The sequence below is a fragment of the Coptis chinensis genome, chromosome 7 (genome assembly GCF_015680905.1).
Source record: "Coptis chinensis isolate HL-2020 chromosome 7, ASM1568090v1, whole genome shotgun sequence".
Classification (NCBI taxonomy): Eukaryota; Viridiplantae; Streptophyta; class Magnoliopsida; order Ranunculales; family Ranunculaceae; genus Coptis; species Coptis chinensis.
The window spans coordinates 71,031,695-71,103,783 of NC_141462.1; the positions used below are offsets into that span (position 1 = coordinate 71,031,695).

General features: G+C 37.3%; 2 protein-coding genes, 3 long non-coding RNA genes and 2 pseudogenes across 6 annotated transcripts; 4 read left to right on the forward strand and 3 right to left on the reverse strand.

Annotated features, from left to right (window-relative positions):
- Positions 1 to 4,870: 4,870 nt before the first annotated feature.
- LOC147488675 (uncharacterized) lies at positions 4,871 to 5,640 on the forward strand. Its single transcript, XR_015202994.1, has 2 exons — positions 4,871 to 4,999; positions 5,130 to 5,640. It is a non-coding gene; the product is annotated as an uncharacterized LOC147488675 (long non-coding RNA).
- A 5,293-nt stretch (positions 5,641 to 10,933) lies between these two features.
- LOC147488676 (5-methyltetrahydropteroyltriglutamate--homocysteine methyltransferase-like) lies at positions 10,934 to 16,416 on the reverse strand (annotated as a pseudogene). The gene is made up of 7 exons (XR_015201141.1): positions 15,515 to 16,416; positions 13,120 to 13,477; positions 12,932 to 13,028; positions 12,194 to 12,327; positions 11,706 to 12,107; positions 11,322 to 11,598; positions 10,934 to 11,220 (listed from the first exon to the last, which is right to left on the reverse strand). The product of XR_015201141.1 is annotated as a 5-methyltetrahydropteroyltriglutamate--homocysteine methyltransferase-like (transcript).
- A 4,334-nt stretch (positions 16,417 to 20,750) lies between these two features.
- LOC147488677 (transmembrane 9 superfamily member 11 pseudogene) lies at positions 20,751 to 21,173 on the forward strand (annotated as a pseudogene).
- A 5,714-nt stretch (positions 21,174 to 26,887) lies between these two features.
- LOC147488678 (uncharacterized) lies at positions 26,888 to 45,098 on the reverse strand. The gene is made up of 3 exons (XR_015202486.1): positions 45,000 to 45,098; positions 27,605 to 27,699; positions 26,888 to 27,180 (listed from the first exon to the last, which is right to left on the reverse strand). It is a non-coding gene; the product is annotated as an uncharacterized LOC147488678 (long non-coding RNA).
- On the forward strand, positions 32,748 to 36,090 carry LOC147488679 (uncharacterized). The gene is given in 7 exon segments (XM_086571026.1): positions 32,748 to 32,856; positions 32,898 to 33,019; positions 33,127 to 34,215; positions 34,301 to 34,932; positions 35,011 to 35,295; positions 35,380 to 35,561; positions 35,654 to 36,090. Coding segments are annotated over 7 exon segments (2,856 nt in total).
- Positions 45,099 to 59,440: 14,342 nt separating the features above from the next.
- LOC147488680 (uncharacterized) lies at positions 59,441 to 60,154 on the reverse strand. The gene is made up of 2 exons (XR_015203089.1): positions 59,839 to 60,154; positions 59,441 to 59,685 (listed from the first exon to the last, which is right to left on the reverse strand). It is a non-coding gene; the product is annotated as an uncharacterized LOC147488680 (long non-coding RNA).
- A 4,690-nt stretch (positions 60,155 to 64,844) lies between these two features.
- LOC147488681 (uncharacterized) lies at positions 64,845 to 65,795 on the forward strand. The gene has a single exon (XM_086574452.1). It carries the CDS (start codon positions 64,845 to 64,847, stop codon positions 65,793 to 65,795), a length of 951 nt encoding a protein of 316 aa, XP_086430578.1.
- Positions 65,796 to 72,089: the final 6,294 nt, after the last annotated feature.

The window sequence follows — 72,089 nt, forward strand, 5'->3', positions numbered from 1 at the left end:
AGTTCTAACTTTGTTTTTGTTTCTTTTTGTTTTTGATATCGTCTCCTTTTGATTTTTGAACTTTTAGGAGATTCCATTTTTGACTTCTTTGATTTTTTTGGAGTTTTTGGTTTTTGATGAGTCTTTCTTTTATTTTCTTTTTGAAGCAAATAACGGTTTTGTTTTTGTACAAGGTCTTCTCTTCTCTTTTTCTGATATCTATCCAGTTCTCAACTTGACAGCTGGGTAAGCTTTTTATTGTGTGTTGTAACGGGTTAATAATTTTTAGTGAAGAATAAAAAGGCTTTTAGAAAATGGTGAAGGCTCAAGAGGGGTAACTAGAGGAAAACTATCTTTTTTGGATTTTTAACGTTTATTTTGCTATATCGATCCAAAAGGGCCTAAATTCTCTCTTAGTCTATCCGAACATCCTTTGTGTCATCACTCAATAATCATTCAGATGAGGCTTTTGGCTAGATTCTCACAGGATATGGAACTTAATTGTTCTAACCTTGGCTTCGGAAACTCACTGCTATATACAAACAAATGCTGATGCATGCCATTCATGAAAAGATGCAGAAACTATTGTACGTATATTAGTCTAAGTACGAAGAACAAGTCCTTACTCTATTGCTATAATGAGACTTCTAAACTTTTTATTCATCATAGAAAAAGAAAACAAGATTTTTTATTACTAAATAGAAAAATATTTTTGGTCTTTTTCGAAAATATTTTTAGAAAGGAAGAAATATACTATTATATAGAAAATGCTTAGTTTTTGCAAAATGTTACTATACCACCCCCAAATAGAACTATACTTTGTCCTCAAAATATGAAAAGATAAGGAAAGAGATTACCATAGAAACATGAGTAAAAACAGTGATACACCTGCATTATGTTATTCATGATGAAAATACGCCACCCTAAATAAGTTTGGGGCGAGGGTTGTTTGATATAGAATGAGAAATACATGGTTTATTATACTAAGAATATTTATTCTACTATAAAATCTTTTTGGGTTTTTTTTTGTATTTTTGAAAACATATATGAAATGCATGAAATAAAAAATAGAAAATTTTGGCATGATATATCTATTTTACCTTCTACTCATATACCAAATTCTACAAGAAAAGCAAAATAAAACAAGCAAAATAAAACAAGCAAATAATATTAAGCATATAATTAAACTTATACTACGTCATACACGTAAGAAAGAAACAAAAAATAAAAAAATCCAACTATATGGACACTAGGGAGAATCCTAGTTAGAATCTGTGCGTGACTTGTCTTGACGTCTAGAAGATCTTTCTCCTTGCTGACATCAGGACCTGTCATGTCTATCACTATGCAGGAGCACGCCTCTGATGCTCTACAGTGTTCTAGTGACACTGTGTTGAAAACGTCGCTGCTCCTGCTAGAAGGACCACTGCTCCTCTGTGATGGTCCGCTGTTCCGCTATAATGTTACCTTGAGTTTCCCTGAGCTGGTGGAGATATGAATGTAGAATCCTTTGGCCTCCATGGAGGAAGTGAATTCCGTCCATGGGTTGAGTGAACTGTCGAGTGGCATCTTTAGCGAAATAATCCACCTTCTCAATCGGGCGTGCTTGCTCAGCGGCTCTGGCTTCAAGTGGAAGCCATAACTTCTGGACGCAGTGAGCATAGATAGGACCTGTGGTAGTGTCTTTGACCTCCACTAGGGCGTCTGTGGCTTGGAACCCCCAGTGATGCATGATCCTGGTGACCAACACTGGTAGAGGGGAGGGCTGGCAATGGGTCGAGTAAGAACTGATACCCGATCTGGTCCACTACACCAAAATTGGATATTTGTAACGCACACTTTTTTTTATTTGTAACGGTTTTTTAACGTAAGTGACTTGCTACTGTTTTATTGCCGTAAGGAACTATTGTAAAGCGTTACTTTAATTTTCAGTAATAATTGAATTAATTTATAACGTTTTTACTTAATTTTGTGCGGGCGTTATCGCCGCAAACGTTCTTCAAACTCAAAATAAACTGGGGAAAAAGTTAAACCGAAAATTAGAAATTTTGGTACGAGGGAAACCGAAAAGAATTAAACTCAACCGAAAATTTCAGGCTTTTCACAACCCCTCTTAACTAAAATAAAATAGATGAAAATTTCGGGCTTTTAATTTTGGGGTTATTTGCTTGTGTCCTCTCACTCTGCCGCCATAAGTAAGTCTTGCTTGTGTAGTAGTTCTCATGGTTGAAGATCTTTAACTAATTTCTATAGTTGTAGGTCCCGCGAATCTCTCGAACAATCGGTCTTGCATGATGCAAGATCTAAATTATTATAGCTATTGGCGACATGAAGATCAATGGAGTTTTGATATGCCTGCTGCTGGAATTATTTGTCTTGAAATGCCAAATCTTAAACTTGAGGTATGTTGAAATCGGCTTCGGTTTTTCATTTTATATATTAGCATGTTTCAATAGCGCTCTCGTGGGATAGCCACCGGTATGTGACTAGGTGTTTGGTGAGTTTCAAAACTGATTACATGAATTCAGTATTCTCTAAGACTTTTCAACAATTGGAAACTTATTAGGCGACTATAAAATCTGACTTAACTCATCTTATATAGTCTTTGCCGGGTAAAACAAGTGTTACATTAATGTTTTTAAAAAGATATTCTTCCCATTCTTGCTTGATTTGATGTCATGAAGGTTATTGTTCAAAGTTTGATAACCTTCTTGGAAACAACAAAAGGTGTCCTATCTTGAAACCATAACACTTGCAGTTTGTTGTAAGCAAGATTAGCTTGGACTGATTGTAAATTCAAAGAAATTATGCTTTCTTAAGTTATAATACTTCCAACAACGCCTATACATTTGTTAGAATGTTTACTTGCGTAAGTTTCAATGCTTCCTGCTATTAGTTTACTTTCTTAACTATATAGGTGAGAATTTAATGAATCTTCGAAAGGTTACTCCCTTATATGGAAACTATAGTGTATGCTTATTGAGGTTTTGTAACATAGTTTGTGTTTGGCTTTATATCAAATTTACATTATTATTTCGTCTTTATGTTTGTTCATTTGTTCCATTACACAATGCCTGTTTTATCATGATCAATTCACTTCATAATTCCAATTAACTACCGATGCAATTATAAATGGACACCCTCCTTGTTCTCAATACTATACCCCTATTTATGGAGCAGATGTGACACCCGATTTCCAAGTATTTATGGAACACCTATCTTTGGGAGAGTAATAAAGTAACTTTATCCACTGGAGTTGATGATATTCTTTGTTGCATGGGTACTTCATGCCACGCCCGAATCTCTGCACTGATGTCTAAAGCTGACACTCGACACTTGTACCGAACCTTTGCAACACAAATTGACATTATATTTACTTATTTGAAGTAGGGTAATAAAATATACGATGTTTGTCCTGAATGAACTCTATTCTGCAGGTAATGTGATAATTTCTCACGAGCCCATTATACTGGCTATGGGCTCTGAGCCTCTGAACACTCTTAGGCAATGGGCAAGAGATAGAAAAGGTATGGTCTGATGAAAAGCTTTAGAGGAAGCTTCCTGTGAGGAGAAGAGGAGTAAGTTGTCTTGTAGTAACTTGCCTTCAACAGGGGTGAATACATACATCCATTTGTAATCAATTAAGTTTATAGTTTACATCCATTTTTGTTATTTTTCCTACCTTCTAGACTGTTTAGAAGCTTGTGTCGGGTGGAAGGAATTGGGAGAAGCTTTAATTTTGACGAAAGTACGTTGCATAGTACTTGGACTGTGTGGTAGTTGAATTGCTTACTACTATTTGTTCTTTTAGCGTGAGCAGCAATACCTACTTGGCCCGTTTGATGGAATCCTTTGCAGTGCTTTTAGCGTGTAGGAACTGCATTCATCTCGTGTTCAAACGCTTTTTATACTTTTTGATTGATAAGTATTTATATGAGATCCTTATTCTTCTTGAAGGATTCTCTTCTTAAAGATCGGATCTAAGTTTGCTTCTGAATATGTGTTCTTTTACCAAAGTATCAAATTTATATTAAAACGAGAAATGTAAAAGAAGTACATTAAGCCAAGTATAAGCCTTTGTCTTTAGAGGACCAGAAATCTGAGTTACCTTTGCTAGGATAAGTTTTTTGGTTGCAAGTTTGTAATACATGTTAAGAATGCTCTTTAAAATGGTAGCAATAGTGTAGGCGTGTAGCGTATGTCAGAAACATTGTATGGGTTAGGTTTTGGTCACGAAAACAAAAGGGTGTTATCATTAGATGGGTCCTCTATAAAAATATATACATTTGTTTGTGGCCTATACAGTTCTGTGCACCCTACAAACTATTGTTGTGTGTTTAAAACCTGGGGTACTTGGAGATGTCTGAAGTCTGAACTGTGAAAAGGCACATTCATATAATAAGTCCATAACCGTTGAGAACTCTAAACCGAAAATTTACTTTAAGTAATCCTCATCGCTCAATATGTGGAAGTCTTTTAGATGGGCAGGAAAAGAAAGCCATTGTCCTTTAATAAAGATTTTGATCCAGTACTTCAAATCGTCCAATTAAGTTGATGCTTGGTCCAAATATTCACCATTCACCAAGGTGTGGTAGCATTGAATAGTCAACCCATTATGAAAGCATATGAGTACGTATTTTATTGCCTCTTTGTTCATCTGCTGCTGTCTTATCTTTTCTATTTGTGCGTCTGCAGCTCTCAATGGGTTCTGAGTTTTTCACAGCTTGCCTTTGTCCCCATTGTTAGATGGTAGTGATTCCCTTGTATGTGATTTCAGGATTTGGTCATTAGTGCTTCAGTATGTTTTATGTTCCAATTAGACTTCTATTGCTTTCATGGTAATTTTCGTATCTGACATTTATTTCACTTTTGATTTTCCTTTTAACTTCAGTTAACGGGATCTTCTGTTGAGGATTGCATTAAGAAGTTCACTCTTGCTGAACTCATAAAGAATTACCGCTGCAACCAGTGTTGGCATAATTCTGCAATAAAATATTGATCAATTATAGGAGGAAATGAGGTAAGTATTGGACGTATAGTATTTCTCTAGTAGTCTAGTTTAGGGAAGTCCTTTCTCAGACACACACATGCGTCCTTAGAATAAAGTAAAATATCATACATTAAATTTTTTGGTCTGTCATGTTTTGTAGACACATATTGAATCACTCAAGTGCTGTACCAAGGAAGATTCATGTGACTGCAGAAATCTCTTTCCTCAAGACGCTATACCGTCGTCAAATAGTTTCTCATGCGCTATTAAACAATTACGCATCACTCGCTGTCCAAAGGTATGTATTGTGAAAATCTATACCAACTCTAGGCTAAACCTAGAATCATTTTGTGCATATGCAGGAGATTGGTGTTGAAAATAGATAAGAGTGGGTATCTGCTATGGACATTCTCATTATGGAGTCCAGTTACCATTTATAATCTGTTTGGTTTTCTTCTTATAAACCTTTGTTAGTTCTTATATTGCACCATATATATTTGGTTTTTTCACTTATTAACATTTTTTCACCGTGACACACTTATTAACGTTTAGAAAGCGTAACTATGTAAATTTTTCCATTACTTAATTTCGGATAATTATCGAAATTAATTTGTCAAGGTGAGCTAACACATTGATACCGTTAGAAAAAAAACAAATCAGAAAAAATAAAAGACAGTCCAAAACCAAAGGATGTCGTGACTCATCTCTCTCACTTTCTCACTTTCTTTCGGAGGGGCGAGATGTGGATACCTCAAACCTAGACTACGATCTAAAAAGAATTGAAGGTAAGTTTTTGTCTTCTTCTTTCTCCTTTCTTTTTAGGGTTTGGAAAATTTAGATTTTTATTTTTGCTTCTTCCTCTTTGGTTTTTTAGTTATTAGTAAAGATATTTCAAATCTTTTCTTTACTTGTTGTCATTATTGGTGTTGGGTTTAATTGGATTTCAAATTTTTGTTTTAGAACGAGGTAGGGCTTTGTCAATGGTACGCTCAACATTTCTGATTGGGTCAATTAATTTTGCTAACGGGTATTTGAACACAAGTGTGTTGGTTATCTCTTAATATTCGCTGAATATTTTAAATTGTTTCATAAAAATTATGTTGTTGTTCAAAAGTTTTAATTTTTACTATTTTTTCACCCTTCGCAGATCTTGTTTCAATCTCTTGGTTTGAGGGGAAAAGGTATGAAAACGGTGGATTTTAGAATTTTGTTGTTAGTTTTAGTGTGTATTCCTAATAGATTTTTCTTGTTGACCTTTGATTAACATGGTTGCAGACTTGACGCGGAAACAGTGATAAAATGATTCTAGATGGATTAGAACGTAGATGGAGAGCAGCAACAGGAGGCCTAGCAGTTAATGAAAGGTAAGGTCTTCGTGTGGTTTTTTCGCTTCATATGTCACAAGTGTATGCAGATGCTGGAATATTCATGAGTTTTGTTTTGGAAGATGAGTCCTTACATATGAGTAGTGTGAATGTATGGTGTATATATATTCAAAGTGTCATTTTGGTATATAACACTGATAGAGGTGTAGTGTGAATGTATGGTGTATCTATGGTTGGAACTAATAGAGGTGTATAACACTGATATTTTGGTATATAATTTATAGTGTCATTTTGATTCGAGGATTGGCTATTTGACTTAACTGGCATTGGTCGAGATGGTTAAGTAGCTGGTTCTACGAATCAATATATATTTGAGTAGTTTGGTTTATGACCGAGGTCTGAGGTTTTAATATATGTTATGAAAGTATATTATTTGATTTTCAGGTTATGATAGAATTTATGTCTATGAAATGTTGAAAATACAGAGGAGATTCTGCTGAAATTTTTATGTCTTTCGTCAAGGTGTCTGACAAAGTTATAGGGTTTTGGGGGTACATAAACTTTTCGTGGTCTATACTATGCTTCTATTGCTACTAGTCGCTACCATACTATCTTTTTTGAATTATATAGTTTGAGTATAAGGAGCTACTACTTAAGAATAAGATATAAGTATATATCTATACATATTTGTTTTCCTCTTTGCCTAACTCTCTTTTATTTATTTCTATTGTTGTATAACGATGAAAGGGACTTTTCTCGATGATACCATCCCAAAGTCATCCCCGATGCTTGCAACTATTGAAGGTGGGAGTTTTGTACAAATGACGGAGAGCTTGAGTTTAAGGACAAGTCCCATTGATTTGGAAAACAATGTGTATTTCATTCGTGGCGCAGTCCTATTTATGAAAAGACGCGTTTTGGTGATGTTTTTTTAATAAAAGATTATGTGATTGGATGTATTTTTTTGTTTATGTTATAGACGATTATAGAATACCTAATAAGTGGGGGCATCTTTATCCAGGTTTAGTAGTCTCCCAAAAATGGTGGTTTTACCTTTTTTGGGGGGAAATTATTTTTTTTATATATGAAATAGTTTTGTAACGGTGAAAAACTGTAACTAAGCTTTGTAATAAGTAACACTTACGAAGCAACAAAACCGTTACAAAAATGTTACAAATTCTATAAATCAGTAACACAAAAAAGCATTACTAATTTTATAAAACTGTTACTGTTGTTAGAAAAGAGTAACGGTAAAAAAACGTTACTAACTTTATAAAACCGTTACTATTGTTAGAAAAGAGTAACACAATTAAGCAAAGAAAACTGTTAGCAAATATTTTTAGTTACGGAAAAAACCGTTACAATAAATAATTTTGTAACGGTTTTAAACCGTTACGAATATTAATAACAAATTAGAAACGCCAAAACTGTGACGCAAAAAAACCGTTACAAATATTTTTAGTAACGGTTTTTGACCGTTACGAATATCCTGTTTTGGTATAGTGGTCCAAACCAATAAAAGCGGGTTTGGGATAGGTAGTTATCATATTGGACCAGTTCTGGGTCTTTAAAATAAAAACCGGACTCTTATTGGATTGGTTATGGATTAAGTATGTACCGAACCGTTATGGGCCTGATCCGATTAAAATTTTTAGTCTTATTCTTCCTAATTTTCCTACACCATATATTTCTATTACCTTATGCAACATTGCAATATTTAAAGCTCCAAAATAAGATATGCAAAATACATATGTAATATTACGATATTTTTTTACATAATAAAAAGATGGTTTCTATCTAAAGGAAAATCCTCTCTTACAAATTTGGATTTCAAATCATTCATTATGCCTTTTTTATTTGTGTACCTTGTTTTTGTGTTTAGCAAAAAAAAAAAAATTATTTAATATTTATATAACGAAAATTAGGATCCAATTATAAAAAACTCGGTTCACCGGGTTGAAATTGAGCTTATTGGTTCGGAACGGATCGAATCCGGAATCAAAAAAAAGTTTTCGGTTTGGTTATGGTTCTCTAACTCAAATATCCATTCAGGTCGGGTCCAGTCTTGGGTCTGTATTGTTGAAAAGCGGATCGTTTTTGCATTTGCATATATCTAGACCGATCCAACCCATTGCCAGCCCTAGTAAAGGGGCAGTTGACTTCTTCGGTTTGCAGAGTTGCTCACACTACAACAGAGCATGGTTTTAGCAGCGCCATACTCCATCGCTAAAGGTGCCTTTGAGCGTGGCAAAAGATCTGTCGCAACGCACCAGATGGCGTTGCAAAGGCGTGGCTAAAAAGTGCGTCTCAAATACTCAAATGCAACGCCAAAGGTGGCGTGGCAAATGTTCCTAGTTTGTTGCGGCGCTTTGAGTCTTTGCTAATACACTAATTCCGTTGCTACTTCATTTATTAAAATTAAATTAATTGCAAATTTTTTCAAGCTATTTTTGCGCATGGCGCCACAAAAGAGAGCTTGTAACAACTAGAATGGCGTTGCAAAAGTGATACCTTTAGCTACACAATAACTAGCGCCATAAAAAAGGCAACCTTTTGCAACACTATTTCGATTCGCGGAAAGTTTAAATATTTGCCTACATAGTGCGGAAATTTAAATATTTAAAATTTGAACATTTGGCGTGGCAAAAGACGTCCAAAAATTTAGCCACACACCAAGCGTGGCAAAAGATGTCTACGTTACTGTAGAATCAAAGCTTTTAGCTACACCAAAATTGTTGCGAATGATATAAACTCCTGTGCTTTATTTGAGACGCATTTAGCATTGCAAATGGTGCAATTCATACATATACCTGTACATTTCCATTTACATAATCCTGCCCAAAACATTTTTTATAGAACACAGTAATCCTATAACAATTCACCACAAATCATAACAAAATGAATTTCATTACTAAATCATTCAATACAAAAGATCTTAAAGAATTCACATAACTATTTTTTGCGAAAAAACATCGTCTCACATAATCTTAACAACGTTCAACTAAATTTAGACGAATTATTCAAAACTAAAATTCCACAAATAATGTCTATAACATGCTAATTTGAGCAAAGATCCACTCGGAGCTTCTTCTTGATTCTACTACTACGGCACCAATCAACCAATCGGCACAACAAATTTAAAAAAAATCACGTAAGTAAATTTATTAGAAACATTAATAAACCTAATATACACTCAAGTTGGCAATGCATGTGAAACTATGCACCTCCTATATGCGTAAATTGGTGCCCATGGCCAAAAGAACTTATCAAAGTTATAACTCGATCACATTCATGAAGGTACAGATCAAATAAGAAGACAAAAATAGTAAAAAACTAATAGATTTTGAACTAAATTGTACATGTAAATGCCAAACCATTAAAAAACCTCGTGTCATAAAGTTATCACCAATGAAACAATAAAATAAGCAAGGCTAAACATCAAGTAAATCAAGCAAACAAGCTCAACTACAAAAAGCAGTTCCAACAGATGGCAGAGTAAGATGTAAAGGTATCAACCAACCGATAATGAGATTTTTAACCCCCTACCTATGATTTAGGAGTCAGGAAGTCCTGCCTTCGGCTATTCCTTCTATCCCTTGCTACTGTTTAACAGGAGCGGAATATCCTTTGTCCTAACCTTTATCCTTCGGCTATTCCTTCTATCCTTTGAAACTATTTTAAAAGTACCAAATTCGTCCTATTAGAACATTCATGTAATTAAACTTACCTTAAATAGTAGGCTTTGTATGCTGCTGGACCTTCTTTGAAGAGAACTGACAAGCCATTGCGAATAAAAAATGTCCGTAACTAGATGAACAACCAACAGTCATAATCATAAGGTGAGTATCAACATAATTTACTCAGCAGGTGCAGATAGAAAAAAACAAAATGATAAAACAAATCCCAAAACCTCAAAAATTCTAATCAGTATCTAAGTCAAGCAACAATTACATGCTTTTGCATCAAATCCCAACCCAAGTAATACACAAATTTTACAGATACACTTTCAAGAATTCTCAAAAGTCAAATATGAAGTCGTCACCATGTTGTGAATGCTGTTGCATTTTATTCATCGAAAAGAGTCAGAGCCAATATTTTTCATTCTTCCATGCATACCTGAATAATAATTTGTTGAAAAGAATACTAGCATATTTTGGTATTCTCAGTTATCTTGGTGATCAAAATGTAGAATTTGATTGAACTAACTCCAATGCTAATGTTCCATCCCATGCTTACCAAGTAATAGACATGGACATAAAAATATGTACCTTATCCCTATGACAAAGAAGTTCTAAAACTCGGCTCCAACAAAGATAACCAAAGATCCTCTAGCCCCGCTTTCAAGTCACGATTAAATTATTTTCGACAATAAAAGATCCAATCTTTATCTATTTATTTACAAAATCACTAATTTGTTGGTATACAATCAAATTATTAGTAACCAATAATCACCTTCGTTCTAACTCGGCAATGTTATCAACTTGAGTCCGATTATCTTGCACCCATTTCGAGAAAACAACAAAGCAAATGCACTCAAACTTACCTCGCACAATAATCAAATCCTATTTTCTCACCAAACCCATTGTCATAAACTTAGCGAAAAAAAAAAAGAGACTACCCTTTTTTTTCATACATGGACTTTGAATCATATAACTTCATATTCATATTCTATATGTCGATAAGTTTACATGGAATTGACTTGTCTGACTTTAGAATTTAGGAGGGGAGAGAGAATTAATTGTAGAATGAGCTGATGAATAAATCAAAGTATTCTTTCCTACTAGGCTAGCTAGACAATGACAGACTCCATAGTCTCATTCATATATCCATGTTAAAAGAGTTAAATGGAATATACTAGGTGTGTATGCTACTTCTACATGCTTGCACTATATCTGACTCAGGTACTTGGGGACAACCACGAACTTCCTGCAAGAACATAGATAAAACCATCACTTCACTGTTAGGCCACTGGACATGAGAAAATTAGAAAACTAATACATAAATAGTCCAAAGTAGATGCTATATACCTTGCTAAAGTAACGCTGAAGTAAGAACTCCTTATTATATAGTAAGAACACCACACATACCATAATAGTATAGCAAATTTGACATTACCTGCAGAGATAAAAATAGGTAAAGGTACCTCATCCTTCCGGCCCAAAGCCTTTGCCAAGGCGTTTACTTCAACAACCTTACGCGGCAGCAAAATGCCAACCATGACTTGATTTCATCGTCTAGCTTAGTTTCATTGACAAGATCGGCGATTGGGAGAAGCGATGTGGAGGTAGAAACAACAAGCTTGTCGCAAGGAAAGGGCAAACAACTTGATTAGAAATTTCTAAAAGAATGCATAGTAAAATGCTGGTCTAAATATCTATGCATGAAAAAAAAAAAAAGTTTAGAAGGGTACCTTTTCCAACAATGCCCTCAAGAGCAGCAGAGTAATCGAGAGAAGAAGACAAGATCATTTGCCCGGATATTCCTCCCATCTACCAAACCAGCAAAAGATATTTCCCCGATGGGAATCCACCTTTTGATCAAATCAAGGGTCTTTGAACCTCGAATAAAGTCAAAGCCAAAACCAAGTAACACCCTTCAAAGCGTTGAGAGTCTTATATGTCTCAAATTTGGAATGTCGACAAAATAAGTTTCAATCAATACGTTAAGACCCGGTAGGGATGACTCTAGCTCTCTGCGTAGAGGTGCTTGTAAATGCTTGTAATTGGTGGGGTTCAAGGTCCTTGACGAGGGTGGGCTCATCAAACTGAATCCAAGAAGCACCCAGACAGCCGGTTCAGCCAGCCACAACTTCCCTGCAGAGGTTCAACAGATACTCATTGTTAAGTACAGGAAATCAAAAATACAGACTACAAATAAACTGGTACCATACTCTCCAAACTTACTTGTATAGATGGGAAGGATCTTTCCAATAAGAGATAGAAGAGAAAAGGATTTCTCCACACCCTTTGCAGGTTTTGAAAGCAACAAGTAGGAGACAGGGCCTACAAGGACTGGAACTGTATCAATTCCGAGCTGCAAAAGAGAAACGACAAGATCGAGTTATCTGAAACAAATAAGTTGACCAATACAACTCCATAATGTATGAAAAGTCCTCTCTCTTCAGTTATCCCGAGTTGTTTGTTTAATTTTCCTAGAAGCAACACAATGGGACCTCAATATTTCCGAAGTTAGCACTTATATCATGTCAGATATAGTAGCGGAAATACTTGAATTTTTAGTTTAAATTGATGTAATCATGCATAACAAGATCATATCTGAATAACTTAGAGTTGGGGACTTAGATGTGACACTTTTATCAAGGATAAAATCTAGTCATCTTAGCAAGTCGTGTAGAAGTAGGACTACCAAATGGCTTCTGCACAAACATTTCGATAGGTCATCTCAGCTCAAATAGGTATCAGCTAATACATTTATCAAACAGAACAAAAATTCAGACCATGGTTTTACTCCATTATGTGTAAACTAGACATAAACGTGCAACAGATAGACATTGACAAGGGCTAAAAATATGGTTACATTTGATAATTAGCTAACTATTAGTAGTTGTATGTCTTATTAGGGAAATTACATATAAATAAGAAACATGATTATTAATAAAAATCAAATAGCATTCAGCATATATACCGCCGCTGGCCTCCTTGTACTTTCGGTCCACCGCTTTGTGCGGCGTAAGAGAATTTGGTCTCGGTCCCAACTCTGGGACAATGAAATGGCTGTAATAGTGATCAAACAAACAGGTTATTACTCACTCCTGCTAATCAATGACATTTTCAGAAAATTTTAAGTGATGGATTGATCACTTACTAGTTGGTGTCAAACCACTTGGTCATTTCCATAGCAGACACGGAAGCATTTCCTCTTGCCATGGAGAAGTAAGTGTCCAAACCGATTTCTCCACCGGTCCCAGTTATATCTAGATGGAACAGCTCCAACCATTGCAGTTGTATCAAGGACCTGGTCATAGTATGAGAAGGTGTTGCTTGGAATATACTTAATCCCAAAGACTGGACATCTGTTTCAGATGGAAGACACGAGATTTGCAAAGCAACCATCCGCAAATCCTCAAAGACTACTCTTCTTATCCCAGAAAGATTCCAAAGCAAACTTGAGTTCTCTCTTTGGCCCCATACGAGGATAACCAACAATGTGAGACGCCATTGTACTGTATCAACATAAGCAGCCAAATAAAGTCAATTTTACCAATCAAAGTCTTTTATTTAAAGAAGAAAAAAAAAACAATACTTATTATTTTTGACATTCGAATATATCTGGTAAGAGAATGGTAAAAAAAAAAAATCAATATTATATTATCATATGCTTGATATCAGAAAAGTACTCTATAAGTTGAAATTTAGCATTTACCATATCAAAATTAATCCGTTCGCTAATGAGCGCCATTGCCATGAATTAAATTCAAAATATTGAGATCAAATGGAAACTACATACACAAAATAATAATAATAATAATAAAAATTACAAGGCTATTAATTGGAAAACTTGCTTAGATTGAAACTATAAACTAAACAATCACAAACCCAAGATTAAATAATTAACTACACATCAATTGTGTACAACATTTAACGGATTATTCGGTGTCAATTTAAGTGACACAAGCTCACATCAAAATTTTTCGTTCTAACTATGCATGCCTCATTCTAACTTAAATGGTGTAAATATGTATAACCGAAGTTTAGCTCAAGACATATTTCACAAGACATCTCGATATAATTGAATAAACATACTCGGTAGTACAATGGTTGAACAAAGAGTCCCTTACATATACAATGACAAAATGGATAATAGAGAAAGATAACTGAATAAACCATTAATGAAAAATCATAAATTTACTCAAACTCCAATCAATGGAAATTGATAAAATGAATGGACAAAACAAATTGAGATGACAACTTTAAATCTAAAGTGGAAGTAGTTCACACTAACACGCACATATAAATTGTTCCATGAACTGAAGGAAGACAACATTGCTTTAACCACCTTTTGGAGTTCAATTACTAAAGATAGAAACCTCAATATATTACTATCACCAACTATGACCCATAATGTAATCAAGAAATGAAAAGTAGAAAAATGAATGACCTTTGTATAAATATAGTTTTATATACACAAATTTCTTAATCACTTCACAAGCTTGTAAAATTGGAATTAACTATTACAATTGATGACTTCTTCTTACTCCTCAAACAGTGAATTAATTGTTAAAACTTATAAACATGAAAGGGTTTTCAAGCAATCGATTGACAATTCCAGGGTTTTCATGCCAAATCTGAACTAAACCAACAAGAAATTCATTTTCTTAGAACGTCTCACAAACCCACAGTTGGTAAACCCTAACCCCCAAATCCAACATATCATTTTCTGTTTGATTAATGAAAAACCAAACAGAAAGTTCTAAAGAGAAAAATGAAAACCCATACCTTGGAGTCTAAAGGGTAAGGAGACGCAGCCCACTCACCCAAGAGATGGAGGAGAGAGGAAGAGAGAAAAAACATAAATTAGGACTGGTGGAGCGGAACTTTGTTGAGTACTTCAATTCCGTTGACGCAAGAATTTCGTTGCTAAAGAACGGAACTATGTTGAGCCGGTCGTTGTTGTGTTGAGCAAGGTTCAGTAAGACTAGGGTTTGGATTTGTGGAGGGGAGGAAGAAATGGAAATAACTGTTTTGGAGAAAAGTGTGCGATGGATGAGGAGAGGGGAATTTTTCACAGCGACGGTATCTAACAAATTTAAGACTAACTTGTTCGTCCTATATCAACGACAAGAACAAACGTCCTTAATTTTTCGAGAAAAACCACACGACAGGTTCTTTTCTTAATTGGGACTAAGAAGCCCGTCCTAAATTAAAGACACCAACCCCCGTCCTAATACCCCGTCCTTTTTTGACAATTCTGGTGTAGTGCCACTGTGAATCATAATACAGACACTTGATTTGAAATTTAATTATTATTGATATTGAATCCGGCCATCAATGTATACAAGTTTATATATAACATGCGACATTGCAACATGGCCAAAAAGAGTTTGTGCGTGGTAACATGAAATTATGAACAGAAGAAAGGGCTTATGGTAATAAATGGTTAAGCTAATATTGAACACCATAACTATTTTCATGTTTCCATCATTCAAAAAAATTATGAATATGGATGTATCTTTGAAGAGGAGAAACTGTACAAAACAAACCTGGATTGTGGTTACATTTCCTTGCTGCGTGAATTGTGATTTGAGGACCTGAAGCATGTTTTAGAACAAATATTGTCAATAAGAAAAAGTTCAAATCAATGGAATAAAACTGAGAAAAATACCCAAAACCAAAACTAATTGGCTATCAAACTAATTATCCCAAAATCCAATAGTTAAAGACCTAAAATCACATATCGAACCAAAACCCATTAATACCCAAAACCAAAGTCGAAGCTTGACCAGTGATGGAGGACTGACCCAAAACAAAAACCGAAATTAAAGCTTTAAACTTTAATAAAGAGAGAGGTGGAGAGTGATAGAGAGCTTATCATAGCTTTGTAGTGGTGGTGGGTGAGGCCTGCGAAACTTTAAGTGAAGAAGAAAAGAAAAGAAAATGGGGTGGCTGGAGAGAGACAAAAGTATTTTTAGGTGTTTTCTTATTTTACCATTTTTTTGGTGGAGAGAGAGAGAGAGTGAACTGTTTTTGGGTTTTCTAATTTTTTTCGGTTCAAGCCCATAATAAAAAAAGCCCCGCCACAAAATTTGGTTGCGAAATCGAATCTCCTGGCACATAAAAAACCCATGCGCGACACCAATGTCGTCCCAACAGGGGTAAACAAAAGTTTATGCTAATGAAATGAAAAACTTGCTGCTACGGACAACCCGTTGCTACTGATCACTTCTATTGTAGTGACAACAATAGCGTTGCCAAAGGTTGATTTTCTTAAAATAAAATATTTATTCATTTTTCTAAAAAAAATAATTAGACCATTTGCCGCACCGTAAGCATTGCAACAATAAATCCAAGTAAGTCCAGCACTAATAGAGAGGCAAACCTCTAGCAACACTGGAAGGCGTGGCAATTGATAACTTTTACCAACAATTTTCGGGCGTTGCAAAAGGGTGCGCTGCAATAGACCCTTTCTGTTGTAGTGTCAAAGATAAAGGACATGATGCAGAAGCTATTCTTCTGCTCTTGAAGAATCCATAAAAGATGAAATATTGCCTTACCTATATCCGAAGGCTTGTCTGAGCCTAGTAGGTTGTAGGCTATCAACTGAGATACTGCTAGCTGGTTCCTTCGTAGCTAACTCTGAAACGCGTAGTGAGACTTAGGGTTTTTAACCCTCTCGAGAAGTGTCTCTACCATCATCACGTCGATGGTCTTACCATCCAAGGAATGTTCCGTTTGAACAGAAGCTTTCAGAGGAATCCCCAGAACTCCACTCACCACCTCCTTGGTGAGCTCCAGCGAGCGGCCATCCTTTACAACCGTGATGCGGTCATCCTCCCTTCTAAGCATGCAGTTATAAAACAAAAGAGTAAGAGAGGGAGAATAAGCGGCACCTTCCAACAAAACCAAGGGTTCTCATCTTCTTCTTCTAATCTCAGCTTTGAAGTGTACTTCAAACAGATCGGAATAGAAGAGGTCTTGAAAAAATTTCTCTGGCACAATTTTAAGAACTCGAGCCATTTAGAGTAAGGATTGATAAAATTGGGGTTTTGAGTTAGAATGGGGGTTGAAAATGGAGCAGGCTGTTAAAAAATTGGGTGGAGGTGTGCTGAGGTGAAGTCACGATCGCGAGTTGGATAGGGGCGATCGCGAGCTGGTGTGGGCGGCTAGGGTTGGGGATTTTCATGATGGAATACGGGTGGTGGTGTGGGCTAAATAGTTTGATGGCACGTGCCTCTTTACAGAAAATGAAATTTTGGCCCAAGCCCAAAAGAAATCAGGAAATTCCGATCTTATCCTCAGTGCCTTGCTAACTTCAAGAGCCGAACCATGCTTCTTTACTCGTCCGATCTTGACCCGTGAGGTACCAAAACGATCAACATAAAAAATTCAATGTAACGGTATATGGTACACTCACATCTAACGGTAGATGAAAAACATATGATGGAAATAACTATACATGAACTGTAGGGAAATATGTAGAGATAACAACAGAAAGAAATTTTTAATTAATTTTTTTGGGTTTTGAATAAGTTTGATAGAAATTTTAAAAAGGTGGGTCGTTTTAAGTCATATCCCTAAGACTTGGAAGTTTTTGAAAACTTGAGTCAATCCCAACCAGACGGCTGGATTACTCTTTTAGACCGAGCGTAATGCACTGGAAGGTAACACATGTAGACTTTATAAATAGAATTGTTATGAGGTTGAAGACTGGGGCAAGTTGGTGTTTGATAGTTCAAGCACCAGCCTTCTCTCTTAGCTCGTCTCTTACGTGCGTATGAACTCTTACCTAAACTAGGAATGATTTTCAGTATATGTGTCCATATCTTAAGTTGTAGTTATCTAGGAAGTGCTTGCACACGATCATTGAAACTGATCCATATAGTCGTGCTAGGTGGAGGGTTTTTGTTTGCTACAGAAGACATTTTTGAAAAGTTTTTCAGAAACGAAAGAAATTTAGAAGGGGAAAAGATTTAAACGAGAGGGGAAAGATTTTTAAGAAAGGAAAATTTTGAAATTTTTTGAGTCTTTTAACGTCATATTCTCGAGACAAAATAGAGAGGTAGAGACAAAAGATAGAATTAATCAGAGAATAGTATCACTTTGGGTTACTCTATTTGTTTAATTTTCGTTTGGAGACGGTTTTTTTTTTTTTTTTTTTTTATTTTTATAAGTTGGTTTTCTCATTCAAAAATATATCTCTATCCATATAGAGATTTTGTCAAGAAGATAAAATTATACATTAATTCGGTATCATTTTGGTTACTCTGGCGTATAATTTTCATTTTTATATCATTTGGTTTTGAAAACTATGGAGAGATGTTTTAAGACACTTGTACTCAAAAGCTGTGATTCTAGATGTTACTACTTGAAAACAAATCATGACAGATAATCTTAGGCAAATTTTGTGTCGGCTCTGTGGCAAACCCAATCTAGACAGACAGAGCTTCAGCTACGCGAGTTGGGGGATTTACTGTGCAAGACATGGAATGTCCTGACCCGGCGAATAGCTCGGTGATATAGGGCCACCCTTAGTAAGCAAAACTTATCTCAAACCTCCCCTAGATTGCATGTATGTGTAAAATTCATTGTCCATTTTGAAAAATCACTTAACTATTGGTGTATCCAGAATCTATCATTAACAACACAAAAAAAACAAATATTTTTGAAAAATAAGTATAAAATAAAGAAAAGAAAAATTGTATACTCACTCCACAGGTTCACACTTACTCTAACGACGAGTAAAAAGTGTTTTACGAAGAATATGCGAGATATACTATGGACTAAGGCTCTGACACTTACAACCACATCCTCCAAGTGGAGAGGTCCGGTTACCTTATTGATGTATCCCCTTTAAAGGAAAAGATGGAATGGGAAAGGGAAAGGAATACATCGGGAAAGAGGAGTCAATCCTCGTAGATGAGATGATTAAGAAAGAGTTTTTAGCGCTCCAGCTTCGTTCACTCACTTGTTGGTTCAAAGGCTGTGTTTGTCGGTTTAGGATTAGGAATAGCTTGACCTAGGAACACACATTTCTGGGTTTTATCTTGGGCTAACAAGTTCAGAGATTGTTGTATGGATGCTAGGATTTGGGTTTGTTGTTGCATATATGACAGATAGCATTATTTCGGTGGGCTTATCTGTTTGAATACTAGTTAATGGTGTAATGGGAACTAGGTCTCTTTGATTGTTGATAGGTAGGTTTTGATAGTTCTGGTTAAATTGGGATGGAACCAATGCTATGTTCTGATTGTTATAGGTACCTTGTCCTTGTCTGAATGTATTTGTTGGTTTGTTGAAACCTGGCGGTGTTTGGTTTTGTGAAATGTTGGTCCATGTGAAGTTTGGATGTTGTCTCCACGGTGCATTTGGTACATTGAAAACACATACTTCTTCTGGCTGAAGTGATGATAGGTTTGTGATCAAAGGGTACATGTGGCATCTATATGATTTAAGCTTAGACAGAAATTGCATAGTGAGGTATTTACGTTCATGACAGGATGAAGGTTGATAAGCACCCAAAACTATAATACTAAACCCTGAGGGACATAGCATTTTGGTTAATTATGTGTTTAATAATCATGAAATAATTATATTTTCGTACTTTTGCAGGTTTTCACAGTTAACATAAATATGATGATAAAACATGCATCAAAGTACGGGAATACTGCACATACTTGAAATCTTCCCACTCAGCCCCAGTGAAGCCCAACAAAGCCTGACTAGAGCCGAAGTTTCCAAAGGGACAAAATCAATGCAGAACGGGTCCACATGTAATGAAGCAACAAACTTTCGAAGCTCACATCTTTCAAACCTAGACGTCGATTTTAGCAAGTGAACTGCCAGAACAACCAGGGCGACGAGCTCTACGCAAAGATAGAAAGTTGTAAAAATATCAAAATCCGAGCCGCCACTAGACACAGCAGGTGGACCCACTCTGTGCGCCCGTAAGACATAATGAGTCATCATGCATTGACAAGTGGCAAGATACTTGTGCGCCACCTTGCAAATAAAGAAAAGACAAAACAAGAATTAATACATGATTTGATGTTTGCAAATGAAGAAAAAAACAAAACAAGTTAAAACAAGAAAAAACAAACTTTGTTAATACAAAGTCTGGATTATTAGTAATTGGAAAAAGACAAAACATTGAAAATGCTTCACGTGAGGGGGTTATATATTGGGTTTTTTTAGGTCTTAGTCCTAATAATAGTTGGTTTATTAGGGTTTGGTTCAGAAAAGCTTGAATATTAGGGTTTAGTCCTAGTTTTGGTTGTTGAATGTCAGTCAAATGAGCTGACTGTGGTTAATCTGCTTGTATTTTTGAAATGACAATAATACCCCTCACGTGGAACATCACGTGAATATATAAATTAGACTTTGATACAAGAAATAAGGTCATCTTCTAGGACTTGGTCCCTATTGTTATTTGACAAATTAGAGTTTAGTCCTATTTGGCAACCATTAAAAATCCAGTTTCAACTTTCGTTTGGCATGAACTGAAAAACTAGTGCTTTGAAATCATTACCTTCGAAATCCGTACCAGAACAACAAGTTAGGACCCTGAACCTACATGATTAAACACATAGTACAAATCCTGACTAAAAAAAAAACTCTGACAGCTCCATAAAAAAAAAAAAAAGAGTTTGTGACTTTGGAGGGGCGTTTTCTTCAACAATCACGTAGTAATATCATCAAATCTCATTCATAACTTTCCATGTCTCTACACTAATAGGTATAACTGAGTCACTTACATTTTTTGCTGTTTTATCTTACATAAATATGAAGTGGGTGATAAGTTCGTTATCTGTGAAAGTGAATTCTTTGACTTCAATTGATATAGAAATACCTTATAGTTATTATAGTCTTCCTCTGTGTAAGCCTTTGGATGGTATTAAGGATAGTGCTGAGAATCTTGGTGAGCTTTTGATGGGTGATAGGATTGAGAATTCGCCTTATGAGTTCAAAATGTACACGAATGAGACCAAGCTTTTTGTGTGTCGGTCTGATCCTTTGAATGCGAATGATTTGCCGGAAAGGATTGATGAGATGAACCAGGTGAATTTGCTTCTTGATAATTTGCCGGCGATAAGGTATACTAGGAAAGAAGGTTATTTTCTTAGGTGGACTGGTTATCCGGTTGGGATTAAGGTTCAGGATTCGTACTATGTGTTTAATCATTTGAATCCATACCAAGTTACTTAAGTTTGTCAAAGAAGTGATAAAACTCAAATCATTAGCCTCCCCCGTTCCAAGATTATTTTCTGCCAAATTTAACCAATATTTTTTGACAAGTAGGACTAAACTCTAATTTGTCAAATAACAGTAGGGACCAAGTCCTAGAAGATGACCTTATTTCTTGTATCAAAGTCTAACTTATATATTCATGTGATGTTGCACGCAAGGGGTATTATTGCCATTTCAAAAATACAAGTAGATTGACCACGATAAACTCAGTTGACTAACAATCAACAACCAGAACTAGGACTAAACCCTAATATTCAAGCTTTTCTAGACCAAACCCTAATAAACCAACTATTATTAGGACCTAGACCTAAATATCTCTTATATACTTGTTGGGAGGCTAGTGGTAGACTTTAGACTTTACATTCTTGCATATTTCCTTCCGTAGTTTACATTTCCTTCAGTAGCTTTTCATTTTCAAGTGGTATCAAGTACTGTAAGTATTCACTTTAATAAAATTCATTTTTTTTTCAAGTTAAATTCATGTTCTTCATTTACTTATTTATTGTATACAACAAGATTAATCAATCATCCAAGGACCATGAGCTAAAATCCTCCCAAGGGGAGGGTTAATGATGCTCATGTGAGGATCAGGTTGCCATTTAATGTTCCAGAATCACTACTTAGGAATTAGGTTTAGATTATACATCCGGTCCTAAAATGATTGAGTCTGGCCAAGTTTGGAGTGCTGATACTCCAGGACAATCTCGCTAGAGACCTAGTCAAGTCTCGCGCGAGACCCTATGGTGGCCGTTAGCCCTCAGGTTTCTCCAGCTGATGTAGAATCAAACCAGGAGCTAAAATGATATTCCAGAGATGGAATGTTAGTTCAAATCCTTATGCTAGTGAGATGAGCTCAGAGATGAGTGCATCTCACTAAGGATCGATACTCGACGCCGTTTCGGGTTTGTCTATGAACTCAAAATGGATTAGAGTTGTAGTGATATGGTACTCTAACTTTAGAAATTGATTTTGCATGATTATGATTAACCCTTTTCCTGTATCTCTATCCCTGTTTATTTTACGTAGAAATAAATCGTTGTAATTTTTCGTTACTTGCATTACCGTTAATTTACCTAAACCAGAGAAATAACCTAAAATCCTACTCACTAAAAGCTGTAAATCCAGTTGTGAACCTTGTCGTGCCCTAAGGTATGGACGATCCCATACTCGACCTATCCTACCAACCCACCTGAGTAAGATAACTTGACTAATCGGACATTTACGAACTTTGGATTTTAGACTTCGGATTAAAGGACAAAAACCTGAAATTACCGTTTATCAAGGGTTTTGGTCTTTTTGTTTGGTTGTGAGGGCATCTATCTTTCTTGTGAGGTTTTCGATTAAAGTTTTGATTTCTGGATCTGATTTCACCTTAAAAATACCACTAGCCTTAGATGTAATGGGTTGGGCTATTATGGAATTATTTATGTCGCCCCAATGGGTACTCTTTTCAGTTTTGTTTTCAAGAAAGGTTAAGGATTTAGTTGCACCTCTATCCAAAAATGACCATTACTCATGATATCGAGGGTTACTTTATGTTATGGGAGAAGGCATTTGAAGAAACATTGGACTAGAGTGGATTTATGGTGAGGACATGAATGGAGTAGGTCGGAGAATCTATCCCGTGCTTCGGAAAATGTCTCACTCGAACTCTGTCTGAAGAACTGTATCTTGCTTCTTATCTCTTCTATTTTCTTCGGCAGAAAGTACTTTTTCATGAAGGAGAACACAACTTTTTCCCATGTATCGAAAGAGTCGGCCTTTTGTGAAAGAAGCCATGCGTGACTCTTACCAGCTAGGGTGAAAGGAAACACTCATAGCTTAACCTGATCATCGGTGACGCTCGGATGATGAAAAGTATTACATACTTCATGTATCCGGCGTAGATTCTCGTACGGTAACTCATGTTCTAACCTATGGAAGATAGGTTGAAAATTGAACACGTTCGGTGGAATGCGAAAATCGCTCGTGAGCGGTGTGAGTCGTATACAAGATGGAGGCCCATCTTGCAAAGGTGTGTAGAAGAGAGAGGATCTTCAGCTTGCACTACTTTCTCAGCCATCTTATGAGATGGAGGACTAGAAACAGAAGATTGTCTAGGGCGACGAGCTCTCCTAGGTGAGTAAGTTTTATTCTTGCTAATACTAGAAGTGCCTGAACGCAGTATCATATACTTTTAGCAAGACCCTTAAACTATCCTAACATGCGCAAATAGTGTAATGTATGCTTAAGAATTTGAAATTCATTTTTACAAGTATGGAGTTTTGAAAACTTTATTTTTGATCTATATTTTACTATGCCCTGTTCAGAGGAACAATTGGGGGTGAGATTAGGATGGCTCTACTACACGTCTCAGAAGAGTAGCCAGTGACTTCACCAAGTGGTGTGCTGCCAAGAATCTCACTCACGATAAATCTGGGGGAGGGGAGTGAGGAATGTAGTTGGTCCATTGGAATCTAATAATTGATTACGTTAAATCTTCATGGCTATATTTTTGTCCTTTTCTGGAGGAGCGTGACTACTTTGTGCTCTAGTTGATTGATTTTAATTCATTTTTTTTGTCTAGGGCTTTCAAGAATCAAGTAACGTCCAATTTACCTACATTGGGGAATGACTTCCCAATGGTTGTTATGTGGCTCGGGTTCAGCCTTATGCATGAATGTAAATTGTAGTACGGAAAGTAAATTTCAAAAAATCACGTAAGCATGCTTGAACACACAAGGTATCTTCTTACTTGGGCTTCACTACTAGAAAAAAGGGTTTTTGTGACTGTTTTAAAATGTTATTTGTGACTGTTCTGTTCAAAATGGTCACAAATTATAGAAAATGGTTTTTGTGATTGTTTTAAAAGTTTTTTTTTTGTGACTGCTGGATCTTGAACTGTCACAAATGTTTTTTTTAGGAAGGGGTATATGCGTAGAATATTATTTGTGACCATTGCCCCAAAATAGTTACATATTCCAGACTTTATGTGTCAGTCTTTGACCCAATTATTTCTCGGTCACGCCACTCCAAGAGCCCACAAATAATACTACTTAGCCCATGTTCGGTCTCCCCCTTTTTTCCAACAGTTCCAAGTTCCAGGTAAGTGTTCTACGAAAAAAAAAAACTCGATTCAAGTTTTTGTCGAACTCGATTCCCCAGTGTTCATTAGCACTTCCAAAGTTAGTATTGTGGTTCGTTCTTGTCTCTTTCATTGATTTTGAACTTTTTCATAGTACAAAGTTTTTGTTTTTTGAGTTCTATGCGATTTTTCTTTTAGGAATAGGGGAATTTCTATGTGTTCACACCTACTCTGCCTCTCTCAGACAACAATATCCACTTAAATCAAGCAAGGTATGGGTTTTCATCTGATTTTGTTCAGAAATTCACAATTATCAGGGTCTTCTATTTTGGATGGGTTAACTTGCTCTAGTTTTTCTAATTTATCGATATATTTTATCCATTCAACTACTGACTTGCTTGTATAACTGAAGTTTTAGTTGCTTTACTCTTGAGGAAAGGAGTTATTTGTTTATGGAGTTCTTGTTCCCTCTATTTTGTTTTTGGCTACATTTTTGCATTTCATGAGTTTGGATTTTGTTGACGAACATGGAAAGAAAGTTCTTCATGCTCTGCATCCAGTGCACTATGTTTACAGAGATTTCAGACATATATTAATTGATTTTTGTTTGTTGTTTTCTGTTAGTAAGTTTTGATAATAGATGGTGTTTTTTTTAACTGATATGTCGTAGCACAATGACAATTTGATATTTTTTTTCAATTTTTTATAAGTCTTTGTAGTGAGAAATTTCTTTTCTACAGATGACACTGATGGAATTCAGATATTTTAATTAAATAATCTTTTTAAACTAAGTTAGCTCTAGTTAATCTAGATAATCTTTTTAAACTAGTTAATCTATTAGATTAGTTTAGTATTAGTTTAGTTTTATGTTTTGGGCCCTTGAAGGCAAAGTTGTTTAATTATAAAAAACCTAAATTGTGGGCTTTTAAAGTGGACTTTTATTGTAACATAAAACAGGGAAAATCTTTTATTCTCATATCACGTGCCAACCAACGTCGCCTTCTCCTCAAGTAGCGTATAAGCAAGGCTTGAGACGTAAATTCTAAACCTCCCCGAAGCCCATGTAAGAGGATACCTTGTGTGTTCAAGCATGCTTACATAATTGTTTGAAATTTAATTTCCACAATACAATTTACATTCGCGCATAAGGCTGAACCCGAGCCATAACAACCATTGGGAAGTCATTACCCAATATAGGTAAATTGGACATTGCTTGATTCTTGAAAGCCCTAGACTAAAAAAAATTAATTAAAATCAATCAACTAGAGCCTAAAGTAGTCACGCTCCTCTAGAAAAAGACAAAAATATATCAATGAAGATTTAGAGTAATCCGTTACTAGATTCCGGTGGACCAACTACCTTCCTCACTCCCCTCCCCCAGATTCATTGTGAGTGAGATTCTTGGTAGCACACCACTTGGTGAAGTGACTGCCTACTCTTCTGAAACGTGTAGTAGAGCCATCCTAGTCTCACGCCCAATTGTTCCCTTGAACAGGGCATAGTAAATTATAGACCAATCATATATTTTTAATAATCCAAAAAAATAAATTTCTACTGGTTGTGCATCATCATTGATTGAGCATTCATGTCTTATCAATATGCATCACAACCGTCATGGAATTATAATGCAAACCTAGAACCTTGTTCTTTTTGCGGTAGTCCTTATCACTGGTTATCCCATTGTCCATCATATACCGAATTCGAGTCTACTACGGGAAATCCTTACGATTACGAACCTCAATTTTCAAACTTCCCTAGTACCCTATACACTTGAGAGTTTTCTAATCATGTCGACAATTCATGGAGTTCCACCACAAATAGTCAAACACCATTCATGTATCCATATGGTCAGTCAGAGTGCGGTTTCACCCAAAGCCCATTACCATTCACATCACCATCCATATCAAATTTATATTCCACTACACCATCCATCACATATATACCAACTCTACCAGGAAATGGCCAAGCAAACAATATTGACTCAACACATGGCAACTACCTTATGTTTTCTCCAATCTGATTCACAAGAGGCCACATCTGAGACTAATCACTATAAGAAAGCTAACTTTTAGCCACTGACCAAAACTGTGGGTAAAGGGCTTTAGCCATGGCTATCGGCTGTCGCAAGTCCGTGGGGTTTTGACCTGTCGGGAAAATGTTAGCTACAGCGAATGACCGTGGGTAACTGCGATGGTCCATGCAACAGCTCAAGTCGTAGGAACTTGCCACTGTGAATGACCGTGGCAAACGCCGTCGCAAGTGCCATAGATAATGACCGTGGGAATAGCCGTAGCAACTACCACAGCGCTCGACCGTGGCATAAGCCGTGGCAAGTGCCATAGATAATAACCGTGGCATAATCCGTTGCAATTATTTTTGTGAGAGATAAAAGTTGTGGCATAATCCGTGGTAAAAGTACCTCTGCCACACACATCTTTTTGCGTTATCTACGGACATTGGTCATGGCTAAAACGTTTTAGAATTAAAAAAAAAAAAAAATATATATATATATATATATATATACTAGTTTTATCCACTTTTGCCTTTCAATCCAACTAATAATCCATCCATCTTAATAACAATATTACAAAGAAACCACATTCCCAATCAAAATTCCTTTGTCGAAAAATAGATAAAGAGACGAATATTCATACAAGTAAAAAAAAAAGTATGTAGCATTTATTACCACAAACTCAATATAATATAAATTTCCAAATATTTTTCAATATATTTCATCACCCCGTACAAATAATAATGCCTTAGTTCACCTCGCATACGTTTCTCCGTTATATTTTATCATTCCCTTGCACTTGAATACTTTCGAAAATGATTTGAAGTCCTAGCTTCATAGAACCCTAGCCTTAATAACCTTTTCATGAGCATCCACCTGCATACAAATACCTACATACAAATGAATCACAAGGAAATGATATTAAAGTCAAAATCCCATAAGTCTAAAAGTCGGAACCTAGATGAATGGAGAAAAGTCGTAGCACATAGCAAGAGCATTTCTATGTGCTACAATTAAAACTTAAATTAGCATCTCACTTTGTTTTTACTTGCTCTAAAAAATACCATCTAAAGGAAATTAAATTAATCAATGGACAGTGGTTTCCACTAACTTGGGCTTGACATCTACTCTGCATAACTCGTTGAACTTGGGCTACTCTAATTGCCTAATTGTATCCAATCAAGTCGCATTCATCATGTGTAAGTGCGTAACATATATTTCTAATTTCTATAAGCTATGTACAGAAACTCCAGAGAAAAAATGCCACATGTTCTACTAATGTACGTAAAAAGATGAGATGATGGAGATTCTTACTGAGAGAGTGGTTGGACCAACATGAGAGGTGAGTTGCTACTTCTAAGGCCCTCCTAAACTTCAGTATTGGAGGAATTTTGGTACTTGTCGTCCACCTGCAGAAAGTTATATTTGTGTAAATAAAAATCACTAATTGTACTATCCAAAATATGCAGAGACCATCTTATTGTATGTCGTGACACTACGTCAAAATAGAGAATATATGACAGGCAGGACGCCCCACAATAGGACGGCTTCTAACTGTCTAAAAATAAACCACGGCTAATTTCGTGTATTAGACAGCTGTTACCAGTCGGGTCATATTCGTCGGTCTTTGTCTGTCTACTTCCTCCTTTTAATTCCCATTGTCGAGACTTCTGCTTTGAGCCCTGAAACCATTTCCCACCAAAAATAATTGAGAACCCATTTGCCACCAAAAAAATTGACGAATTTTGTGTTTCCCCCTCAAATTTCATAGCACGATTTTTTACTCACGTTTCTGCAAAGGTTCGTACTTTCTCTCTATTAGGGTTTTATTTATTTTTGTTCACTAAAATTGATACTGAAAATAATAGTCCTTTTGCTGTTGTTCAAGAGCTTCTACGAGAAGTTGAAATATCTCACTGGGGCAGCGTTCAGGTTACAGAGCATTATAAACTTGTTCACGCTGGTGCTCGACACAAAGGCATCTTTTCCAGGTAAGGCTTCATACATTACTAAAATTATCTCTTATTTATTAAGAGAAGGCAGTTCCCCTTAATTGTTGCTTCATAAACTTATTAGGACGAGGTAAGCCAAGTTTTGAGGATGTCAACATTATACATCGTGTTAATTTTCTTGTCTTTTGTGACAACAAAGTCTTTAGAGTCCCATTACCTGAGCAAAAACTCTATCACGGTAATACTTTCACCTTCCGTTCACTTTTGAAATACATACCCATGATCTATAGTTGCATTGCATGCATGGAGAGAAAATAGACCAGATATATCTATTACAGAACCTAACATATCTCAACTTCTGTTTCTCATATCTGGAGAGCTACTGTGTGACAGACATAAGTTCAATTCATAAAGTGTGAGCTTAAGAGAGTTATTGCTGGAGTGATCATGGGGTTGAGTGAATCCGATATAGTGGACAAGAGTGAACAAATTTCTTATAACAACACTCCTTATACATATAAGAAAAGAGTAGTTAAATTTCTAAAAAAATGCTTGCAAGATGCCGTTTGTTTGCCAAGAAAAAGGATTAGGGGTGTGATGGATTATCTCTTCATCTCCCTCACTCCTTGTTAGCTATACATTCCAAACCAAAATTTTATCTAATATATAAGCTCCATTTGTAAGAGTATTCCATGTCACAGTGCATCATGTTTCAGACCCATATCAACATGTTATAATGGAATTAATATTTGGTTTATAGAAGTTGGTCTGTGACACTAAGTGCACTACTAACCACCTTGCAAATTTATTCTTTCTTATTGTATTTAACCTTTCATATTTTCTTATCTTCTGAAACTACCATCTGGCAGGGTTGAATATCAATCAAGACCATCTATTCGTGGCATATCTTCATTTAAACATCTTCTTGTCCAACTGCCCCCACGGGTTCACTCTGTGTACTATCGAGATGGAATAGGAAACATCTCGACATCTCGTCTACATGTTGGTGCAAAAAAGGTACTTACAATTTAATAAATGTTTTTTTTGAGGGGTCTATAATAGTTATCAAAGGGCATTCTATAGTATACTATTTCTTGGTATAAGATCATCACTAAAACTCTTTCTTGGAGACTAGAGGTGGCTGTTGAACCTCTCATTTCGAAGTATCAAGGAGCTTCAGTGAGTAGTAGAAATTTTTTGATGGCTAATGAGATTGTTGACTCCCATAAGAGAGCTAGTAATCCTAGTGTCATTTGTAAGATGGACTTTTCTAAGGTGTTTGACCACATGAACTAGAAATTGCTTGATTTTGTTTAATCTGAGAATCTTTGTTTGCAAGGTGACCCTTTATCACTTATTCTCTTCATTATTGTCGGAGATGCTCTTACAAGATTGATGGAGTTGGGCAAAAAGAAAGGTTTTACTCGAGTTTTAATTAGGGAATAGAACTTCATCTAATTTTAATCCATGAGATGACACTTTTGTTTTTGTGGAGCCTAAGGAAGAGTATGTTCGGAATATTAAAGCCATATTCATGTGGTTTTTGAAGGTATGTCTGGTTAGAAAGTGAAGTTTCATAAGAGTTTGATGATTGGGATTGGTGGACTTGAGAACATTTTGTCCTTACCTATTTGTTCTACGTATATTAAAAACTAATCTTTCTTCTACGTATATTGGACTCCCTCTTGGAGCCAAATACAAGAGTGTTAGAGCTTGGGATCTAGTAGTTGAGAGATTCAGTTTGAGGTTGGCTACTTGGAAGAGGAAATTTCTTTTGAAGGGTGGTAGTGTCACACATATTAAGAGTAATAATTGTAGAATATCCTGTTTATTTTTCTGTCCTTACTATTCGGTTGGTGTTGCAAAAGATTAGAGAAATTATGAATGACTTTCTTTGGGGATTGACAAATGAGATTAAGAGATTTCATCCTATCTCTTAGGATAGAGCATGTATACCTAAGGAATTAGTAAGTGGTTTGATAAGTCTGGGAAGGAAGAAGGAAGTTTATGGAAAAAAGTTATTATTTGTAACTTTGTAAGTATAGGATGGAAGAATGGTTACTAAATCAGTGACTTAGTTGTATGGATGTGAGTTGTGGAGGGGATTATGAATAATAAAGATGACTTTCTTGAAACCTTGCAAAGTTAGTGTTGGAAAAGGCACTAGTGTGCAATTTTCGTGGATAATTGGATAGGGGAAGAACCATTGAGGTCATGTTTTCCAACTATTTACAATGTGTCTAACAAGATGAAATTTATATGGAGACAACACCAATATTATTTGGGATCTTGGTATTCAATGTTGGTTAAATGATTGGGAAGTGCAGTCTTTGGTCGGGGTTTATTCTTGTCACTTAACAATATAGTGCTTTGAGAGGTGGAGGACAATATTTAAGGCTTGTTTTGATTTATTAAATTCAAAGAGGGTGACTGAATTAGGCATTGGGATGTCCGACTGGCCATGAAAGAAGTGCGGGTTAAAGGAGTTCCGTCCAAAATCTGCTTTTTCATGTTGACATTAGCGATGGGGAGGATGCTAACAAAGACATATATATATCTTAAAAAAAGAGAGGGAAAGTTATTGCTAACAGATGTGTATGTTGTGGAATGGACGAGGAAAGTATAAAGCATCTCTTTTGGGACTGTTGGTTTGCAAATATTTATGGCAATACATCTTTGGTTAGTGTCCCCAGTTCACATGGGTTTGAAGGTACAATAGCAGATTGGGTGAATGGATGGAAGTGTGAGCAAATTGTATCTTAGATTGGCAAAATGCTTTTGCGTGACTACCGCATGCTATGTGTGGTGCATCTGGCTTTTTGAAAGGAATTGCAGAATTTTTATGACAAATTTTCTAACGTGGACCGCGCGTTTTTTGTAGCATTATATATTGTTTGTGGGAATGGGACCACTTTATATTAGGATGTGAGGGGTGAATTTTGACCAACTTCTCTTTGGGTGGTTCAGATAATTTTAATCATCTTCCTGCAATCCATATTTATCTAGTTTCATTTCTAACTTGCAAGATTAGTTTTTATGCATGATTGACATTATTATAGTGATCATGTGTTACTATTCTGGTTTTATTTAATACAACCAGAATTGAATGTCATGTACCCTATAAGGAAAACATAACAAAAACAAAAGAATAAAAGATTGGAGGCTAGAATTTAATATTCTGTATTAAAAATGAACTATACATTCTAGTTTCGTGAGAAACAAATATATTTGTTCCTAAAGAATTTTTGTTCTCCTACTCTGCAATAGACATGTTATCCATGAGGGGAAATCTTTAAGAAAAGTGTATGTCCAATGATTCGTGAAGTTGTAAACCTACTGTTATATGTTTCTATTTATGTTATCTCAGATATATGGGGTTTTGCTTGTTTTTCTTATTTGAAATTTCAAAACTTGAAACTTTTATTTTTGTTATGGGGTTTGCTTGTTTTTCTTATTTGAGTTTTCAAAGATTGAAACTTTTATTTTTAGTTTTCAGTTTAACAAGTTTGTGTTGTTTTGATTTAATAGGTTCTTCTTCAGTTTGAATTTTCTTGAGGGGAAAGGTTGAATTTTTCTCACTGCTTCTCCAAGGCAAGGTATAAAATGGTTTAACTTTCTTTATCATTTGTTTGTCATTTGTTGTGTTTCTCTTGTTATTTTATGTTATTATATCGTTGGTATTATTGTTTTTATCCGATGGTATAAGTATAAGTATAGTTATGAGTTGTATTTTTTTTTTGTCAGTCTTTAAGAACATCAAGTGCATGGTCGATTGAGTTAGGTATTTTTCATTGTTTGGATATTCAGCCTCTACTGATTTACAATATATATCTATAGATTTTAGTTTGAGTTGGACTAGTTTATTTCAAACTTTATATTTTCAAATAACCTGATTTCTTGTTTGTAAATGATATGACTTCTTTGGCATTAATTGGTCTTGGCCATAGAGAATAAAGAAGTTGCTATTAACATGAAATCACCAAGTGTTATATATATATATATATATATATATATATATATATATATATATATATATATATATATTTATATATATATATATATAATTGTTCCATATATATATATATTGTTTGCAAACCAATTTAGCAAACTATTTAGACTTGTTAGGTGGGTTGTTGGGGTGCTAAGTGTGTTAGGAGGCAGAAAGGAATTTGAGTACCATGCACTTTCTATGATATATACTTTTCCTAGGTTTCAAGTTCAATACTCTTTTTGAAATCATACTAATATTATATATGTTGATGTATTTATCTAGAAAATGTCTTCAATGCTTCCAAGCAAGAACTGGATGAAAGCACCGACTTCGTCTACTGAATACCTTCGAGGTGTTAAATCATTCATCCAGTTCACGCAAGAGAAATTAGGAAAGGAACTTGATTGGTATTGTTGTCCTTGTGCTAAGTGTCGTAATTTAGGGGGGAAGTCAACATCAAAAGATATTGCCGAAAGCATCTTATCCGTGATGGTATAGACAAGACATATACATCATGGATACATCATGGAGAGTCATCTTCAAAAGTAGTAACTATGTTGAAGCTCCCACTAGTTCTTCTACTAGGGTTCTGAAAAAATATGTTGCCAAGGATGGAAGAGATGGTCAATGACACATTTGGACTGAAGTCATCCTGTTGACTTAGATGCATGTCTTAAAGTTGATGATGAAGATGATGATGGAGATTCACCCAATGCCATACCGCAGGATGTTCAATACGACAAGTTGATGGAAGATGCTTTAAAACCAATATATCCATCATGTCGGGTGAAGATTCAAATTATCGATTTTGACGATTGAGTTGTTGAGCATGAAGGCTAGACACAAGTGGTCTAATAGTAGCTTTCACAGAGTTGTTGCAATTCCTTAAAAAGACTTTACCAGAAGAGAATACACTACCTGAGAAGACATATGCTGCTAAGAACTTGATCAAACCTCTTCGCATGAAGTGCGAAATTATTGATGCATGCCCAAATGATTGTATTATATACTGGGGTGATGAATATAAGGATTTGATTAGTTGTCCCACTTGTGGTGAAAACAGATGGCAACCGGTGAACCCGTTAAAACCAAAGGCTAAGATTAAACCATGGAAGAAGCTAAGGTATTTTCCTTTGGCTGAGAGATTGCAAAAGATGTATAGCATACCATGGATTGCAGAGAATATGAAATGGCATGCAAATGCAGTTTCTGACCAACGCTATATGCGTCATCCTATTGATTCTTCCATGTGGAACTCAATTAATCTTAAATGGCCTGAGTTTGCTGCGGAGCCACGTAATGTTAGATTAGGGATTGCAACAGATGGATTTAATCCATTTGGGAACAAAAACAGCATTTATAGTTGCTGGCCTGTTATGGTTACTCCATACAATCTGCCTCCATCATTGTGCATGCGGAAAGAGTTTACCATGTTGACACTTCTAATTCCTGGTCCAAGTAGCCCAGGGGATAACATCGATGTCTTCTTGCAGCCTTTAATCGAAGAGCTAAAACAGTTATGGGGTCCTGGAGTTGAATCATATGACTCCCATGCTAAAGAGACATTCACTATGAAGGCAATTTGTTTGTGGGCGATACACGATTTTCCTGCGTTTCACCATCTTTCTGGACGTAAAACGGCGGGAAGGTATGCATGTCCTATTTGTAGTGAAGATACAGATTCTACTTGGCTGAAGCATGGAAAAAAGTTTGCTTATATGGGTCATCGAAAGTTCCTAGCAGACCCGAATCATTGCTTTAGAGTCCAGAAGGCACAATTTAATGGAAAAGAAGAACACGGTAAGCGTCCTATTCGTTTAAAGGGTTCTCAAGTAAAAATTAAAATGAGCCAAATTCAGAACAAGTTTGGCAAGGTGCCGGATACACCGGAAGGAAGGAAGAAGAAGAGAAAAAGAACTAAAGAACTAGAAAATTCAGCATTTTCAAAGGATTCTATCTTCTTTACATTGCCGTATTGGGAGGTATTTTTAACATTTGTGTAGTAGTATATCATGTAACTTTATGTATACATATCCATATATTCATTTATATATTTAATTCCTACAGCATCTGCCTATTTGCCACAATCTAGATGTGATGCACGTGGAAAAAAATGTTGCGGAGAATCTGTTTGCAACAATCATGGGTACAGGTAAGAGTAAGGATGGACTCGAAGCCCGTATGGACCTTAAAGCTAGGAAGATAAAGAAACACTTGTGGCCGGTAATGAAGAATGACAAGTGGTCTTATCCAATAGGTGCTTTTTCTCTTTCACGTGAAGAGAGAGTTTTGCTTTGTAGAACTTTGCACCAATTGAAGGTTCCTGTTGGATATAGTGGAAATTGGAAACATAATGTGGACTTGGAGGATTTTCAGCTCAAGAACCTAAAATCCCATGACTATCACATCCTTTTACAACATTTATTACCCGTGTTATTGATGCATCTATTCAAAAAACACAAGCCATTGCGTTAAGCTATTCGCCAGTTGTCTTTATTCTTTAACGTCTTATGCTCCAAAGTCATTTGTCGTGCGAACCTTTCGAACATGAGAAAACGCATTGTGGAAACTTTGTGTGTCTTTGAAAAATACTTCCCGCCTTCGTTTTTTGTTTCAATGATACACCTTGTTGTGCACTTAGCGGAAGAGGCACAAATTTGCGGACCTGTTAGATATAGGTGGATGTATCCTTTTGAGAGGTGAGTAAAGTTCTTTATATATATCTTTCTTGTGATTAGTATGTAGTAATTTTGTATTAATTAATGGCACATGCACAGGATGATGAAAACTTATAAAAGGTATGTAACCAATCAGACTTTTGTCGAGGGTTGCATCCAAGAGCAATACCTCGTGGAAGAGGCGATGATGTACTGTATGGAGTACATTCATGATGGCAACTTGGGAAGCCATAAGAATGGGAGAAGGGTGATCATGAATGAGGATATTGAAAGGGCACACCCTATGGATAAAAAGGGAAAGCAATATGTTCTTCCAAATATAGAGTATCAACAAATTCGCAAGTGGGTTTTGACGCATTCTCTGGAAAATGCCGAGTGGGAAGAGTAAGTTGTGCATTTACCATTGTTTTGGTAGTCAATACTTGAGTTATGCATGTCAACTGTCCTGAATTTTTATTATTTTCACAGGAAGTACCAAGTATACCTCCAAAGTCAGAAATCAAGGGGTAAAAATCGTAGGGGCAGTCAAGCAAATGAGTTGGACTACATTCCTTGGTTAAGACTACAACTACAAAATGAAAATGTATCTCCTTTCAAGAGGATTGTTGATGGTCCATCTTTTACAGCGGTGTCATATAACGATACACAAAGTGAATGGGTATGTTTTTTATCGCCGGATTCGAATCAACGACTACAACACGAGAATAGTGGGGTTTCCATGAAGGGATGTGACTAGTTTTAGGGAAAGCCAAGGATAGGAACCTTGTTGATGACGAAGTCACTTACTATGGAGTTGTCAAAAGAATTCTTGAACTTGATTATGTAGAATTTAAACAAACTGTGTTCTACTGTGATTGGGTGCGCATTGAGGATAAAACAAATGGTTGCACAGTTGATCCTGATACGAACTTGGTATTTGTAAATCTTGGGAGGTTCATGAGGAATACAAGTGAGGTTGACGAGCCCTTTATTCTCGCTTCTGAAGCTAAACAAGTCTTTTATTGCCGGGATTTGAGTAGAGATAATTGGCATGTTGTCTTGGATGCTCCAAAGAGGTTGAGTCAAGAGATAGATGCTTATGAAGACCCATTGGTCTTCGAGGCCAGAACAAGTGCTAATGATTCTTCGTCAACAACTCTAATTGAGGACGCTCTAGAAGTTGCAGAAGACTGGATTTAATCTTAATGAATAATTTTTTTTTTATGTTGATGAATAATCTTAATTGAGGACGTTCTTAGGAAACTTATCAATGAATAATCTTTTTTTTTATGGTTGATATTTATTGGAAAGTTTATTTGAATTGGGTATCTTTTGTTTCTATTCATCTTTTCCAATGGTACAGGTGAGTTAAACAGTATGGTTTGAACATCTTGGGTGTTCTGTTTAGTGGGTTTTTTCTGTTTTTAGTTTTTTCTTTGAGTGGTGCAACATATGATACATGCTACATCTATTCCATGTTTTGTTTAATTTCGTAAGCCTTGGATTTTAACCATTTTGTTGAACTTTCTATTTAGGTAAAAGAAGTCATGTCGAAGCATCACGGAAGCAAGTGGATTTGAAGCAAATGAATCAAGCAAGCAAGAGACGCGACGACAAAAACAAAAGGTAAAGTAACATTTTTATTTGATTATTAATTTTTATTTAATAACGTAAGTTGGCTGGGAAAGTGTTAAACCTATAAAAATGACCCATGATAGTTGATTAGATCTTGGTCTTTTAGTGCATGACTTTCAGTGGCATGTACAATCTGGTTTATGGCAATGCTGTCCTAGGCGTAGGACCATACCATATAGCTGGGAAGCTTTTGATTCTTAAGAAATGCCAACCAACCGGGAGAGCATCTCTCCAAAAGCAGCTTTGCTAGTATCCCAATATGGGTTAAGTTTTATAATGTTCCTCTGGTTCTGTGGACACCGGAAGGAATGGAATACCTAGGAAGCAACATTGGGAATCCTCTCTACTTGGATAGTACCACCCGTACAATGAGGGTCTCTAACTTTGCTATAACTTCAACCATCGACTGTACTTGACATGTGGGTGCTTCTATCGGCCTTTGTCCTTCCACTGTAGTAATGCTTTGAGCCTTTCTCACAATAAGCAGTTCCTGGACCGAAGAATTTCCATTCTCTGGTCTGTTTACATAATGCTTGGTGATCAAACTCGACGGATGAACCAGCTGATGCCTGACAATGTTTGAAGTATTCTCATTGAACCGCCGGTTTTCGTAATACAATCAAGCGGTTGAATCATTCGGGTTGAACAGCGCGCGACGACCGGCCGTCGCTGCCCTCGGCATTGACTCCTTTCTCGATTCGAGTTGCCGACCGCAATGTAATCGACTTGGTCCACATTTGCGGTCTTTCGATCTGCCCTTTTCAAAATCTCCTTCTTTGAAATTCGCCGTCCTTAACTTCGAATCCCGGATTTCATAGTCTCTTTTCTTTTCAGAGGAATCTGTATGAATCCTCGTTTGATTGTATCAAGGCTCGGGCGGATATTGTCCTTTGGTAGTAAGGCCGAGGTTACGCTTCCGCCCTAAATATGTATTATTGGTCCAACTTCTAATAAAAACGAATTTTCATCTGTTTCGGTAATGCATTTAGAAGGTGTAAAATGCAATTTAAGGAAAGAGAATGTCAATGTAACCTGGTTTTGTTGGATTGTCCTAAGGAATTTCCCCTGTTAGTTTGATGCTTGACTTGACACTTTCTATATCTCTATCCGTAATGTTTAGTGAATTCTTTGGATTAAAGATAGGGAATGAAACATCATAAAGTTTTATTAACCATCTTGAGTAAGTGCTCCGGCTTAGGTTATCTTTGCTTGTGCCTCGTGTAAGGTGCTTGTCCTTTGTAGAAGGACTAAGTAGTTCGTTTTTCCTGTGGTTGTCTCCTTCTAGGGTCTCGTGGTGCGGATCTTCCCTTGTTATTGTCGGCTTTTCCTATTTTTTTTATTGCGTATGGTTTGAACTGGATTCCCGGGTTAGGTATCTAGGGAGTCTCGTTGAGAAGGCGGGTGTAAGTGTAGTGCCCTGTTAGCCCCATTTGGAGGAATTGGCGAGAGAATGGCCTTGCACAGTATTCTCAAAGTCATATCGATGGTTGGAGCGAGGGACCCGGCCGCGTCGGTAACGAAAGCAGAGTTAAGGGAATGGTTATTCCCGAAGTTGGTTAATTCATCTCCCGTTGTTGAGTGAATCGATCGGATGTAGTACTTTAAGTGTTAAGCATTTTTTAGTAGCTAGTAGCGCGAAGGAAGTAAGTACTCACCCTCCAAGTAGCTAGCAAGCTCGGAGAGAAAGGAAATGTGAATGTTGTAAGTCAATACAACTTCTCTAAGGCCGAAGTTTTTTACTACGAAATCCATTTCAATGTTGGAGGCGGGGTCAATTAACTGCCCTTAAAAAGCATGAAAATAGGCGTTTTAATGAGATCACGAGTTTGAGGTCATATTTTGGTAAATAGAAAGAATAAAATGGGATTGTTGCTCTTGAAAAGGGAGCACTATACTATTTCTTAGAAAATGGAATCCGAATCAACTAAGTCATGCTTAATCACTCACTACGAAGAAGTGAGGAAAGCCCAATATCTCATCGGGGGGTGCTCCCGTGCCTTCCTCAGTGATTTATATCCATACTGATTTTGACACCGGCCTATTCACAAATAAAAAAAATAAGAAATGAAGAAGAAAAACTCAGATACCATAACAGTACTACTATCACGTTTTCTTTGATTAATTTACAACTGTAATAGGATAAATTATCAATCATATACATTGTATTGTTCCATTATTTTTCTGTTCCATTACCATTTTGAAGAGCTAGCCATGTATGAAAGGTTCATCACTCTGTCTTTCACAATCGAACTATACTTTGTGTGCACGAGAAAGTAAGCACTTCCATATAGGCATTTAGAGAGGTCAAAGAACCGTTTTCTATATGAAGCTTTAGCTTTCACCATCCCTACATATATATATCCCCAGACATCATACATTAGAAAGGGAAATCATACTTCTCACAAAAATGGTTTTGAATCACGGTCATGTGACTCAAGTCCGAACGATTTGCTAAAAATATTACGCACTAGAATGAAAGTGAGGCAGTTGATTAGATCTTATTCAATCAAATCTATACTAATATTTTTTAAAGTAGTTCGATGTTAATTAGATCTTATTCTTTTTATATTCTTGTTAATTAGGTCATTTGATCTTTATCCACAGATCATTTGAAAAATAGATCACAATAAATTGATTTTGTCTATTATCATTTTTCTAGTAGTGAAACTTTTCTGCGTCCTATTTGTACTTAATCGGTTGCTAATTAATCCACTTAGGTCCAAGATTCCAAGTGGAGTTTATCGATGATGGACAAGCTCTTTGGACAAGATCGAGCAAAGTATGCCACTATAGTCGGGCAGGTGGCTAGGACACACTGCCCACCTATGTACAAGGACTGGGCAGAAGTTCCAGATTTAACAAAGGATGCTTTGTGGAAGAAAGTATTGGTAAGTGCAAGTCACTCCACCTGATTTTATTTCAGTAAACATTTTAATTTGTATTGTATCCAAATTTGTTTAATAATGATTTTGACATGTCCAATTTACAGGTTGAAATTGATCTTCCATCGATGATCCGAAAAAGAATGCACTCTTCGTAAGCTTAATACAGCTTGGAAGCAGAAAAAATATGAACTTCGTCAGGTGTATGATAAATTTCCAACAGATGCAGAGCGAAAAAGAAATGTTCCTAGCAAGGTGAAAAAGGAAGAATGGGAGGCATTCGTGGACATGTGCTCAACAGAAGAGGATAAAACCAAGCGATTCAATGGAAAGTTAGCAAGGGAACAAATGAAGAACCCACATACAACTGGTAGAATGGGAGCAGTTCAGTTATTGAAAGCGGTTGGTAAACATCTATTTAATGCCATAAAATTATCGTGATGCACTCAACTATTATTAGTCTTTATCTACATATTTGTTTAATATGTTCTGAGAAAAAAAATAGCCCAACTGGTGAGGTTTCAAGGACAGAAGGATATGTGGCCATCCATACGAGGAGAGATGGGAGTTGCATCAATTTTGAAACAAAGCAATCTCTTGTAAGAGACAACGAGACATTTATTTAGTAATTGCTTATGTTTGTATGACCAGGTATTACGTACTTAAGAAACAGTAACTTTGATTTCTTTTGTAGGAGGAAATTGATAGACTTGTTAGCAATGAGCCTAATATAGTGGAAAGGGATCTAGACAATGATCCCATTGCTTTGGTGTGATGCTGCTTCCCATCTTGTTTTTTTTTTTCTAGTGGGTTTTCTCTTAAGTTCTACCTAAACTTTTGTTTTCTTAATAGGTTATTGGTCGTGATGGAAGAGGGCGTGTTCGTGGTCTAGGTAGTGGTGTCACTAAGACTGTTTACCATGCTTCAGCTCCTTATAAGGAGATTGCTCAAAGAGAGAAGAGAGCGCGTGAAAACAGTGAGTCAGGCTATGAGGCGATCATGGCGAGACTTGATGAAGCAGACAAGGCTCGCAAGATACTTGAGGATGAAGTTGCAGACCTTAAGCGACAATCTTCAGGGCTTGGAAATGCATCTCAGGTAATAATATCCTTAGGCACTTTATCTGTTTTGGCCTGGTGTCAATGCCAAGCTTCTTGTATGCCAAGACCCATGATATTTTTACTTAGGCACTTTATCTGTTTTGGCCTTAACAAACCCAATATCAGGACATGAGCTTGAACATAGTTTATTTAGTCATGATTCTAATTCTCTTGTTTTGGTCTATTTAGTCGAAGGAATACTTATAGCATAGGTCTGTATGGCCTGAGCTTGAACATAGTTTATTATGATTTATGACTAACTTAAGAAAATAAAGTTAGCTTTAACGCAGCGAAACTTGGCTGTTTGAACTCAATCAATACCATCTCTTAATGCATAGAGATTTCTTTCTGCTTTGACATGAAGAACTGCTTGTCTGCATGCACCAGAATTTACTTTGTTTGTACTGTGTTCCCTTTCTTTGCTTTAGCCGTTCATTCTTTGCTCGAGAATGAACGGCTTGTGTGTGTGCGTTTGTGTTACATTTTTTGTTTTCTATTACATATTTCATCTCCCTTAAACGAAAATTATTGTTGGATTGTCTAGGTTTTGTTTATTTTGTTTGTTTTTCAATGTTTTTTTTAGTTATGTTTCAAATGGTAGTAGTCTTTTCTTAGTACAAGAGTAAGGCTGAAATAATAAGTATAAAAGATATGCTCCAATAAATATGAGATTCCTAAATATTGTAGAATCACCATCCGATATCTTAGTTTGAAAGGGAGAGAATGAAAACAAGCAAAGTTTTCTCGACCATCATTTGTTTTATTGGCCCATGTCGCCCGACTTGGCCACCACAACTTCCCACATTTCATTTCTTTAACTTGACCGCTAAACTTTCTCACGAAACGGCGGCGTGGAGTCCCCCAATCTTAGAACTAGAAAAGCTTAGGCCTAAGGTTTGTCTATTTGTTCTAGACCTTGATGCCCTACGAGCGACGCGCTTGAGTCCCCCAATCTTAGAATGAAAGAATGGATTAAGAAAACATGGCTTTATTGGTTATTCATTTCTAGGCCATTTACCTGAGCAGGGTGTAGATGGCCATTTACCCTTTGAATGACGATTGTAGCTCAAGGAGGAAAAGTAGGGAACAAATATGACATCAACCTCACTTGAGTTGAGGACTCTTACGACACTAGAACCACTATTCTAGTCACGAAAACTCGAAGATCCAATGTGAGCCAATATTCAATACTGTTCTGCAAATTTAGACCCCCGGGGTAATCAGGGATTTTTTTTTTTTTATATCAGGCCACTCAGTCTCCTTGAGCTTTCCAGTCTAGGAGCGCAAAATGGAACTCGGGAGGCATATCATACATAAACACTTTCAAAGACACCTTACTCGATTTACATATCACCCCTGTTGAAAACTTTCCATATAACTTTTTAGATAACCATGAATGGTTGTTTGAATCACAGTGCATTAGCCATGTACCTGGATTATCTGCAACAAATCTAATAACGGCCCATCCACCAACTGGTACACCCACCGTGTTCCTATGGGGCGGGTCAACAAAGTTAAATTTAGCCGGATCAGTTCTCGGGTTGAAATTGCCAAAACCCTCCGCCAAGGAGGATAAAGAAGTGTATCCATGAAGATGAATAGGGTGGTTTTCAGTTACAAATATATTTGTATTTTGTAGTACCAATTGAACTGTTGTCCCAAATTTCAACCTCAGAGGCTTCGTACTCACGCATGGGAGTCCAAAGAGCCCGACTTACGTTACTGTGTAGTCGAACCGAAGTTGGTGGGATTGGTGGGAAATTTGTAGTAAAAACACCATTAACACCTCTATAGTAAGCTTGAAGTATGGATAATGTAGATGGCAAAACAAAGGAAACGTTGTTCATGCTAGCGGTGAAGTTGGTTCCATTTGGACCTTGACAAGTACGGCCCGGCGACACGGGTTAAGGCCCAAAACCCATCGCGGAAGAAGAAGAGGCTTACATCAACATCGGCAGGGACTTTGGGAGTAAGATAGGAGGAGCTTCTAAGGCTTGTAGTGAAGGCCGTGGCAGTTCGAAAGTATCATTGTAGGCGTGGAGAAATGGAAAAATGGGTCGGAGGTCTGTTGCATTTGGACTTCGACTTTGAATGGGCCTTTGTTGATGGACATGGTAATCGACTTGTATTCAAGAATAGCAGCAGTCGTTGTGGTGTTATCAAAGGCTACAATCGGTGGAGCACTAAGCGTAAGCACGGGCCGCCATGTAGTAAGCTTGACCGGTTGATCCGTAGTGATAAGTACATCGATGGTTTGGCTCGGGCCCAACATGATAACTGCTGCAGTCTTTTATTAAGTAGATTGGTCTCGTGGAAATGATATCAATTACAAAGAGAAGCAGTTCAGTCAATTGCTTGTTCACCAAAGTAGTTTTATGATGCGGGATCTTTCATATGTTTGGAAGAGGCTCATGGGGCAATCGGGTTAGAAACTTAGAATGGAGTTTTCGGTTTATCGAGGTAGCTTTCACATAGGCAGTTCTTCGGGCTTGTCTTTCTTCTTTTTGTCTCTTTGCTTGTGTTGCTAGGTGATCCTCTAGTGTGGAGTTATTGTGCACCTAATACTCTGTGTCCTCTCCAGTTTCCAATGGTTGGTTGTAACTTGTAGTTGCCTCTCCAATTTCCATAAGCTGGTTTGAGTTTAAATTTGTTGCGATCTTCGGTCCGAGTGTATATACCGGCATGCGTATTATTTTCAAGAAGTATAATTTCAGAGAAGCATTTGTGAAAAATATTACAGAGGTCTTGGAACTGTTGGTCTGAGTGTCTCAAACCAGCATTTGTGAAAAATATATTTTTTTGCCACCTAAGACCTCTCCAATTTCCACACTGCTGTGAGTCGAATGTTTCTCAATGCAATAATGCAGAACTATGTGAAAATGCAGGTCTTCTGGTTGAATAGAAGTTTTAGGCTGTGTTTAGCATGAGAAGTAACTCGGTGGAATTCTAGTTATCTTCTACAGTTGTACTTCAATATTCAAGATCTCTTCTATCTAGATGAGAGGAGGAATCGATCTAGCAGTTCAAACTGGATGAGAGTTCCCATGGTTTGATGTTTTTGTTGTGACAGTGAAGTTGTTAACTAGTTTCTGTCTCAATTCCTTGTGCCGAAGGTAATACAAAGAAGTTCCTCGATAAATCCTTTTCCTAAACAAAGACTGAAAATAATCTATCCATTTCGAAATTGATGAGATGAAGTTAGTTTTGGTTAGGGAAGGATGGAAAATATCCTAACGATACATGCGCATGTACTAGTATATTTTAAAGGTAGATGTTTCCATAGTTATTAACTGCCAACAGCTCAATCCTAACTGTTATATTCCTGATGACATTTCTTGCCATGTATTATAGTGAACATTAAGTGACAAACTTTTGGAAATGCATACTGAAGATCATTTCATCAATGATTGAACTCTTGGGTGCTTTTGGTTCTTGTGTTCAGTAAGCTATTTAAAGTCTCTAATGCTACATTAATTTCCTTGTTTTTTTTTTTAGGAAATACAACAATCACCAGTTCAGGATGATTCCCGCAATATCCAACCTCAATCTACAACTTGTCACTTGAAGAGTTTCATAACAAAGACTGTGGTTGCACTTGGAGAAGTCTGCACCTATTTAACGACACTTCCAAGTTCGTATAATGTCCGAATCGATGAGATACTCGATGATTTTGCACCGTTGTATGAAGGAGATGGAAGACTCGGAGATATCGTGCTTGGTGACGTGATTACTTGGCCAAAAAATTACGTGGTTTTTCATTGATCGATGAAGCTTTTAAATCGACAAAAACTTATCTTCTTTTGCCGTGCTTTGTAAATCCAAATACATAGTTGTTTTTTGGTCTTTGGATAGTGTTTCAAGCTAGTTATTGAATACTTGAGCACCAAGATTGAGTTCAAATATTTTGGTATTTTGTCAAACTTCAAGTTTTATAGTATATATGGTATTGCAATGTAAACATTTTGGATGGAATGATGAATATAAAGATGTTTTGGTACTTAAGTTTGATTATGGTTTATTAATTATAGTGTAGTTTGAATTTAAATTATTTGGGTAGCCAATCATATTGAAGCAGCAGGTGCATCCAATAAATTAGATTTTCAAATACTCTACTGTCATTAGCCGTCTGCAATAAAGGATTGAAACCATTCAATTTTAGTTTTTGATCGAAAGCAGACGCAGCTCTAGACAAGTCTTGGTTGTGGTTTTAAACCCAAAACCACGGCCATTAGTCAATCCACAAAACTAATTTCTCGACGGCCATTAGCTGTCTTTGTAGTTCAAATAATGGACAGCCACTAACCGTCGAGAATAAATACCACGGCATTTTTAACAACGGCTTATGAGACAGCCAATAGCCGTCGAGATTGACCAATCTCAACAGCTCTAAGCCGTCCTAAATCAGCTATTTTGACATAGTGTGATCATATTGATTATGATTGAATGGTTACACTATATGATCGATCTGTTGAAATTGACATAATTCCCATACATTCCTGGAGGACGCGGGCACTCTATATCAGAATTAGCGTTTGCTTCCGGGCAAGGACTGCATTTCCTAAGAAGTGGCAACCCAAAGGAAATAAGCGAGTGATAAGAGCCCAAAACTGTAGTTTTAACCCTGTAACAGACATACTTTTAGACCAATTATGTGAGTAATAATTAAGAGTTAACACTGATTACGTGTTTTTATGCATTTCAGACTTCAAAGTCCATTATGTGCAGAAATGTGCCACTTTAGTGAGATAAATGAGCAAAGGTCGGTTACTAAGGAGTTCCGTGATTAAAGGCCAAGATTCAAGAAGACAAAGCCTTTCTAAAGCCCGGTCAAAAGCTGAAAAGTCGACGCGGGCAGAAATAGCACACAAAGTCAGTAGAATTTCCGAAGGCCATATCTTTGGACTCAGACCTCGGAATGGGGCCTACCTTATGTCAAAACGACCGGCTCGGAAAGAGCTTTCCAATGGTCTAAGACGTGATCCAATCAGAGGAGCAGAAGTGGATGAAAAGTCTGTTGAAGCCAACTGCAGCTGAAGAGGCCTTTTTGGACTGAAAGAATTGGGTTTTGGGCCTGATTCTCTGGCCCAAAACATGGCTCCAAGCCCATGCACGATTTTTGGATATGAAAGTATAAAAACAAAAGATTAGCTCTTTGTTAATGGTAGATAGTTAATGGTAGATAGGTTAGAGTAAAAAGTAGCCATTAAAGTAGCTTCTAGATCTAGTTTTTATTTAATTGTTTTTAACTAAGTTTAATTTCAAATCTAACTCTTGTTTTAGATTAAATTCTTAGAATCATTGTTCTTAATTAGTTTGATAAATAAAATAGCTAGCTGTCAATTTCGATTCTTGTCATTTACATTTGTGTTAGATCTGATTCATTTATTACTTGTTATTCAATTCTTAGTTATTAATTATATTTTAATTATTGTTTAATTTAGATCAGTAAATTTCAATTCTTTATATCATGTTTAGTTCAAATTTAATCGGAAATGATCGCGTAATGATTCTCGGCTAAACCTCCATTAGAGGGGGTTGAGAAGCCTTGATGAAAGCTTGATTCCGACTATTGTAGAATCATCGTAATTTCCTTTCCACTCTAGAAACGATTAGTTCACCATGAGAATGGGTTTAATCGTTCACATGCTAGTTATGAATTGGTAGGAATGCCATGTGTAATTAGGGATTAGGAAGAACCAATTGTTCTGCGAAACAGTTCAATTCGGATTACGACGATTCGTCGTTAATAGGATTAAGTCGAGTTAAGGTGGAATCAATCCCCTTCTAACTCCTTATCATAGAATCAATGTAGCATTCCCTTAGTTGTCCTAATAGTTGACTAGTGCATCTTGTGGGTAGTTGCATCGTAGTCTAGTTGCATTTTCATAAATCTCTCATTAGACCTTAAGTAGAGTAATTACACGCGCTAACAAGCATGCGGAAGGACTAGGAGTGGAACGAATCACTCTACTCCACTATATCTCATAGGATTGAGAGTAGAATCTTTGATAAATATAAAGCATCATAAGATTAGTTTTAGTTTACTTACGTTTTGAGTTCAACGTTCATTTCGTAGGTAAACTAGATAAATTTGAGGAATATCAAATGGCGCCGCTGCCATCTTAGTTTCACTTTCGCATTGTTTTCGTAGTGTTAGTACTTTTCTTAAAGTCCCATTTCACCCACCCACCCGTGTTTGATTCATACTGTGGTTATCCGTTTAAACGTTGGAAAATTCCGGGAAAAATTACACTGAGCGCGACCACGCCCTAGTAGAGCGCACCTGCGCCCTATAGCCTGGAACAAGAGCGCGACCCGCCCTTAAAACACTGTAACTTGAAAATTACCCGAGCGAGCGACGCTTCTATCGCGAGCTTACCTGCTTTGTTGTTAATTTTTTCGATTTCGACGGTTTTGATTGAACGTGTTTTTTTTTTCAATTTTTTCAGTGTTCTAACTTGTTATATATACATCGAACACGCGTAAACAAGACGCTTATTCATAAGCGAAGCAAGGACCTAATCAGGTATTCCTTTCTTCCACACCTCGCATCTCCTCGTTAGAGGTTTATACTAGTATATCGAATTGTTTGGAGTGTTGATGTGTTTAGCTAAGTTTGGTTTTAGCCTTGTATGAGATTAAGGTCGGCCGAACAAAAACGTAAGCGAAATTACACAACAACGTCAACAAACAAGTCTATCTAGTATACCACCCACTACACCTCTAGCTACTATTTCACACACATCACCTGACACAATGCCCGACGAAGAAGAGACTCCTCTCTCTGACTTCTACAAAGCCTTGAGCGATAGCCCCAAATCTTGTATCGTTCTAGTAGACCCGATTGGGTGATTTCGAATCCCCAAATATTTTTAATTTGTTACCCGCTTTTCATGGATTAGACCATGAAAACCTTATCACATCGTAGGATTGAACAAGTCCTAACAACATTCCACCATCCTACGGTTGGTGCGGAACAAATTAAACTCGGGGTATTCCCTTTCACCTTAGCCGATAAGGCGGCGCCTTGGTTAACTTGCCCAAACGCCTAATTGCGTGGACTCGTGGGCTAAACTTGTTCAATTTGTTTATGGAACATTTTACCCACCCCTAAAGATGGATGAGATGCTTTCCAAGATTCATTTCTTTTGACAAAATCCTCATGAATCATTTTCGAGGAGGCTTGGAATCGTTTCACCGATCTCCTTATAGAGTGTCCACATCATAATTTAGCGAAAGACACGTTAGTTCGTGCCTTTTCAAAGGACTTCTATACCACCATAAAGAAGTCCTAGACATAATGAATGGGGTAGTTTCTTAAGTAAAGGAGCCTCCGAGGCATATAAATTTTGGAAGATCAGACTAAAGCGTAATAATAATTGGGGGTAATGACGATTACTCCGCTCCGCTAGTTCTTCTTCAACATTAAAGGCTACCAAGATGTTTGAGGTTAAATCGGATCCCGAGCTTAAAACTCTAATTGAATCCCTCACAAAAAAGGTAGAGGCCATTTCTGTACAACAAAAGCCAATCCCCATCATGAATGTAAATTCAAATCCATGTAGTTTCTGTTGGAGCCCTGAGCATCCCGACTCACACTGTCCTATTGCTTATGAACAGGCTTGTTCCATTAATAGTGAACCTAACGCCCCTTGGAGACAAAATCCCAACTTCGGTTGGAGAAATAACCAAAACGTCACACCTCAAGGGTACAATAATCAATATGTTAGGCTTATGCACAGCTTTAACCAAGCCCCACTACGAGAAGGACAGGGTCATGAATTTTAATAATTATAACAACCAAGCGCAACCTCGACAAGGTCAAGCACAAAGTCAAGATAATTATAATAATTATAATGCTAATAGAGGTATCGTTCCGGTAAATAATAACTATCAAAATCCACCCATAAATAATTCACGTGAAATAGTTCCAGTCACACCACCCGTGATTACTACACCCACACAACCGGATCGTCTTGACACCTTCATACAAGTGAGCCAAAAAATTTTCCAAACCATGGCTCAATCTAACCAACAGCTTCTACAATCCGTTAATAATTTAACCCAACAGTTGGCTCAAAATAAAGCCCAACCCAAAGGTGTGTTTCCAAGTCACGAAATACCTAATCCTAAAACAACAAATACAGCCTTTGAGGTAACCGATAATACTAGTAAGGAACATGAAAATGTAGGTGAGCTAAAGGCCATCACCACTCTCTGTTCTGGCAGAGTGGTTGATAACAAAGTAACTATGCCTATAGTTACCCCACCAGTAGCCCCTACACCTGCTATATTACTAGATACCGAAATAGAAACTAAAGAGCCTACCACTGTAGAGGTACCAGTTATAACACAACCTAAGAAACAGGAAGCCATGGTTAAACATCCAGGTAATACCATTGCTAAATATAAACAGAAACCGCCGTTTCCACAAAAATTAGTCGTGTTAACTAGGGATACAAATTATGAGGAGATTAGGAATGTTTTCAAGAATCTAACTATAAACCTTCCCTTCCTCGAAGCTGTAAAAAAGCTACCACACCATGCTAAGTTTCTTAAGGAATTGTGTACTACTAGGCGTAAGACCAATATATCAAAAGACGCCTTTTTAACAGAACAATTCCCAACTTTATCTGAACATAATGGAATTGTTAAGTACAAGAACCCTGGTCGATCCCCATTGCACAATGCACCTTAGGAGATTCTTATACTGACGACGGCGTTATTAGACACGGGGGCTAGTGTTAACTTACTCCCGCTTTTTATTTGTATAGACAAATAGGTCTAGACGAGATGCAACCCACTAAAATGACGTTGCAATTAGCTGATCGGCCTATTAAGTATCCTAAGGGTGTCGTCGAAAATGTTCTGGTAAAAATTCAGAATTTTTACTATCCGGCTGATTTTGTCATCCTCGACACAGAAGTCGTTAACGACTCTGTCCCGATCATCTTAGGGCGCCCTTTTCGGCAACCGCCAATGCGCTCATTAATTGCCGCGGATGGTTCAATGTCCATGTCTTTTGGCCATCTTGTTGAAGTCAATGTTTTAAAACAAAGACCACAGTTACCCGATTCGTCTATGGATGGAGAGGTTAGCATGATCGAGAGCTTTGCTCGAGATTATTTCAACAACACGTTCCCTGATAATCGTATGCCCAAATTTCTTTCCTTTGGAAGATCATACTCCAACATTTCCATCCCTACACTAGTCGATACACATATTACGGATGAGGAGGAGATAGATGACTTTCTCAGAGATATAGAGGACTATCATAGTAACGTGGAAATGACCAATCTAGATGAGCAATTCGATAAGTTTCTTAGAGCAAGTGATGATTCACCCTATCAAGAACTACTTTGCACAACAACCACCTCGACTCCCCTCCTTCCACCCTTTGAAAGGAATCTCGAGTTTGCACTCGATCCTTTTGTTTCTTCAGTGCTCCATAATTTTTAAATCCACCTAGTAAACAAATACTTCAGAAGGACAAACCATTTGACACCTTCATTTTGAGACTTGAGACAGTCCCTACACACACAATGAATGAGTTTTGTGCTAAAACCACATCCGCATTATTTACAAGCTGTCTTTCTACAACTTATCCATATCCACCATATTCTACACAACCATTCACTTTTCCACACTTATTTACTAGAACACCCACTCATTCAAAAATGAAAAAAAGGTGCATGCTAGGTTACGTAATAGGGTTAACCGACTTCGCTTTCATTTCACTAGGGTGCGTCATAGGAAATCTTGGTGCTTGATTGTGTTTGGATATGTTTTCTGTGATATTTATTTATGGAATGATCCACAACTATTTCGGTTGTTGATATATGATAAACTGTATGTTCATACATACGTTTAGATAAAGTCTCGAGTATCTGACTATAAATGACTCAACTTTTGTGTTGGTGCATTTTCTTTCATTTCCATATATTGGTGAGTGCACCATTAAGGTAACCGGGCCCTCCCTATGGAGTGTGTGGCTGTAAGTACCGGATCCTAAGTCCACGTTTGACATAATTCACGTTTTCCACTCTTGCATGTTTTCTCGGATTTTTGAGTCATGTTTCTCTATGGGGTGAATTATGTCTTTCTTGTTTATTGTTTTCTTTTTAAAATTAAAAATAAATATATATATATATATATTAAAGAATAAACATAGTAATATAGGAAGTCTCGGGAATCTGACTGTAAAAGACCCACTGCTAAAAACAAATTTTCTAAGCTCCATTGTAAAAAATTTGTTTGGGGGTGGGGTGTTCGTGTTTCCGTCCTAGAATGTTTATGTACCATTAGAGTTGTTTAGGCCGTTTAATTGTATAATGATTAGGGTTGACATAATCCATGATTTTAGAGTCCAATTGTTCGCATAACGTACGTTATGCACGCACTTCGAGGCATTTTCCACTATCTTATATGTCATCCACGGTCGGAATAGAGTGCTTTATGGATCATTGGATTGGAAATTCTCTCCTGATCATTTCCATAATGCATTCGAAAAAATCGGACCGGTAACGAAGCGGCAATTTTGATTTGAAGTTTCACAAAAAATCGAAAAAAATCACAAATTTCGATTTGGGCTTAACTCAACCCTTAACTAACCTACCACCGACCGTAGCGACGGCTTTTACCTTAGCCAATAGTCGCGATCTTCTTCTCCATCCGCCATTAACATCCAAAAGCTCAAACAAACTAAAAAAAAAAAAAAATAAAAAAAAAAAAAAAACCTAAATTAACCTCGCCCACAATCAATACCCAACCCAAATCGACTCTAAAAGCTTCCCACCACAACAACCCCCACCGATTTACATCACCAAAACCACCGAAAACTCCAAATTTTGGTGCTTTGCGGCCACCACTCCACCATCACCACCATTTGTTGGTTCAGTTGGTCGATTTAAATCCCACCACCACATCCCATTTAAACCCCCACTACATTCCAAACTTCCAATGGCTCAACAACGCCGAATTTTGCAGGAGCAAGCTTTTACCGGCGACCACTTCGCACCGTTCTATGGTGACGAAATGATCAGTCGAGACTGGAATAGCTTGTGGTACTCGACTGAAGCCTATTACCACGAGGACTTAGTCAAACGGTTCTACAATACGAGGGAGTTGGAAGGGACTAGGATTTTTGTTGTGGTGGCGAAGAGGAGGAAGGAAGTGACGACTGGGTTGTTGGCTGAGATTCTAGGCATTCCGCCTAGAATCCATCTAGATGTCACCCTGCAGGAGTCCCAACATAATGGGGTAGAGCTATTGATGAGCGAGACGCTTATTGGAGGGACTACAATGTGAGATCGAATTGTGTTCGACAAGGCTTCCCTTAGGACCAACCGGTGGTTGCAGCTCGATGGATTGGTCGGCCCCTGGGGAAGGAGAAGGTCGGCGACATCGGCTGAACTACCTCCATATCTTATGGATACTCCGGGAGTAGAAGCACGAAGTTCAGATCTTGGAGTTTCTGCTTAGCATGATTAGGGGAGTAGGGAAGTCTGTTGCCCCTCTCCCTGTGTTGATAACCAAGATCATGTTGAAGTTGAGAGCAGCTCAGGCGACTGATAGGACTTACATCACCCTACACCGTAACCCGCGCATCTATAGGGAGTGTGTCCAACGAGTGTGGAGGTTGGCTGAGGATAGAGAAGAAGAAGAAGAGGCTGGTGGAGAGGAGAATGCCGAGGAGGCTGGGGGAAATCAGAATGCCTCGGAGGATGAGGAGGATTTGACGTGTTTTGATGCGGATGCCTTGGAGAGGTGCTGGTCAGATGCAGAACGCATGGCTGTGATTCATCGTGGCATGCGTTCGCTCAACACTATCTGCGAAGACCTCCGGACTCGACAGGCAACGATGCATCATAACTTCGAGGTCCGTACCCAGAGAGAGGACGAGAGGTGGGAACAGATGAGGGCCGAGCTAGAAGCTCAACGCCAGTTCCGGGAAGAGATGCTTACACGATTCCCACCTCACGGGGACTCTCCTTCTAAGGACACACCATCGAGGCACGAGCGTCGTCGCCGAAGGACGAATGGTGCTGGCCCATCAAGAGCCCGTGAGCGATCTCGGATCGTGTGCCCTCCGCTACCCGAGACAGGAGTAGTTAGGGATAGCATCGGTTGATGTTTTATATTTAATTGTAGTTTCATTATTGTTATTTATTTTAATGTAAGTTTTATGTCCGTAATTTGATTTTTTTTTTGTAGTGAAATGTACTTGAATGAAAATTTTAATATAATGGGTTAGTTTCGGTATCGTGGTTGTTTAATATTGATCCCACCTTCCCAACTTGTTTGGGGTGGTTTTATCTATTCAAAGATGATTTTTAGATAACCCTCGTGTTAGAATTTATTGGAGTCAAGGTGAAAATATATGGCCGTTTAGGCATATCCAGGGAATAAGTATAAGGGTAGGATGAAATCTAGATTAAATAGGTAGATTCTATCATAAATTCAACCTAAAAGATACTAGGTTTGAATTAGAATCAAGATAATGAGTTGTTTCCGTTTTCGGGTTTGGAAATTTTAGAATTTCCGAACCGCCGTAAAAATACTTTTGGCAACTTCGATCCGTTTTAGCAACTTAAAACCTATATAAGCTTCATACATTCTACACTCACAACTCACACTACACCTAAACTCCATCACTCACCTTTCACTCCCACGATTCCCCACGTGTCGGCTCATTTTTTCGAAGTTTCAAGAACTCCGAAGCTTTTCAAGCCCTCTGAGGGGAGAGCGCTTTTCGCGACTCTGTATATTTTTTCACATTTTTGTCGGCGACTTTCAGCTAAGTTGGAGCGCGAGCCACGCTCAAACACTGGAAATTTCAAATACTTTCGAGGCGCTTTCGGCGACCGACTTCGTGGACCAGAAAATTTCCGCCAAGGGCGGGTAGTATCCGGATCATTCGCAGCTATTCAGAGCGTAATTTTGAGATGACATCTCCAACACGATACCGAACAGTCTTTCGAAGATTTGTTCCAAAGCACTACTTATGGTGCTTGGTTTTTGAGGCGATCACATACGTTAATGGCCGGGCAGCTTTATGGTAAGACCGGATGCACTTTATTCTCCAACACTAGCATCTTATTTTTACGATAACTGCATTTTCTTTGAAAGACCCGGATGGAGAACAAGTGTTCTCCATCAACATTGATAATGAACCAATGGAAATTACCAGGTTCTTGCTAGCATTTTTTCTTGGACTTGCTATGCCCGCTGAAATACAAGACCCATGGTGCTATTGGGTAGATAATATGTATGTCTACACTTATGAGTTTTTGCATGAGTCGTATGGGGCGGGCATTTTCCGTATCGAGGACCAAGGGGACTATTACGTCGCTTTTGGTAGCCTGTCCATGAACATAGGAACTGTTATGTTTTGGATCATGCTAAACATTTTAGGGGAATGGCGTTTTTCTTCTGTGAATGATGCCACTTGCAGTGTTTTCCTTGCTTTAGCCACGGGACATATGTGTTATGACCTTCCCCGAACCTTGATGTCTAGTTTAGCTCGATCCCATAGCATGAGGCATAAGTTCCTTCTTATGCCTGTTCTAGTTTTCCGTATTATGCTATGTTTCTTTCCTATTTTTTGTACACGTTTCACGGATTGGATTACGGTCGACACTGTACAACCCACCAATAGTATTATTCGATCTTTCCGTGCAATGACTTGGCAAGGGTGGAGGATACAACCTCATCAGGTTGCACCTTACACCCCGTCAGACCAAGTGGCTCTTAATAGGTTAGCAATAATAGATGATAAATGGCGGGGAAGCCGGCAAATTATCATGGCATGGCAGATTTAAAGGAACCTCACTTCTTTATGGAAGAAGAGGATGAGGAAAATGATGAGTAACGGGGAGATAAGGTAAGTTTCATTCTAGTTAGTGTCCGCTTATGTCCCAAGCAATTTCATTCTTATTAACCCCATAATGGGTAGAACTTCAGATAGAGTTGCGTGGGTTTTATTTCCTTTATTAGTACATTCTAACTTTGTTTTGCAGATGTTCTGAATTTCACACGCGTTTCAATGGTATTTTTCTTACCCTCTTTATTTACAATGCTTTGAGGACAAAGCATGCTTCTTTTGGGGGGGGGATAGAAACACGCGTGTAATTAAGGCATCTGTTAGGATATAGATAGAGTTAATATGCATTTGTTTTCTAGTTAAAATTTTAAAAAATTCAAAAATATAAATAAATAAGTTCATGCTATACACTTAGGAATAGTGGTATTGTTTTCCTTCTCTATGCTCTTAACAATCTAGAAGTCTCACGTAGCTTTTGCATTTGAATAATTGTTAGAAACTTAGGTTAATATGTAGGTAATAATCTTTGCATCTATCTATAAATATATTACATGAGTATCTATGATTGTTAGCGATGAAGTTTACGGAAATCTAGGCTAGAGTACTAATTCTACAAATCCTGTGAGAATATAGCCTAAAGCCTTATATGAGCGAAACATTTGAGAAATGACACAAGGGAGAAGTAAAATCCGTATTGAGAAATCACATGTCCACTTGCTTGATCACTATGCCATATCCTAAGCGAGAATTTAGGCCCTTTTTGGATCGATATAGCCAAAAATTCAAACCTATGAATTATTTCCCGCTAGTCTCCCCTCTGAGCCTTTCTTTAGCCTTTCATAAACCACAATCCCTTTACCCTGTTACAAAAACAAAAACAAAATAAAAAAAATAAATCAACCTACCCAATTTAGAATAAGTCTGAGAATAGAATGAGGAAGAAAGAAGAAGAGAAAAACTTGTGTAAACAAAAGTTAGTTAATTTCTTCAGAAAATAAAGAAAAGAAGTTTCCATCCAAGGAAAAAAAAAAAAAAAATAGAAATAAATAAAAACTCCAAAAATAGAAGAAAAGGGAGTCAAAGCCAAATGTTTTGCATCCATTGTAATGCAAGCTCGCTTGTAGATGAGTTAATTCAATCAATCAAGTGTTTTGCATTCATTCTAATACTAGCTCACAAGTAGATGCATTCAATAAAGGGTTTTGCATTTGTTCAATCAATGAAGTGTTTTGCATTCATTCTAATGCTAGCTCACAAGTAGATGCATTCAATAAATGGTTTTGCATTTGTTCAATCAATTAAGTGTTTTACATTCATTCTAATTGATAAGTTTCCAAATAAGCGTTTTTATCCTCTTGTAATGCTTCAATTATGTCAAATTATATAATCAATAATGTACAAAACTCATGTTTTTATCGCCTTTTCAGGATACAAGCCAATTTTGAACCAAATACCTCAAATGACGTGATCTAGAGCCAAAATGAGCCTAAAAGGGACCTTATTGGACAACTGAGAAAAAGTGATAAAAAGTCACTGGTCAAAGCCAACAGTCAAAGTCAGAGCTAACAGATAAAAGTCAATGACAACTCAATAGTCTAAAAACTCAAAAGTTTAGGAAACAGTCCAAGGCTTCAAGGACCAAAAAGTCAACCCTTTGCAAGACAAAGACTCCACGTTTTGCATTATTCTAATACAAGCTCACACATCAATGCATTCAATCAAGTGTTTTGCATTCATTCAATCAATCAACTGTTTTGCATTCATTCTAATTGATCGATTAACAAATATGCATTTTTATCGTCTTGAAGTGCTTCAATTATGTCAAATTATATAATCAATAATGTACGAAACTCATGTTCTTATCATTTTTTAGGATAGAAGCCTATTCGGACAAAATACCTCAAATGACGTTCTCTTGAGCCAAAAAAGATACTAAAAGGAACTAATGGTACAACCGAGAAAAAGTGTCAAAAGACAACGGTTAAAGTCAATACCAAAGTCAAAGCCAATTGTCAAAGTCAACTTAGGGTCCAAAACTCAAAAAGCTCGGGGAAACACTCCAAGGCTTCAAAAAGACCAAGTGACAACTCACCCTTTGCAAGACAAAGGATTCCATATTTTGCATTCATACTAATGCAAGCTCACACGTAGATGTATTCAATCAAATGTTTTGCATTCAATCTAATGCAAGCTCACACATAGATTCATTCAATTAATTGTTTTGCATTCATTCTATTGCAAGCTCGCTTGTAGACGCGTTCATTCAATCAATCAAGTGGTTTGCATTCATTCTAATACAATCTTGCACGTAGATGCATTAAATCAAGTGTTTTTAATTCATTCTAATGCAAGCTCACATGTAGATGCATTCAATCAAGGGGTTTTTTTTTTTTTTTTTTTTTTTTTTTGATTGGTGTTTAGGTTGTTAACGGGTCCCTACCCCTTTAAAAAAAATAATAGAAAAGGAAAAACAAGAAATTACAATCTCTCATACTCTTTCCCCATTACATCATCATATATAATTTCTTACATCTTGAGGAAAGGAACTTGGCCTGATCTTTTCATATGGATCAGATGTAGTGAATAACATGAACACCCCTTTCTTTTATGATAAAAGCGCTAGCTAGCCCTTTAGGTCGTTCTTCCCCCATTTCCCCACACATTTGCTGCCAACTATAATTGTGCCCTTGTTGGTTATAAGTGCTGCCTTCTCTGGTTCCTATATCCTCTCCTTTCCAATCCATCATTTTCGATGTCTCGTGATCCACGGTCTTACGTCAGATTGTCCTTGCCCTGATCATATGCCTCCTAGGCGGTGTTTCCCAGCCATCCTTCTCAATCTCAGTTGTACTCAACTGTTCATGAATCACCGACGACTGATTCATCCCCTCTTGGACCATTTCAACCCCTTGTACCACCGGGCGGCTCCCCTCGCGGTCGGGCCTTTGGCTCTTTTTCTTCTTTGCTTTCCCTCTTCTTTTTCCACTAAAATAACGGGATCTAATACTTCTTTAGGAATTTCCCCTTTCTCAGCTCCTTCCCTTTCATCTAGTATCCCATGCTCAACATATTTTTTCTTATGCCAAATACCCTTTCTAGGATCTAAAACCACCTTGACATTCTTAAGGCATTTTTGTGCAGAGTGCCCAAAGGTATCACAACAAAAACACCTTACTGGCCTCCAATTGTATTCAAATGTAACATTAAATTTCCTCCGCTCATCAATAACTATGGGCACTCCCTCCGGGTAAGGACACTCTGTATCAATTTCAACACACACCCTCGCATAAGAAGTTCGTGCTTTGCTCTCAGTGAGTCTATCCACAAAAAGTGAATTACCAATGATATTGCCAATCTTGCTAAACCCCTCCTTGTTCCACATTACTAATGGCAAATTTTTTACAACCACCCAAATAGGTAGTGTCTTTAAATCATTCATCTCATTCTCAACAAATAACTTCCAAGGCCTAATGACAAATAATTGGCTTGCAATATGAAACTATCCTCTTCCGTTTCAAACTGAAACGTAAACATTTTATCACCATGTAAATCATCTTGAAGTTTTTCATGTTCCAAGTCTTTGAAACTGTTTCTTTCACAAAATTGTACCCCAATCTTCTTCCTACAAACTGCCCTACAACAAGGTTCTCATACTTCTTGCACTCATTTACAAACTGGTCACTTTTCACATGAATAACAGGTTTGCCATCCACCAAAGTAGGTGGCACAAACTCTAAATTTTCCTCTCCAACCGAAAGGCCGCCAAGCATCTCGCCACCGACTTCTCACCCATTCTTGGTTTCTTTTGCATTCTCTCGATGTTCCTATCGCTACATTTCTACCAACTTTACTGTTGGTAATTCTGCTGGCCGCCCACGCCATTTTCCAAAGAACTTCGACATTGCACTCGAGTATCAAGGGGACGAATCGACGCGCGCCATTTTCATTTATCGTCTTTGTCTGGCCGGGTCTATCCAGTGACCTCAACTTCGGTTCTAGCCCCTCGACTTTTGCATTTGATTTTCAGATGATGAATCGTTCCACGATCTTTCATCGCGTGCTTAATGGCTGATGGTGTATCATCCCTACCCATCGATTGTGCACCACTCGATACTCGAAGGATGATTCTTCTTATTTGTTCTTCATGGTCAGGCCGATCTTGTCTTCTCATTTCGGTACTAATAGGTTGTTGTGCCCCCACTACTGTTGCTCCCAAAGCCTTCCACTCGCTTTATGTGCTTGAAGCTACACTTGCCTTTATTCCTTCCTCATGGCTATCATCAGTCTTGGAACCCACGAATCTTGTGTCAGTACTGCTAAACAATTTTTGCCTATCAACAAAGTAACTCTTGATAATCTTCGATACACTTCTAGGTTCATCTCCTTTTCCCGTACTAGCACAACCACCCTGAGACGTACTCCTGTCTCCAGCTTGAACAATAAAAACTTTGTCTGCTTCCTTCAAAGCTTTTTCCATTGTTGAAGCTTCTTTCACCATACACTATAAGAAAGCTGACTTTTAGCCACGGACCAAAACTGTGGGTAAAGGGCTTTAGCCATGGCTATCGGCTGTCGCAAGTCCGTGGGGTTTTGACCTGTCGGGAAAATGTTAGCTACAAATGAATGACCATGGGTAATTATGACGGTCCACGCAATGACTCAAGTCAGTAGGAACTTGCCAGCATGGAATGACCGTGGCAAACGCCGTCCGCAAGTGCCATAGATAATGACCGTGGGAATAGCCGTAAGCAACTACCACAGCTCTTGACCGTGGCATAAGCCGTGGCAAGTGCCATAGATAATAACCGTGGCACAATCCGTTGCAATTATTTTTGTGATAGATAAAAACTGTGGCATAATCCGTGGTAAAAGTACCTCTGCCACACACATCTTTTTGCGTTATCTACGAACATTGGCCGTGGCTAAAATGTTTTAGAATTAAAAAAAAACAAAAATTAAAAAAAAAATATATATATACTAGTTTTATCAACTTTTGCCTTTAAATCCAACTAATAATCCATCCATCCTAATAACAATATTACAAAGAAGCCACATTCCCAATCAAAATTCCTTTGCCGAATAATATATAAAGAGATGAATATTCATGCAAGTAAAAAAAAAAAGTCTGTAGCATTTATTACCACAAGCTCAATATAATATGAATTTCCAAATATTTTTCAATATATTTCATCACCCTGTACAAGTAATAATGCCTTAGTTCACCTCATGCATGTTTCTCCGTTACGTTTTATCATTCCCTTGCACTTGAATACTTTCGAAAATAATTTGAAGTCCGAGCTTTATAGAACCCTAGCCTTAATAACCTTTTCATGAGCATCCACCTGCATACAAATACCTACATACAAATGAATCACAAGGAAATGATATTAAAGTCAAAATCCCATAATTCTAAAAGTTGGAACCTAGTTGAATGGAAAACCATAATGCTCCAACTTTATATCAATAGTAATTCATGAAGTTTGGTTGTCATCAACTGCTACATGCTTACATAGTTATATCAACATCCATTCCCTCGTATCATCCTACAAATATAGTTAGACATATATGTCAGAAATAAATCTTCATGTATATTGTGAAGAACATAAAATGATACAACGTTTAATAAGATGCATGTGTAATTCAATAGAACTTAAGATAAGAAACAGTCCTTGGCTTTAGCTTACCACAGTAGCATGTCACACTTGACTAGAAGTAAACGGAAGTGAAAACAAGAGAAGCTCCAACATGATACTATTAGCAAGTGAAAACATAACTTCATTGTGACCACAATAGTTTTTGGCATTCATATACCTTTAACACCAGTTACCAACCCAAGGACCATCAATCAGCTAGGGACTATCATGCGGACTGATTGTCATAATAATACTTATGCATTTTCTCTCGCTATTACTCTCTTGAAGTGAAAAATGTTATGTCAAGTGTATATCCCTGAACATAATCATAATCTAACCATTCACAACTGAGACTCCACACTTTGGATTTAGTGACTGCTTATCGCCTTCTCTATAGATTACACACTTTGGATTTAGTGACTGCTTATCGCCTTCTCTATAGATAGCACATGGTCATTGCTTAAAGACCCATTCACATGTTAATAAGCAACATGAACTGAAAGACTGTAGGGATGCGGAAATGTTTCTGTTAAGTTCTTTCATGAAATGAAGCTGATGGAGAATTCCTTCCCGGCTCTATCTTTTTCGGGAAAGAGATAAGTTGGATGTAATTGAGGAAAAAGTGAAAAGCTGTTACTACAAGGTTTTCTTGGTTCATCGACGATATTCCTTAAGGTATGACCCACTTCAATTGCACACAATCAATTATTTTAATTATCTTAGGGATTTAAGAAACCCGGTCTCAAAACAAAAACCCGACCTTTCTATAAGCCTTCACAAACTCCAAGACAAAGACAAAATCTCTTCATACAATTTTGACAAAGTTCACCGATGATCCTGCTATTTTATAATTACGTTCTAGAAGAGCTCATTAACCGCTTGACCACATCTGCATTTCAATGATAACACATGGTTTAAGGACTATAGTTAATCCCTAAAAGAGATGAGGAAACAAGTGAAAACTGAAATGAATATATAGAAATTTTTTTATTGGGCGGATTAACTATACATCGAGATTTCACTCAGAGTAATACTTCCAAATAACTTTGAATTAAGGTAAATATTCTATACCTTGGCAAATGGATGTTGTTATGCGGAACTCTTGCCACATTCCATGATGAGTAGCAAGATCGAAATTAAGGATTTTTGGCGACAAGATATGCAGCTCCAAGAGCAATATGATGAGGTTTAAATTGAAGCCATAAAGAACTTTGGAGCCCTGCTAAGAAAAGAAAAGAAAAGATGAGCTTAGTTGCCTGATAGGATTTGTATAAAACGTGCCCCATGATAATTTAGGATTTGAAAATAAACATCGTGTAACCAGCCATCTTCACTTAAGTCTATAAATGAACGGGAGGGGTAATGTCTTGCAAATCGGTATTTCCACATCAACAGAGTCTATATCAGTCTCACAGGACAGAGGAAAGTTAAATCTAAATTATATATTCCCAAACATGCAAAGAAAGCCCGACTCTTTAACATTCTTATCCTTACCAACTATTAAAGCAGCCACCCTGGTGGAAAATTAGCCAATAATCTTCAAGAATCTTGTGAGAGAACCAAAACTATGGCAAAATGGCAGCTCAATTCTGGTTCTCCAGTTGGTCCATCGGACACAATTCAATCACGATAAGTATTGCAAATTTGCAAAGCAATATAAGAGAATAGATGTCTCAAAGTGCACAAACAGAGCGATACCTCATTACCACTAGCAACAATAAAGTGCACAAACAGAGCGATACCTCATTACCACCAACACAATAGCCTCTGAGAAAACCTTCACAAACAGGAGCATTTGGGTTTACATTCACATGCCTATATGGACAACTCTCGTTCGTGCATAATCATGTTAAAGAAGTGTCAGAACTTTTGTGTACTTCAGATCATGTTCAACCAATATAGCAGAGAACAACAATTCACCTTGTAAGAAATATGAACAGTCCCAAGCATTCTTTTCCGGAATGACCGCATTATAAATCAAAACAAATTTTCGAGTAACTTAAACAAAATCAATTGATAACTTACATAATTTATAAGAAATCCCTTTGGTATGACAATATGTAACCCACCTTATGAGTCAATTTGCAGCTAGGATTGGAACATAAGCCTTTCGAAAAACTTTGTGCGGTATCGCAATTTTATCAGGATCATGAATGTATGGACATTTTCCATCACCCTTGTTGCATTTCCCAAATCTTGTGAAAAATTGACAATACTGCTGTTCACCTTTTAATTCTGTGAAGCAGAGATGCACCTATCTTTGGAGGATGAAACCCCCGACTTGCTTCCTGAATCGAGACCCTACCGGCCGGTGCAATTTATTGGATGGTTGAAAGAGAGAAAGGGACGCCTCTAAAGTCAAGTGAAAGGGATCAAAATCAGTTCTTAAGGCCCTTATGTGTTCCCTGTGAATTTCCTTTACACGGAATTACTAATGTTCTACAATCCATTCAGGTGTGACCCTCACCCTTTTTGCCAATCGGTTCCTAGGACACCTTCTTCCCCGACATTTTAAGATATTTTGCATAGGCAGATTAGAAGAGTTTTATTTTTAGGATAAATATAAATATTACTAAGAAAAATAAAAAAAAAAGAAGTGGTAAATAATAACTTCGCTAAAAAGAAGCAGAGAACAAAAGAAACAAGAAACTACCATTCCCTTTTTAGTTTTTAGACATTGTTGTCTCTTCTTGGGTCCAAATTCCCATAAAATATGTAAGAGAAAAAAAGCGCCACATTTGCTTTCCTTAGCGGGGAACGAGGAAACATATATTCTCCTCAATACATGTGGTGGTGTGGTTAATTGCTTTTCCTGATAAAATTGGAAAGGAAATTGTATGGCTGTATGCATTGTTATAGTTATAGTGCCAACTGATTAGTATTTGGTCAAAACACAATACTTTTTTGTTTTCTTCATTTCTAGTGAAAGATATCTTTTCATTTCGTCCGGCCAGTAGTACATGACAGTTCGCAAGAATCCCTAGGGAGTGTAATGTGGACATTGTTATGAAGCCAAGGGTGTGCACGACCGAAACTGTGAAACTCCATTTTTTTTTTATTTTGTTTGTATGCGTATTTAATATAATGATTAAAGTATAATTAATTTCATTTTCTTTTGTTAATTTGTTTTGTTATGTGGGCTACCCATGACCCATGTAGGACTAACCCGGCCCATAAGTGAAATAGAATTAAAACTTAGCTTCACTGTTCGAGAGAGTTCTCTTTCTCTTCTTTTACCGACTTAGTACCGACCACTTTAAGAAACCAAAAGCTTGTAGCTATCATGGGTTGGCTTTGGGAGCCGTTAGAGGTGGATTTCTCAACGTTTTAGGTCATCCATAACTATCTTGCTTAAGGTAAGTGATTTCTTACTTACACTTCTTACTTTAGATAGATGAATGCTTAATAGAGGTATACCAAACCAATTAAGTTATTTGGATGTAGTAAGAGATGGTGTTAGGTATTTGAATTACTCTTTATGATAGTTTAATTGATATCTATTCTCTGAGGGCTTAGTGATTTTGGGTATTGATATATCTTAGTGTGATGTTACGTGTAGTGAAAGAATTATGGCAGATGATTTAATGGATGGAATTGGTTTCTTATCCCGATATATTGGCTATATGAATATATATGATAAGGTTATATGGAAATATGTGATTATGGTATATATGGTTTAGTGGGAGGCGTGTGTGTGTGCTACCTTGCAGGTCACCTCTGAACTTTCAAGGGGAAGATGACCGCTTGGAGGCCATAGTATTAAGTGACCCGAAAGCTTTGTAATATTTTCCGGGGAGGGTGTATATTACTTGTTTGCCACTTATGAGGCCATAGGGCATTACCTCATTGGAGGCCGCAAGTGTGGTCCCCGAAAATATAATAATAAAAAAAAAAAAAATATATATATATATATATATATAATTCAAGATGTGTGGATAATTGGTTTAATTTTATTGCATGCGGTTATTTACTTGGGGCTATGCTATTGTTCGTTGAGGTTAAGACCTATTTATGAGACATGATACTATCTATTCACTTCTTATATGCTTTGGGCTTTGGTTATTACTATTGAGACTTTTGTTTGCTTAAGGTAAGCATTGGCAGTAGGTTATCACTTACACGAGCCTGTGGCTTATGTTTGTTGTTCTATTTCTTTTTCAGGGGAATTTGCTATAGATGGATGACGGAGTGCCGTGAGTCCCAAAAGTGTTGAAGTTGTAGGTTAGGGGTTGTCTATAGTTCTTTTTGTGTAAATGTGGTTGGGATGGGTAAACGTTTTGCTGGAGTTGTAGTCATATATTATATGGAAGACAACAGTGTCTTTTGTTGTTTATAAATGTATATTTTGTTTTAAATCTATTATGTTATTGTGCGTGTCTTAGGTTATTGTTTTGAGTCCATAATATGTACACCGTTTGCTCGATTGTTCTAGCAATTGTGTAGACACTTAAGTAGACGAGTGCTTTCCAGCTTAATATATCCTGGAGTGGCCAGCTAGGTTATATCAAGTTGGAGGGAGTTACAAAGTGGTATCAGAGCTCTAGGCTTTTAGGTCCTTAAATTGATTAGGGTAATAGGTTTTGGGACTCACAATTAGTATTAGTAAATGAGTGAGGACGAATAGTGTTGTGTTGTCATTTTTTTTATGTTATGTTATGTTATTTGTAGGTCGGGACATCCATAATTCACTAACTTTAAATGCAGGTATTGATATTTATTTATTCTTTTCTTTATATTCATCCGAATGTCTAGTAGATCTAAGAGGTGTTAGTCGAAAGCAGGTCGAATCCGATCTTTCTCGATGTAGGGACTAATGTTCAAAGGCCGCGACCGCCTATATACCGCAACTCTTTATGACAACAGACCTGTTTGGGTAGATGATATGTTGGGATCATTTCGACAGATTGCCCAGAGGGTTACGCAGTTAGAGAGAGGCCAAGCAACTCAAGTAAACCAAAATGTACAAGGTGAACCTGAACAAGACATACCAAGGTTGGAACGAGAAGCTTGGGAAAAGATGTTGGAGAGGTTCATGAAGCTGAATCCTCCTAGATTTGGAGGCATTTCAGATCCTAATAAAGCAGAAGAGTGGAAGGAGGATTTAGAGAATATATTTGATGTCATGGACTATTCCGAGGTACAGAAACAGAGACTTGCGTCCCTTTGTCTAAATGAAGATGCTTCGATATGGTGGAAATCAGTAACTAGAGGGGAAGTTCGCCATAATATCACTTGGGGAGAATTTTGTAGGCGTTTCAGCTTACAATATTTTCCTAGCACTGTTAGAACTGCGAAGACGAGGGAGTTCCTTAACTTGAAGCAAGAGAGGATGTCAATTCTGGAATATGAGACCAAGTTCACCAGGTTGGAGCGTTTTGCCACTGACTTGCACTTAAATGAGGATCAAAGGGCGAAACAGTTTGAAGAGGGTTTGCAAAATGATGATCTTAGGTTTGTGGTTAAGGGTCAGAATCTTTCAACCTTGAGAGAAGTAGTTGATATTGCTAGGAAGTTGGAACAGGATTACCAGGAGCACCGGAGGCCTAAGGATTATCCAAAAACCGAGAGTAGTGATAAAGGGAAGCACGTATACAATAAGTATGATAGTCAGCAACAGTATATTCAGAAGAAGCAGAGGATCGGATCTTCATCTAAACCTTTCTTTGGACGGTGTCATAGATGTGACAGGTACGGTCACAAGCTCGAGGACTGTAATGTGCCTAAGAAGTTAATTGGGTTTTTTGGGAATTGCTATAGATGCGGCAAGTTTGGTCATAAAAGTGAAGACTGTAGAGTTCCTGAAAAATATATTAAAGAGAATATCGACGACTGATCGTGAGACGCTATGAGCAGAAACAATCAGACCAAGGACACTTTAAATTGGGAACTAAGGGATCCCAAAGAGCATGGCAGCAGGGACCTCAAAGAGGACCACCATCAGGCCGAAGTGGTCAAGAAGTTGTTTAGGATAATAAGAAACCAGCAGACTCCACAAGGCGCGGTCTATACAATGATGCCTCGAGATGGGGAAGCTAATGGTGCGATGTCGAAGGTATTTTTTCTTGTTTATTCTAGACCCGCGAGGGTTTTGTTTGACTCTGGGGCCACTCATTCGCTTTTATTTATCATGCTTTTATGCTTGTAATTGGTGTTCAATCCAGTATATGTTGGTACCTTTTTAGCCTTAATCACTCCACTAGAGAGAGTCATCGATTCTTAATCGGATGTAAGTGTTGTCCAATTGTGATTGATGACCTCGAACTTCCCATTGATCTGATTGTGTTGGATATGCACGATTTCGATGTGATACTTGGGATGGACTGGTTGGCAGCGTATCATGTGAGATTAGATTGCTTTGCAAAGATTGTCTCATTAGATATTCCTGGACACGAATCAATTGTTGTTGCGGCTGCCAGGGGTAATTCCATAGTAGAGGCTTACACGACACATTTAGATGTTGATGAGCATATGGTCAATGTGAAACAGGTGGAAGTTGTGGCTGAGTATACCGATGTTTTTGGCAAGATTTTATACCTACCTCCTGTAAGAGAAGTTGAATTCAGCATTGAGTTAATTCCGGGTACCACTCCTATAGCTAGAACTCCGTATCGTATGGCACCAATTGAGTTGTGAGAGCTGAAAACTCAACTCCAAAACCTCTTAGATCAGGGGTTTGTTCGTCCGAGTACTTCTCCTTAGGGAGCTCCAGTTCTCTTTGTCAAGAAGAAGGATGGTTCATTTCGCCTTTGTGTTGATTATCGAGAAATGAATAAGGTGACTGTACGTAACAAATACCCATTACCTCGGATAGATGATTTGTTTGATCAACTGAAAGGAGCTAAGTGGTTCTCGAAGATTGATCTAAGGACTGGTTATTATCAGATGCTTGTTCGTGCTAGTGATGTACATAAGACTGCATTTGTTACACGCTATGGTTCGTATGAGTTCCTTGTAATGCCATTCGGGTTAACTAATGCCCCGGCATTTTTTATGGACTTGATGAATCGAGTATTCAAAGATTTCTTGGACCAGTTTGTTATTGTTTTCATTGATGATATTCTGATTTACTCGAGGACACGCGACGAGCATGTAGAACATCTTAAAATGACGCTTCAGACACTTCGAGAACATAAGTTGTATGCTAAATTCGAGAAGTGTGAATTTTGGCTCAATGAGGTCAAATTCTTGGGACATGTTGTATCTGAGGAAGGTATAGCTGTAGACCCTGCTAAGGTAGAGGCAGTTTTAAGTTGGGAACTGCCTACTTGTGTTTCGAGAATCTGAAGTTTTCTTAATTTGGCGGTTATTATCGGGTTTTTATTGAGAATTTCTCACGGATTGCAGCACCTATGACCCGATTAACCTACAAGGGTGAACCTTTTTGTGTGGAGTGAGCAATGCCCGCAAGCTTTTGATGTTTTGAAGTCTAAACTAACTTCGCACCAGTTCGATCATGCCCGAGAGTGGTGTAAGGTACGCAGATACTGCATGCATCTCACCAAGGTTTAGGTGTCTTTGACTTATCAGAGAGGCGAGTGGTGGCTTATGCATCTCGACAACTAAGACTCCATGAGAAAAAATTATCCCACACATGATTTGGAGTTGGTCGGTGGTCTTTGTACTTAAGCTTTGGCGACATTACTTATTTGGTGAGAATTTCGAGATATTTATCGATCATAAGAGCCTCAAATATTTATTTTCACAAAAGGATTTGAATCTAAGGCAAAGGAGATGGTTAGAATTGATTAAAGATTATACTTTATCGCCCGGTACCATCCGTGGAAAGCCAATGTCGTGGCTGATGCTTTGAAAGTAGAAAACCATATGCTCAAGTAGCATTCTTGATGACGTATTGGTGGAACTTGATTAATACCTTAACTGAATTTGAGATTAGACCCGCTACACAAGAGTATCTGACTTACCAGGAACAATAACAGTTCAACCGACTCTTGTGACTAAAGTAGTAGAGGCAACGAGTGGTAGAGATACTTGGGCACATGCAAGAATTTTCGAGATAGCAAGTGAGCACCCATCGATTGGGCCATTGATGGAGATGGTGGTTTGAGACTTAGGGGACGACTTGTTGTTCGGATGATCCAAAACTGAAAAGAGATATTTTAGATGAAGCTCACAAGAAGAGATATACCGCATACCGGGAGCACCAAGATGTACAAAGATTTGAAGCCGTCGGTTTTTGGTGGAAGCCGAATGAAATATGACATCGCTGATTATGTGTCCAAATGCTTCACTTGTCAACAAGTAAAAGCGTAACACCAAAGGCCTCTTGGAAACTTCTGACCATTACCCCAGAGCGGAATGGAAGTGGGAGCATATAACCATGGACTTTGTGGAAGGGTTACCGAGATCGCAGAGTGGGTCATGACACTATCCGGGTAATTGTGGATAGACTAACCAAGTCACTCATTTCTTACCGGTCGAAAAACTTATGGTGTGAATGATTTGTGTAAGTTGTATATTAAAGAGATTGTAAAGCTACATGGAATACCCGGTGTCTATAGTATCGGATCGTGATAGCCAGTTCACTTCTCATTTTTGGAGGAGCTTAAGGCTATGGGTACACACTTAAACTTTAGTACCGCTTTCCACCCACAAACAGATGGTCGACCGAAAAGAGTTAACAGTGCACTGGAGGACATGCTTAGGGCTTGCATCCTTGATTTCAAAGGTGGTGGGAGGAGCACTTGCCTTTAATCGAAGTTTATGATAACAATAGTTCTCGTGCCACAATTGGTATGGCCCCTTTCGAGGCCTTATGCGGTAGACCATGCCGATCACCGTGGTGTCATTGAGGTCGGTGAGGCTTCTCATTTAGGACCAGACTTGGTTCATGAAACTACTGAAAAGGTAGCGAAATGTCGTGATAGAATCAAGAAGATTTCAAAGCCGACAAAAGAGTTACGCAGATAGACGTCGTAGAGATCTTGAATTTGAAATAGGAGACATGGTATTACTTTAAGGTGTCACCAATAAAAGGAGGAAACGCTTTGGAAAGAAAGGGAAATTGGCACCTAGGTATATTGGACCTTTAGAGTGTTGAAAGAGTTGGGCACGTGGGCATATCAAGTGGAGTTACCATAGAAACTTGCTACAGTACACAATGTTTTCCATGTTTCCATGTTGAGGAAGCATTTAAGGGATGAGTAGCATGCAAGTGTCATTAATTTCGATGACTTGGATCTGCAGCAGGATAGTTCCTATGTCGAAACCCCATTGTGAATAATTGACAGAAAAGAACATGTACTAAGGAAGAGAAGTATTCCCTTGCTGAAAGTACAGTGGAGTCATCATGGCGAGCAGGAGGCCTCTTGGGAGCGAGAGGATGATGTCCAAGCAACATATCCTCACCTTTTTTACTCACACGTAAGTTGGAATTTCGAGGACGAAATTTATTTCTTAGGGGGGGAGAATGTGAAACTCCATTTTTTTTTTTATTTTGTTTGTATGCGTATTTAATATAATGATTAAAGTATAATTAATTTCATTTTCTTTTGTTAATTTGTTTTGTCATGTGGGCTACCCATGACCCATGTAGGACTAACCCGGCCCATAAGTGAAATAGAATTAAAACTTAGCTTCACTGTTCGAGAGAGTCTCTTTCTCTTCTTTACCGAATTTAGTACCGACCAATTTTAAGAAACCAAAAGCTTGTAGCTATCATGGGTTGGCTTTGGGAGCTGTTAGAGGTGGATTTCTGCTTTTTAGGGTCATCCATAACTATACCGCTTTTAAGGTAAGTGATTTCTTACTTACACTTTTACTTTAGATAGATAAATGCTTAATAGAGGTATACCAAACCAATTAAGTTATTTGGATGTAGTAAGAGATGGTGTTAGGTATTTCTAATTACTCTTTATGATAGTTTAATTGATATCTATTCTACAGCTTAGTGATTTTGGGTATTGATATATCTTAGTGTGATGTTACGTGTAGTGAAAGAATTATGGCAGATGATTTAATGGATGGAATTGGTTTCTTATCCCCGGATATATTGGCTATATGAATATATATGATAAGGTTATATGGAAATATGTGATTATGGTATATATGGTTTAGTGGGAGTAATGCGTGTGTGCTACATAGGGGCCGCACCCTCTCAACTTTCAAGGGAGAAGATGACCGCTTAGGAGGCCATAGGGCACAAGTGACCCCGGAAAGCTTTGTAATATTTTCGTGAGGGTGTATATTATCGTTTGCCACTTCGAGGCCATAGGGCATTACCTCATCGAGGTCGCAAGTGTGGTCCCTGAAAATATCAAATAAAATATATATATATATATATATATATATATATATATATATATATATAATTCAGTATGTGTGGATAATTGGTTTAATTTTATTGCATCATGGTTATTTACTTGGGGCTATGCTATTGTTCATTGAGGTTAAGACCTATTTATGAGACATGATACTATCTATTCACTTCTTATATGCTTTGGGCTTTGGTTATTACTATTGAGACTTTTTGTCCGCTTAAGGTAAGCATTGGCAGTAGGTTATCACTTACACGCAGCCCTGTGGCTTATGTTTGTTGTTTCTATTTTTTTTCAGGAATTTGCTATAGATGGATGACGGAGTGCCGGAGTCCCAAAAGTGTTGAAGTTGTAGGTAGGGGTTGTCTATAGTTCTTTTTTGTGTAAATGTGGTTGATGGGTAAACGCTTTGCTGGAGTTGTAGTCATATATTATATGGAAGACAACAGTGTCTTTGTTGTTTATAAATGTATATTTTGTTTTAAATCTATTATGTTATTGTGCGTGTCTTAGGTTATTGTTTTGAGTCCATTATATGTACACCGCTTGCTCGGATTGTTCTAGCAATTGTGTAGACACTCAAGTAGACGAAGTGCTTTCCAGCTTAATATATCCCGGAGTGGGCCAGCTAGGTTATATCAAGTTGAGAGGGCGCTTATGAAAACAGAGATCAAAGTTTGATGTTTAATCTTCCATCCTAATTTGAGATGTTCTTATCCACTCAAAACATAAATACTAGAATAAAACTAAAACATACTCATTATTGTCAATCAACAATCTCTTCGATAAAATAGTTATTGGTTCCTTTTTCCGATTGGATATCAACAAAGACAAGATAAATTCTCATCTGCATAAATCACAAGAAGAAAAAAGACATGGATGATTTTATGAACAAAGTAAGTAACTGGGGATTAAAGAGCAAAAACACGAGTATATAAGAAATTTTAAATAACAGTACACCACATGATGACAATAAGATCCTTAAAAATGAGCTTGTACACCATAAATTGATATCCAAAATAGTATATGTTATTTATACCAAGGTAACGCCCTGACACGCTATATATACAAACTACAACACGGCCACAACTTTGAGGGAGGAGGACTAATGCTTTATAGATTTGCCCAAAATAATACAAAACCCATTTTGAAAAATTGTGAATAATAAGCAATCATAAAACTCGGGGAAAATTATTAATGGAAGTTGGCTGCAAAGAGATTGCCCGCTGATGTAACCATAGGCAAAACACCCAAATCTAGGGACGGAAATATAGTCAAAAGCCGTAAATAGGACCCGAAATGCGTAGCAATGAATGGGTTGGAATCTTTGTGACTTTCTCCAAAGGTTTCTTCACTAAAATTCTACCACGGCTTGGAATCAAGCATCAAGTCCTGCAGAGTACAATTTGGTTGGACTTTCCGCCACCGGGAAAATCGAGGAAGCAGTTCCTCTTGATTACTAAGCAACTTTACGTAATCATCACAAATGAGCCCTGACTTACTAGTCTTATTAGTCGATGAGCTCCTAGGGTTATTACTAACATCCCTATATAGGCCATTGTTTCATATTTCCTTAAGAATTAGTGATAACTCTGCAATATATAATGCTATTCATTCACTTAATTTATAAAATACAAAAATGGCATAAATATCAAAACTCATCAAGATCAAGTGTATCTCATCGCGACATCACCAATAATGAAAATGTACAAAGCTACAAAACCAATTTGGTATGGTCTTCTTTAAGATTTACTATACATTATTACTAATAATTAGTAACGAGAAATATTATTATGAATACATAGTACTATTTGGGCGCTATTGTTCTACGCTGTAGCCGCTATGCTTGTATC

Bases quoted from the DNA above. Each gene is read 5' to 3' on its own strand.
- LOC147488681 (XM_086574452.1), top strand. From the start codon at position 64,845: ATGTTGGGATCATTTCGACAGATTGCCCAGAGGGTTACGCAGTTAGAG.